A 72089-nucleotide genomic window follows, 5' to 3' on the forward strand; every position below is an offset into this window, starting at 1 on the left:
TACTGGGGTTAAAATGGTCTTTTAATTTCATGACTTAATTTTAACTTCTCATAAATTGGAAATGTTTGATCAGTAACAATCTATAACATTTGTCATCAAGTTAAATGGTTAATTTTATGTTTAATGGCTGGAGGAAACAAGCCTGCTTTGAAATAATTTACTAAATATTTTGTTCCAACCCACACTTGAGACATGGCAATTCTTTATTATGCTACAATGTTCAAGTACGTGAACAATACATGGTGTGTGCAGTTGTAAAATGCAGTGCCCTATTTCAAATTTTTTTGTTTTACATCTATTTGAGGGGGGACCCAAAACCCTGATAAGCACAGTAATCAAAAGGCATTTCACAATTTTGCATGTGGAACTAATGTCAGTGATTTTTTTATTTTTGGTACTTACAGTGGATATAAAAAGTCTACACACCCTGTTAAAATGATAGGTTTTTCTGATGTTAAAAAAACCAAGACCACGATAAATAATTTCAAAACTTTTCCCACCTTTAATGTGACCTATAACCTGTACAATTCAATTGAAAAACAAACAAATCTGTTGGGGGGACATAAAAAAAAATAAAAAATGTACAATAAGCTGGTTGCATAAGTGTGCACACCCTTAAACTAATACTTTGTTGAAGCACCTTTTGATTTAATTACAGCATTTGGTCTTTTTGGGTTCACAGCTGCCATCAATTAAAAGGACTTTGATTAACCCCAAATAAAGTTCAGACATTTACTCAGTTCCATCCTCCAGCAAAAGCCAGGGTTCATAGAGAGCTTACAAAGCGTCAGAGGGATCTCACTGTTGAAAGGTATCAGTCAGGAGAAGGGTATAAAAACATTTCCACAGCATTAGATATACCATGGAGCACAGTGAAGTCATCAAGAAGTGGAGAAAATATGGGACAACAGTGACATTACTGGGAACTGGACATCCCTCCAAAATTGATGAAAAGACAAGATGAAAACTGGTCTGTGAGGCTGCCGAGAGGCCTACAGCAACACTGAAGGAGCTGCAGGAATTTCTGGCAAGTACTACATGTGACAACAATCTCCCATATTCTCCATATGTCTGGACTATGGGGTAGGGCCGCAAGATGGAAGCCTTTTCTTACAAAGAAAAACATCCAGGCCCGGCTAAATTTTGCAAAAAAAAAAATTTCATCAACTCTCCCGGGTGGCACGGTGGTGTAGTGGTTAGCGCTGTCGCCTCACAGCAAGAAGGTCCGGGTTCGAGCCCCGTGGCCAGCGAGGGCCTTGCTGTGCACAGTTTGCGTGTTCTCCCCGTGTCCGCGTGGGATTCCTCCGGGTGCTCCGGTTTCCTCCACAGTCCAAAGACATGCAGGTTAGGTTAACTGGTGACTCTAAATTGACCATAGGTGTGAATGGCTGTCTGTGTCTATGTGTCAGTCCTGTGATGACCTGGCGACTTGTCCAGGGTGTACCCTGCCTTTCGCCCGTAGTCAGCTGGGATAGGCTCCAGCTCGCCTGCGACCCTGTAGAAGGATAAAGCGGCTAGAGATAATGAGATGAGATGAGATCAACTCTCCTAGAAGCATGTGGGAAAGTGTGCTATGGTCTGATGAAACCAAGGTTGAACTTTTTGGCCACAATTCCAAAAAGTATGTTTGGCACAAAAACAACACTGTGTATCACCAAAAGACAACCATACCCACGGTGAAGCATGGTGATGGCAGCATCGTGTTTTGGGGTTGTTTTTCTTCAGCTGGAACAGGGGCTTTAGTCAAGGTGGAGGGAATTATGAACAGTTCTAAATACCAGTCAATTTTGGCCCAAAACCTTCAGGTGTCTGCTAGAAAGCAGAAGATGAAGAGGAATTTCATCTTTCAGCACGACATTGACCCTAAGCACACATCAAAATCAACAAAAGAATGGCTTCACCAGAACAAAATTAAAGTTTTGGAATGGCCCAGCCAGAGCCCAGACCTAAATCCAATTGAAAATCTGTGGGGTGACCTGAAGAGAGTTGTGCACAAGAGATGCCCTCGCAATCTGACAGATTTGGAGCGCTTTTGCAAGGAAGAGTGAGCAAATATTGCCAAGTCTAGATGTGGCAGGCTGATAGACTCCGACCCAAAAAGACTGAATGCTGTAATTAAATCAAAAGGTGCTTCAACAAAGTATTAGTTTAAGGGTGTGCACACTTATGCAACCAGCTTATTGTACGTTTTTTTATTTATGTTTTTTCCCCCTAACAGATTTGTTTGTTTTTCAATTGAATTGTACAGGTTATAGGTCACATTAAAGGTGGGAAAAGTTTTGAAATTATTTATCGTGGTCTCATTTTTTTACATCAGAAAAAGCTATCATTTTAATGGGGTGTGTAGACTTTATATCCACTGTAGTTTAATCTTTAACCTACATTATTTGGAGCACATCAATAAAAATTTTAGGCGTTCCTAGTCTATATGGACTCCAAGCAACAAAGTAGTAAATTCCAGCGTATCTCGAAATCTACGGCCATAAACATAAGTCAAAGCTGTTAGCTTCCTGTATATCCTGCAAGGAAAATATAGCCATACTGCAGCTTTGAGGTTTTTTTTTTTCTAACAATCACATAAAAGGCAGAAAAACAATCCTCTTCAAGGACCAATCCTGTCCACTCTAGTGCTTATTATTATTTTTTTATGCCTTTGAAGCTGGGCTTAGACAGCAGGATCAAGCAGGCTATGCCGGGTTCACTCTAATCCCTGTTGAATATCTTTGTCAAGTTCTGCATTCCCTGCTGTGTCATGAGAAAAAATAGACCAGGTTTCAGTCTTCCTCTTTCTATAAGGAAGGAGAACTGAGAATGGGTGCTTTCGTGCATATGCTAAAGTGGGGAAATTATAGGGCAAAGGTTGGTGCTGAGAAAGGATTATTTGCTGATGTCCGCATGAACACTGAAATAGCCACAGCATACAGAGTCCTAATACTGTGTATTTTATATATATATATATACATATAAAAGAGATCCTGATAATTATTTTGGATCACAGCCACATTCATTAATTTTACTTGGGCAGATTGGTGGCTAAAGTGAATAGACTCATAACGCAAGACAAGAAAACATGAGAATTTTTTTTTCCAAGAAATTTCAGCAATAGGCCTACTGAGAATTTATAGCTTATGACTGTACTTTGTCTCTTCCAATTTAAGAGGACACTGGCATGCATGCACAGCTGTTTTAACAGATGTCATTATGACAAAAGTTATTCAGGGTAAACTGAATAACTTTTGAATAACTTTTTGTCGATTCCATGATTAGCTGATTTCCAGTATAGCTTTACTCAGGCTTCACTGTTGATTCATTCAAGTTCTACAACGATCCAGTTAAATGAACAACTGAACAGGGTTCATTTGTCAGGATAAATGGGAACAAATCATTCTTAATGAAGCACAGCCACTTGCAGGCATAGTAACAGTAATGCAGGGACGCTTCCTGGAGTTGTCAGTGTAGTTTGTAGTGCCACATGTATGTACAATTATTTCAATAGATATGTGCAATGTTCATTTATTAAGTAGATGTTAGGGTAATTTCATGACACAAATTCAGCCATAGGCAAAAAAAAAAAAAATCACTGGTCAAATTATCACAGTTTCTATCCAGAGAAAAAACATGGCAAATGGGGATCATGGCAAATAGAAGCCAAAAGCATGAGATGGGTCAAATAATATGACTCACTAAAAGGGCTGTAATTCCCATCACTTGTACACTAAAAAGTGGGTCAACTGTAAAAATATCATGGTTTAATTATATATGACACAGTTGAATATGTAGGATATGATGTGTAGAAAGCTGAAGGATAATTTTGGTCACTTAAAAAAATGACTTGGCTTCATGGCTGCTCTATATTTTCTAATATGCAAATGTTTTGGTTGAAATACCTACAAGATGGCAATGAGTGACATATGATTAATTAATTCTGCATGAATTGCACAGGAGAAATAAACTTCTCAGAGATGCGATCTGAAGTTAAAGTCGGGGTAGCAAGGGTTATGACAGTGGAGCAGCTGCGAAACTGTGCCACCCATGTGGCTATGACACTGGACGTTGCCAAGGGGCCATGGAAAAAGGCAGACTTATCATTTCATGACAGCACTGCCTGGTCATATCAGTGCATGTCATGATGGCAGCTTTTCAGGGGCCTTGTTCTGATGTCATTTCTATCCGGCCAATAGTAATGCAGGGGCAGAGTTTAGAGCTGGGGTTGGTGTATAGGACTATATAAGAGCTAATGCCACTGCCACAGTGTCTTCTGGTGTAAGTGGTGGGATTTGGATTTGCTGAGACCCTGTTAGAAGAGACTTATTCACCGTCTTTATCGGTAAAGTTCAAGCAATACTCTTATTTTACAGAATTTGAGTTTTGATATCTTGATATAGCTTAATTTATATTTGAATAGATATGGTAACTGTCTTTTAAATTTCAAGCTATTTATAATAATAATAATAATAATAATAAATACCTTTTAGATTTAACATTTATGTCATAGCATCTATATAAAACCATATATAAAACTGTATTGTCACGGTTACTGATATGAGCCAGAGGATCTGTTTAGTTAACAAAATTGCAGTTTAATGCCATAGTGTATGTTTTCTGTTCTTGCTAAGAATTCACTTGAGACACCATGAGTAAAGAGGCTGATATGAAAGAGGTGGAGTTGAACGAGCTGGAGCAGGAGAAGCAGTCGATGAACACAGACACGGAGAAGAATGGCTGCGTGAAAGTGAAGGTGCCGGAGGAAAAAGAAGTCAAATTCACAGGCCTGACTAAAGAAGAGCTGATGAAAGTAGCAGGCACCCCAGGGTACATGCTCTCAAACAGAGCAAGCATTTCTTATTGGGGCATAATTTCACAAACCATCAGCATTAGGACTACAATATTTGTATTGTTTTCCCTGAACAACGCACAAATTTCTACTGCTCTAAGTGACTAAACGCTTTAAACGCCATCTGTGTGTTGTGGGAGATTACTGTGGGGCTTTGTACAGCAGGTTCTCTAGCTTGGATATATACAAGATTCTTAATTAAATGCATTTGATTTGTATCTTTACATGTTTTTAATGAGATGTGAGATGTACACATTAGACAATTATTGCTGCTGTACCTACTGTAGGGTAACTACAACAGCAACAATGTCCTTATTGTCTAATGCAATGTTAATTCATCTTCATCATCATCATCATCATTAACATCGAGTTTACCTATTGGAGCTCTACACTCCTTACGTTGCTTCTGTCAGTACATTGTCCAACAGTCGTTTAAAATCTGCTTTTGACACCATTGTCCGTCTTATCTGCTGGGCGTCTGACCCCAACAGATTCTCAAATTTAGTCCATTTTGGTGATCTCGTGTTGAAAAGAAGCTGTTTCTGCAGTTCGTTATTAAGCATCCAACAAATGTGTGCCATGTATGTTAACTGCTGTTCAAAACAAAATAGCTTTATAGGTAGGGTCTCGGTTATATTGTGTAGGTCAACATTTGACATCCTGTAGCTCCAATCCATTTCCCCCTTGACAAGAGCACTTTGAAGATCATCACATTTGTACTTATCAAGGGCATTCTTGCTCTTTTAACCTCCCTTTACCATTTTAGGTAGGAAACCATGCCAAACTACTTCAATCTTGTGAATATCACTGGCAGACTGCTGCCACACCTATAAACTGTATAGTAGATGGGAACGAACACGGGCGGTAAGAAACTTCACTCGAGTTGGTAGATGGATGTGGTGGTCAGAGAGGACGTAGTTTAGCTCATTCCATTTCTGAAATGTGGACCTGATCTTCATACCAAGAAAATGAGATTCATCACCAGAGTTTTTAAATTCCACACTGTATATTGTAATAGGTCTGTAACAGGTCTGCACAGTAGCTATATGTTTGTATTTGTTTTGGAGAAAATATTGGACAACAACAACATCAGTAATCCAATAGAGCTGCCTGACTAGATTTACCAGCACAGCAACAGAACATGACAACATGACAAATAGGGGTGACAATAAAAATTTAGGTTCAGCCCATTCATGAGATAGGACAATCCCAAACTCTGGAAGAAGTATCTGTAGAATATGAGCCCAGTAAGTTAATAGACAAAGAAAAATGTTTGAGGAGATAATACTGCAATGTATGTGTTGGGATGGGACAAATAATTATTACGATGCACCCTTAATTTGAAACAAATTCTTGCTGTGTTCTCAGATGGGTGCGGACTCGCTGGGTCTTGTTGGTTCTGTTCTGGCTCGGCTGGGTTGGAATGCTGGCTGGGGCAGTGGTGATCATTGTTCAGGCTCCACGGTGTAAACCCATTCCTGAAATGCATTGGTGGAATGAGGGTCCGCTCTACCAGATATCTGATGTGAACAACTACCCTGAAGACATTAGCGGTATTGAAATAATGCTTTAACTGTTCTTTTAGGTTAAATTGACATTGTATTTCAGACTATTAGGTTTGCATTTTGCATAAATTTTTCCATCACAAAATTATAGTAGCTTTCCAGGGATAAATTAAAATGTTGTTTTTCTCTGAAGACGTTAAACTACAGTACTTCTCCAACTTTTCCTATGTTTCCCAGCAATCTTCTAGTAATCATTAAATCACTGAGGTGCTACAGAGTGTCCTTCAACCTTGATCCTGGAACAACATACACTTACGTTTACAACATAATGGAATATGATATTTTATAACTAATTCTTCTATGAGTGATAGTACGAGTTCAGTGACTCAGACTTGCAGAAAGTATGTTATTCCTATCAGTTTCAATGTAGTAACTATTCAGTTACTACATTGAAACTGATAGGAATAATATATACTTATGACAGCAAGGAATATAGCTTTATAACTTGAAGCCTGTTACTCAATAGGCTTCAAGTTGAGTAACTGAATAATAAACTGGCAGTTTAAGGTGGATAAAGTGTCGAAGTACCAGAGATCAGTTTGCTATAATACCTTACAGAAACCAAGCTTATATTTTGACTGTGGCCAAAATACCAGATCATTTCAGATGGAGCCCACTATGCAATTCATACTAACTTTATTTTTTCACAGTAGATTTGGTGGGGTGGTGTATGGACTCTATCAAAGCTATTTCAAAACTTGCCAGTGTCTTGTGACCCTCATGCTGGAGATCACATGCTGATATTGAGAAACTGTCCACAGTCTACTTCTTTCATCAAAAATTATTGCCTGCTCAGGGATTTTCATGATATTTTTATTTTTTTGCTATATCTCTGTTGGGTAATTGTAATGAAAGGCAATGGCAGTCACACCCAAGGAAAACTCAAAGACAATTAAATGCTTCTGGTGCTATATCAGTTATCAACCACAAAACAATTCTTAGTCTTTAAAATTTATGAACATTGTTGTAATAAGTGTGGTTAATTTTTGCCACAGGGCTGTGGTTTGGTATGTGGTGTACTAATTTTGTTCTTGTTCTCTTTGTCATCCCCCCCTTTTCTTTACAGGAATAGAAAACAAACTGGACAATCTGAACCAACTGAAGGTCAAAGGGTTAATCCTAGGCCCAATACACACTGTTCAGGCAGACCAGTTGAGTACACTGAATTTGGAAGTGATTGACCCTGTTCTTGGCACAGAGGAAAAACTGGAAAGCCTGATAGAAAGAGCCCGCAAGAAGGGTGAGGGTCACTAAATACTTATGACCCATCATGATATTGCTTAGAATCTCATTGCAGAGTGAAAGCATCTCCTGGGAGTGAAAACTGATAAGGTGTTACTTTAAATAGCATTGTGGTATATTTACTTGTTTCCATGTCTCTCTCAGGTATCTCTATAGTGTTGGATCTGACACCCAACTATAAGGGAAGGAATATTTGGTTCAACAATGTTCCTGCTCTTGCTGATCGACTTGGGGTAAGCATTAGTCAGAATGACAAATCTGTAGAATATATAAAAATGAGTAGGCAGCACGGTGGTGTAGTGGTTAGCGCTGTCGCCTCACAGCAAGAAGGTCCGGGTTCGAGCCCCGTGGCTGGCGAGGGCCTTTCTGTGTGGAGTTTGCATGTTCTCCCCGTGTCCGCGTGGGTTTCCTCCGGGTGCTCCGGTTTCCCCACAGTCCAAAGACATGCAGGTTAGGTTAACTGGTGACTCTAAATTGACCGTAGGTGTGAATGTGAGTGTGAATGGTTGTCTGTGTCTATGTGTCAGCCCTGTGATGACCTGGCGACTTGTCCAGGGTGTACCCCGCCTTTCGCCCGTAGTCAGCTGGGATAGGCTCCAGCTTGCCTGTGACCCTGTAGAAGTATAAAGCGGCTAGAGATAATGAGATGAGATGAGATAAAAATGAGTGAGCAAAATTTCAAATGCCATTTCTTGCACTAGAAAATATGACTATTGAATAATCTTTTTTTTGGGCGGCACGGTGGTGTAGTGGTTAGCACGGTCGCCTCACAGCAAGAAGGTTCTGGGTTCGAACCCAGCGGCTGGCGAGGGCCTTTCTGTGTAGAGTTTGCATGTTCTCCCCTGGTCTGCGTGGGTTTCCTCCGGGTGCTCCGGTCCCCCCCCAGTCCAAAGACATGCAGTTAGGTTAACGTGGGGCGGCCTTGGGCTGAGGTGCCCTTGAGCAAGGTACCTGACCCCTGACTGCTCCCTGGGCGCTCTGGTGTGGCTGCCCACTGCTCTGTGTGTGCGTGTGTTCACTGTTTCAGGTGGGTTAAATGCAGAGGATGAATTTCACTGTGCTTGAAGTGTGCATGTGACAAATAAAGGTTTCTTCTTCTCTCTCTCTCTCTCTCTACCAGAAAGCATGTACCTTCTGGCTCCAAAAAGGAGTGGATGGTTTTCTCTTTTCTGGTATAAACCAGGTTGTCGGTACTCCTACCTGGCAGTCCATCCAGGATGTTGTTCATTCCAACAACACAGAAGGGACGAAAAAAAGGTACAGTAAATGTGGCTGTAGAGACATCTTGTGGTTACACTGATGAATTTAAAAAAAAAAAAAATTAATCAGGGCTGCTAGTTCCCCCTGCTTGTATATTGGCGTTATAGCACATTCACAGTTAATCAACACTTAGTTTAGGGCTAAGGGTGTAGCACGTGTCCAGTCTCATAGGAGAAAAATATAAATTGGCTCAACAAAAGCTTTCATTTACAGAACTTCTTCAATACATCCACCATTTCCCCCTCAAAACACGAACTCCTATGAGTAGAATTATTTGGATTTGTTTTTCCTTGCTCTGGTACTAACCCCATTTCCAGAGAAGTTGGAATATTTTCCAAAATGCAATAAAAACAAAAACCTGATTTGTTAATTCATGTGAACCTTTATTTAACTGAAAAAAGTACAAAGAAAAGATTTTCAATAGTTTTACTGACCAACTTAATTGTATTTTGTAAATATAAACGAAGTTAGAATTTGATGCCTGCAACACACTCAAAAAAAAGTTGGGACAGAGGCATTATTACCATTGTGTTACATCACCTTTTCCTTTTAATAACACTTTTCAAATGTATGAGAACTGAGGATACTAATTGTTGCAGTTTTACAATAGGAATTTTTTTGTCCATTCTTGCTTGATACAAGACTTCAGCTGCTCAAAAGTCACCGTTGTCTGATTCTCCTCTTCATGATGCGCCATACATTCTCAATAGGAGACAGATCTGGACTGGCAGCAGGCCAGCCAAACACACGCACTCTGTCTACGAAGCCACACTGTTGCAGCCCATGCAGAATGAGGCCTGGCAGTGTCCTACTCCAATAAGCATGGACTTCCCAGGAATAGGCATTACCTTGATGGTAACATATGTCCCTCTAAAATCCCAATATATGCCTCAGTATCAATGGTACTCACACACATGCAACTCATCCATGCCATGGGCACTGACGCACCTCATACCATCACATATGCTGGCTTGTGCACTTTTCTCTGATAACAAACTGGATGGTCGTGTTCGCCTTTGGCACTGAGAACTCGACGTCTGGTTTTCTCAAAAACAAATTGAAATGTGACTCATCGGACCACAGCACACATTTCCACTGTCTTTCGGACCATCTGAGATGAGTTCAGGCCCAGAGAAATTGGCGGTGTTTCTGCATAGAATTGATGAACGGCTTCTTCCTTGTGTAATACAGTTTCAGGTTGCATTTCTGGATACAGCGGTGGACTCTGACAACGATTTTCAGAAGTACTCCTGAGCCCATGTGGCTATATTTGTCACATTAGCATGACGGTTTCTCAAGCAGTGCCGCCTGAGGGCTCAAAGGTCACACACATTCAGTAGTGGTTTCCGGCCTTGGCCTTTATGCACTGAGATGTCTCTAAATTCCCTGAATCTTTTCACAATATTATGTACTGTAGATTGTGAAATACCTAAATTCTCTGCAATTTTGCATTGAGTAATGTTCTTTTTGAATTGACTAACAATTATCTCATGAATTTTGGCACAAAGGGGGGCGGCACGGTGGTGTAGTGGTTAGTGCTGTCATCTCACAGCAAGAAGGTCCGGGTTTGAGCCCCGTGGCCGACGAGGGCCTTTCTGTGTGGAGTTTGCATGTTCTCCCCGTGTCCGCGTGGGTTTCCTCCGGGTGCTCCGGTTTCCCCCACAGTCCAAAGACATGCAGGTTAGGTTAACTGGTGACTCTAAATTGACCGTAGGTGTGAATGTGAGTGTGAATGGTTGTCTGTGTCTATGTGTCAGCCCTGTGATGACCTGGCGACTTGTCCAGGGTGTACCCCGCCTTTCGCCCATAGTCAGCTGGGATAGGCTCCAGCTTGCCTGCAACCCTGTAGAACAGGATAAAGCAGCTAGAGATAATGAGATGAGATGAGATGAGATGAGATGAGATGAGATGAGATGAGATGAGATTGTGGAATCTTCCAAAATGGTCTTACTTGAATATCCTATAAACTTTTCAGTCTAATTTTGCCTTTGTCCCAACTTTTTGTGTGTTGCAGGCATCAAGTTGTGATTTTGTTTTTATTTACAGAATACAGTGAAGTTGGTCAGTAAAACTATTGAAAATGTTTTCTTTGCATTTTTGTCAGTTAAATAAAAGTTCGCATCAATTAACAAATCACAGATTTTTGTTTTTATTGCATTTTGGAAAACATCCCAACTTTTCTGGAAATGAGGTTTGTACATCATGGTCTGTAAAAATATAAAAATATACATTAAATCTATGATTCTGGACTTATATTTATTTACTGGATATTATTTTACAAATGACATATTTATAATAAAACCTAAAGTTGAGTCTTATTTGAAGATATATTCTATACCTTGCTAATGCCTTTGTTCTTTCTTAGTGCTTTGATAGGTTCAGTCACCAACCAGGCTGCAGACAGTGTCACTCTGCTGCTGGAGCAGTCTGGAGTTGATCTGTTACTAACCAGCCTGTCAGTTTCTAACCTGCATGGGGTGCAGCAGGCTGAGGACTTATCCAAGCTCTCTTCCAACCACTCCAACCTTGCCTGGAGCCTTGGTAATCTCACTTCAGATTTTCCCATACGCCTCTACCATATGCTGCTCTTCACCCTGCCTGGCACCCCAGTGTTCCACAGAGGGGATGAGGTTGGACTGAAGAAGGGGGTAAGTACAGATAGGTAGATAGATATAAAAGATCTGGATTGGCTAACATCTCCAATGTAGATATGAAAAAAAAGCTACAGTGCTTTTTTGTTTGTTTGTTTGTTTGTTTGCTTTTTAATGTGAAGAACTTGCTTGAATGGGCCTTATTCTATGTAAATGTTTCTTCTTAGGAACCTGTTGATGAAATCTGGAACTTGGATGATCCAGCTAACGAGGACAATGAAACAGTAAAGGTGACTGCAAACATATTATTGCATTAGCTACTTTTGTGACTAAGATAGTTCCTTATTATACCTAACCTCAGGTTTACATTTCCTTTGCAATAATGATATCTCAGAATGCAGTATGCAAATGAGAACTCTCTAAAAAAAAAAGCAAAAAAAAAAAAAAAAAGCAGCAATGTGGTCTGTGACTAGTCTGACCAATCACAGATGCTCCAGATAAGGTTTTTGTGGGTGCCTTAATGATTTGTCACATTGTCATGATAATTCACAAAAAAGCAATATTGGTTAAATTAACGAAGGCCCATGATTAATGGATTCATCACCTTTTGTCAGAATGTAATTATATTATACATTATTAATACAATTTTTGAGAGTAAAATAAATTGATGACATCATTTAAAACGGTTTATAACAAGAATATGGGCTGCCGTTGTGTGTGTAATATATATATATATATATATATATATATATATATATATATATATACACACTGTATATATAATTGCTTACAGTAGGCTTTTAACATACTGTGACATGTTTTTATACTAAGTAGCAAGCAAGTGGTCAGTGGTCCAAAGGTATTATACTAGGTATGAAAAGGTATCAATGAATTATGAGGTTTACCAAATTATAGTGCTTGTTCTGTAGGATTAAACCATATATTTCTTCAAGCAATCCTGAGACTCTTTATAAATACAGGACCAAAAGAAGACTACAAGCCATTTAATCTGTTTGTCATTCTTTTGATCCCAATAACCTTCATTCATCTCTCTCTCTCACAGAATATAAGAGCAGAACGCAGAGCAGTGCAAAGCTTCTTTAAGGCTCTCAGTGACCTTAGAGTTAAAGAGCGAGCTCTGCTGCATGGTGAATATGAATCTCTATACAGCTCCAGCTCTTCATTTGCATTCCTCCGCCTGTGGGATCAGAGTGAACGCTTCATCACTGCCTTAAACTGGGGCAATTCCGCTGTCCGAATGACGATGACCAACAGCGATCTGCCTGCTGAGGCCCAGGTCCGTCTCAGCACAGATACAGAGAATCTAGCCGTGGACAGCATGGTGTCTTTGCAGAACCTGGAGCTCAAGGCCAAACAAGCTGTTTTATTGTCCTATCCTTATGCAGGATAGGAACATTAGCAAAAAGTAAACACAATAACACAAGGCTCCTTTTCAGAGTAGAAAGCTAACATTAAACAAGCTCTGTTTGTTCTCATTGCTATGCTCCTTTTAGTTTTGGGATATGGAAGATTGCAGTGTCTATTTTAGAAATTAGTTGCCTCTAGAAAGTTTTATTTCTGTTCTAATACTAACATATGAGTGAATTTATTACCCTGAAACAGCATTATTACAGCTGAATAGGACAGTCTAGCTTTGTGTGTGTGTATGGGCCCCCATGAAAAAATAAATGCAAAAACAAAAAATAAACATTGCATACAATACATATGGTGTCACATAACTGCTTTGTGTCTGTCTCTCTCTCTCTCACACACACACGCGCATGCAGAGTCTTCTCGAATGTATATGTAGATGTTTTTGATTTCTGTCACTGTGACTTTATATAAAGCACTGAACGCGTGTGTCTTCTGGCCATGTGCCACCTGCCGTTATTTTACAGGGCAGGAAAAGGAAGAGTATAAGTATATACAGGTGTGTCTAAGTATGTCATACACACCACTATTCTGTACTAAATAAAACTCACGTACTTCCTCTTTCCTTAAGCTCTTGATGAAAAAGCATTTTCCCCCATACAACAATCCATACTACAACATGTTGGCGGTTGCTAATTAATTGTCCTGTTTCGTTTTGTCAAACTGTTACCTCACTTGTATGATGCTTTCACTTGCATCGTGGTAACAGATTTGTATTAAGACCCTTGATGCAGAACTAAATAAGTGTAAAGCTGTTATGCCTTTTACTGCATTGCTTATCACTTTAGACAATGATCAAGATCATAGCAGCTTTTTTTTTTTTAACAGTATAGCAATGCTATAGAGCTACAGTATAACAGTGTCAGACACTCTCGAGGTGTACATATCTGCCCACTTTCTTTTTTTCCTTTCCATTTCTATTCTTTTAGAGCCCTATTTTCACAGTTTTATAAAATTGTAGTGTGTGTGTGTGTGTGTGTGTGTAGTGGCAGGTATGTAGCATTCACATTTCTTCTCACTGATAAAAGAAAAAAAAAGTCAGTGGTTTGCATTTCTCAAAAAAAAAAGTGGTGAATTATACTGCATTTATTAGGCCAGAAATCTTCTTATAAATTTCAGAATTTTAATTAAGCTTTCAAAAACAATGCAGGCAAGTATTATTGATATGGTTTATATACGCACACAAATTTAATAAGCAAAAAGGGTTTACATTTGTAAAATATTTAATAATCAATATAATCAAGGAACAAATAAACCCAATGCTCAGGATCAGCTGTGTAATAGCATGTAGTATGATAACATTCTTACTAGTTCGTATCATCATCATAGGCTGTTTCTGTTGTTTCTTAAGAAAACTGGTAAATGAGTTTAATAATGAATGCTAAAATTTCAGAATGATGTAGAAAAATAATGAAGGTAAGATCACTATAATTGGGCAAAAAACAATAAGGCTTGCCATAAAAACTTTAGTGTCTCCTAAAACACTGTCAAGCATCTTCAGTCAGGTGACTGATGGAGTTGGAATGCTGACAAAATTCCTAGTAAAATAATTCATAAATAAATAATTTAAGATTATTTTATTACTTTTTTTTGATGGAAAACAGGCAGCAAATGTATTTAAGCCATTTGGGTCCAAGTTTTTTGCATTCATCCTTTCTGACTGGTGCCAAGTCTGGTCACTAAATTGTATACAGATAAACGGTAGCTAAAATATTAAACAAACTTAAATTAATTTATGATTCTAAATAATACTAAATACTATAACAAAAAAATAGAATTACAAAAAACTCCCTATGTTTTGTCATAAACTTTTTTTTTTTTAAACTGGTGGTGAAAAAGCTTGAACACTGAAATAAATAAACTTTAAAATGTAAACTTTCATATTAAATTTGCCTCATGAGTCTTCTGAACTGAGCAAAACTGAACTCCTTTATTAGGGATAAGTAATTCTGTTTGCTGCTGTACGCATAATGTACTGCGTTCATCACGAGCATGAAGATTTATGAGAACATTCGGCATTCCTTAAAAAATAGTTTATTTAAATGATTCAGCTTTAAAAGTGATTCCCTAAGCAGATCAGATGGAACTAAGATATACGTTTACTTTTGATCTCTTTGAATGACCCTGAATTTTACATAATTAAAAAAATATATTTTTTTAAATGACTGAAATTGAAAATAATTCATTCATTTAGCCCACTGACAAATACCTAATAGTGGGACTTGAGTTCCAGACACACCTATGAGATGAGATTTTATTCCAGTTAGCTCTCTCGGAAATGGGTAAGATAATCAGCCTGCTTTGACCCAAAAAAAAATAAATCAGGAGGTTGAAAAAGATCATAACAAGAACCAGTTTTATAATGTAACTGTACAGAAGCCACAATACATTTTTTTTTTGTGTGTGTGTGTGTGTGTGTGTGTGTTCAGCTCCAGCTGTCAGTGGGACATGGTGATATTTGAAGCTATACCATAGAGTGTGACAGATTTCTGGTAAAGCACGACATTGCTGTCTTGTTATGACAATGTGTGGTCACGGAGCTGTGGGTATAACATGTTAAGGTGTATGTGTGTGTATGTGTGAGAGATTTTTTTTTTTTTTTTCAGTGGGGATGGGTGTTTCAGTTTGACTCGGGTCAGCTTTTGACGGCAGTGAATAGGGTTTTTTTTTGTGTGGGTTCGAGAAAAGGTCTTTTATACAGAGACTAATCTAACAGTCAGATCTTTTTTTTTATGACAGAAGGTTTTGCACTGCAGATGAGTTTGCAAGATGTGAAAACTACACTAAATACGCTGCAACAAAGAATCATACACACTGCTTCAATATGTAATCTAGATTTCTACAACAATTAAAAAAATATATATATTATATATAATTACTTCTGTTTAATCGCTCTGTTAGTTTTAGTTTTGGAATGAACGCGAAGCTTCGATCTCTCGTTGTCGCTCTATATTTCTGTCTGCCTATTTGTCTTTCTCTCTTTCACCAGATGCTAATGAGAGAGAGAACGCCCCCTCTTGCCCTGATGATGTGAAACTGCTCTCGGAGCGATGCACAGTCATGCCCCAACTCTCAGTTTTACTGGGTCAGCCCACTACACATTCACAACACTCCAGCTAACTCTTGCTATCTTCATCTTTAACCTTCATCATTATGACATGTATAGCATCAGTGTAAATTTTATTGCCTTATAAAAGATTCAGTTTTCCAAAGAAAAGGAAATCTTCAAACTTTGTAGCTATTGTTGTAAATAGCTGTCATCACAACCCTTCATTCTTACCATCACTTTATTAATTAATGGGGCTACATCATCACTGAGAATTTATATTAGCACATGGTTTATAGCAACTATACAAACATATCATACAGAAGAGATTATGATAACACCTTATAAACAAACAAACAAACAAACAGTCAGACTGTGACACTAGGGATGATTATATTTAACCCCAAATCACACTCACCCATGCAAAAAGGGGGAAAAAAAACCCCACTATTGTCTATAATAGCTATATTCAGTAGAACTAAACTTTGAAGTTATGATAGAAGATTAAGTGAAATAACATTGCTAAATAAATAAATCAACAAGTGAATAAATGCAAAAGACAACTGAGTGAAAAAAAGATAAGAGAAGGGAAAGGATGAGCACTTTGTCAAACTGAGAGCTGCTGATGGGTTGACTTGGCGCGTTACATGTTTTTCATTCTCTGTGATGTTTTTTTTCTTTTCGTTTCCAGGATCCCAGTGACGAAGTCTTCAAGACATCAGAAGAAGAGAGACTGCCATACCAAAGCGTAAACCATTACCGACGCCTCCATAGTCTCTTTCTCTTTTCTCATATGGGTGCATGCCCAAACACACACACACACACACATGCACACACACACACGCGCACACACACACCTCTCATCTCGTGTCCTCTGTGACAACATTTCAGCAACTTCCAGGCCTGGACTAAAACTTGAAATGTAAGTCATATCATTCTATATTTATGATTGAATATCCTGTAAAGTACACTTATGTTTGACATTCTGTATTCATACAACTTGCTGTATGCATATAAACGTAATCCAGAGATGATGAACATACCGTCGTTATTGCTCTACAAGTAAACAAGCCTTCAAGAGTTTTCAAGGGTTCTTTGGACACTTAAGTGTTGTAACCTTCCTAAAAGGGTTCTGCTTGGAGCACTTTTTGCCAGGGAAACGCTCATTTGTATACTTCTACAGTACTGTGCAAAAGTCTTGGGGACCCTATATATATATATATATTTTTTTTTCCATACAAACTTTGTTATAGATTTCTATTGTATGACTTCCGCATTATCGAGTCAGTACAAAAACATTTTAGAGTCCAAACGTTCGTTTTCCAGCACAAAATTAAACGTTACAGAAAAAAATGTGTTGTATCTGAGCAGCATAAGAGAGCACTTTTCAGATTAAAAAAGAAAACATAATGAAGGCTGCTGGGTTTTGGTGCAAAATGAAGAAGCGAGTATGACAAAGTGTCCAGAAGAACTGTGGCTGGTTCTGTAAGATGCTCAGTAAAACCTACAGCTCATTTCCTTATAAATCTGCACTCAAAGCAATTTTAAAGCAGAGAGAGTTGTCTCACACCAAATATTGACTTTGTTTCATTTATTATGGCTTACTGCTGTTTATAGTATTTTTTTTTAAATGTTGAAATGTTTAATTTCATTATTTTAAGTCGTTTTTTGGTCTACAGCATTTCTTTATATATGCCTAAGACTTTTGCACGGTACTATACATGCATACAACCTTTAAGGGTTCCCCTAGAAGGACAGCTAAAGAATCCTTACGGGTTTTAGGTTTATCCCCCCCAATTATGTTCAGTAGTACACTTTAAAACTCAGCAAGATTGCTACTGGAACCTGTAACAAGCTTTCGCATTGATATAGACTAAAGAGGCTTTGTCGTTTCTTCTATCTGAATAATGAAATACGGAAAGGCCTACTGCAAAATTGCCCTTACAACATGAAAATATGACATGCAACATTATTCATAGGCTAACAGTTTTAAATATTTATTTCTGACCATATGTTTACTGTCAGGCAAAATTTAGAGAGTCTGTAAGCGTTCTTCGGTTGTCCCTCTGGAGACCTTTAGGGTTTTGTGTAGAAGCCTATAACCAAACGTTTCCTTATCAGAAAGGGCTGCAGGTAGAACCCTTTCAGGAAGCTAAGAAACCTTAATTAACATTAAGAACCTTTTTTTTTCTTAGTATTGCAGTTCAGATCATTCTTCTGCATTTACTAATTCATTCGTGTTTGACTATTTGAATCCAAGAGCATTAGCATGCAGATTATAGAAACGACACATATTATAGATAAACAAACATGATGGCTTGTGTGTTCTGGCTAAACTTTACAAATATAGGTCAAAAGATTATTGGGCCAACACTGGTACTGCTAATCATTAACGCATGGTTATCAGGATTTTGCGGACATGGAAAGACAAAAGAGCGATTCTTTGCCAAGTCTTACATCTGTATGTATAACTTTATATTTAAAGAATCATCTCTGTCATAAATGAGTTTACATATAAATGAATCTACAGTAAGTCATGGGATGTTTTCCATCATTGGACGTTTGGATGCAATGTTGGGGAAGAATCGGGGTGGATAATGGGGTTTGTGCGTCTCTAGATGTGGTAGCGTTTAGAGGACCCAGCTTCTATAAAGTTTAGCAAATTCAACTTCTGAATTGTATATGTAAAGAAAAAAAAGAAAAAAAAAGGAATTCTGAGGCCCGATTGGTTAAAAAAAAACCTGAAAAGAAAAAGTAGGCTGCTGAGTTATTGATGTCTTCAAAGCCTGGTTTCCAAAAGTAGGCACCATAAACCAGCAGGTCTGCAAGAACCATGCCGTGTTCAAATTTATTAGTATTTTTGAAATAATATGACAGCCATGGAGCTCAATATAAATTACTAAATAAAGGTGTAGTTCTTATGGTTACAAGTCTAATTATCTGGTCACTTGAATGAATTTAACGTAAAGGTTGAGTACTGAATGCTTATGCATATATAATGACTAATCTACTGTATTTGCAAATTTTATATTAGCATACACACACACACACACACACACACGTGGTTTGGGTTGGATTACATATCGTTCAGGAATGAAAAAGCTCAACAGTCTCTAATATGCAAGTACGATTTTTTTTATTGGCCTAATATTTGAAATGGTTGGGTGATTTTCATTCAAAAAAGCAAGTATGTTTGATGATACAAGGCCCATGTTTAATCATAAGCGGTCTATGCCAAATATTTTTACATTGGAAGGTGTCCTTAGCTACAAAATGCTCTTTGCTGAGAACACCTCCAATACTGTTTGACTGGATTTGGGTGGACAATCCAATGGAAGCTTCTGAACTAATTAATTTACAAGGAGATATCATTCACTTTCTCCTTTGTTCTGCATCGTCCCACTTCCAGTTTGCACCATTGCCTCTTTCATCATCTCAATAGCAGATCAGGAAATTCTCATTGCTCAGCAAAAGCTACCAAAGATTTATTTACAGATAATAAAGATTTAAAAGGCATCTTAGCTAGAGGGCTGACACACAGTCAAACCAGAATTATTAGATATTTAGCCTAAACTGCTCATTATTCATCACCTCTATGGGAGTACTGCACATTTGCAGCTAGATGATAATCAGATAATCACCTGGCGTTCACGTTATTCTTTATTTCATAATTGTCAGGTCTTAATTTATTTTATAATAATATGTGATGCACATGTAACATGCATACCATGAAAAGTAATGTTTATAGTCTCAACCAACTCAAAAAAAAAAGCTAAAAAAGCTGTAAATTTTTTTATTGCAATTTAATGTCAAAATGTGATTGTGCAAAAACATACTATGTCAGAAAAGTTGTAACGTTTTAATGAAATATATATTATTGACATTATTTACAGTTATTCCAACAATGACATATTTAGTACAGAATAAATATTAGAGGTCATTTCATTCACGTATTGCATCAATCCATACGTGCCAGCATTTTGGTCTTCCAAGAGGTTTCAGTGCCGTAGGACAAAAGGTTGTATATTTAAGGGGGAAAGAGAACCCACAACCCACCTTTGTGGTGTCGACACGGATAATCAAACTACAGACATTTGAAAAAACAGGCGTTTGTTAATTATTTTAATTCACTCTCATTTTATCAATTAAATAAATCAAAAATTGCCAGCCGATATAAATAAAGTTGGGTATTCTGACATCTAGAAACGTGTGCTCTTACACTGACAAGTGTTTAATTGTAAGTGCGCAGACACTAAACTTGCATGGCCATTTGGGACGTAAAAATTATTATTAAGCATTTATGCATTAGTCTAATTACTTTTTTTTTTAAATCCCTGTACAATGCTACAAGATTTAATATATTTATTTAGCTTGGGACAGATTTACTGTATATTAATGCAGTAAAATTCATCGTAAATATTTATTTCTATATTTTTCAATTTGAAAGTGAGAAATTAAGGAGCGATGCATTTTTTCCCCCTGCAGGTAAAGAATGACAAATGATCTTTAACTTGTCTATGCAAAAGCCAATGAACTCTTGAATAGCCCAACTTCTCTGTTGACTTATTCTAAGACAGGAGTCCAGGGGGATTCTGAAGAAGAGAAAGAAATAATATTTAATTTGAAATTGAAATGTAACAAACGTTATGAAACCTGATGATCTGAATTGTGGTTGACACTACTTGCAGGTGAGAGATTATTTATTGCACCAGTAGGTTATCCATAATTACAAACCCATTTAAATAAAACAAAAACAAATCATTTTTTTTAAATGTTTGGATTGGTCTCATTTTACTCCCAAAAAATATATTAAAAATCCTCCTCATCATCATCCTCGCTTACATATGCCTTAAACACATCATGTAACCCACAAGACAAAACCAATAAGAGAAAAATAAGCCTTTAAACGTTAGTAAGATTATTGTGCGCAAAAAAACAGGCCACTTGGATTTCCCATCCTCTGTCTCCCTTTTTGCAGTCATATCACCTCAGAGTGCGACTAGATGTAGAGTTAGAGAGCAATGGAGACTGAGAAAAAAGTCCAAACCGCTCCGCTACTTTCCCCCTCCTCTGTTCACCCTTTCACACATCTGACAGAAAACTAGACCAAAAACCTCCACATTCTTTCCCTCTTTTACATCCTCCGTTTCCAGTCAGTTACCTGTTTGCCTCCTTTATATGCTTGTGTTTTAACAAGACGTGTGTGTGTGCGCGTTACACACCTGCACAGTTAAGCCTGAGCAAAGACTCTTCTGCAGTTGAAACGTCAGTTGGGAGTCTAAAAAACGGGTATCTACAGAAATCATCTAAAACATGCAGATGTTCAGATGATTTCTATAGATATCTATTTTTTCAGTATTTTCACAGCCTTATATGCAGAAGTGATAAAAGTACCTACATTCTTTACTAAATACTCAAGTTAATGTAGAAATGTACAAACTCCTAAATTATGAGAAGTATGAAAGCAAAAGTATGAGAAATATTAAGGGGGGGGGTCATCTGCCTCACATTGCATACAGAGTTTACTGATATTAAATTAGTGACCTTTCACCAAAGGACCAAGGAATGTGGGAAAACATTAGCTAATGCTAACACTATTCAAATAATCTATCAAAATGTTTGCTAGCATGATAATGCATCTGATGAGACAAACCAGTTAAAAGCCAGTAGCTAGCATCGCAATACAAACTGATTCAATAAATACAATGATGCCTTCTGACTTTACAAAAAATAAATGTAATGTTTGAAAATGTAGTGACTAGAAAGATTTTTCTCCAAAAGTAGAGTTCAAATCAGTATGTGGAAGAGAAAAAAACCCTCAAGTAACGTACAGGGGCCTGTTGCACCTGATCATAAGTCAGGGTGTAAAGTCGGTTCTAAACCATATGCCGAGAGATGTTAGTTTATAACCCGAGTGAGAGAATTTCGGTTGCACCAAAGATACTTAAGGTACGTCGGAACTAGTACTGTGTAATGCGATTATGGATCGTGTGCTGTATTTCACCATCACAAGCCAATCGGAAACAAGAACATAAATGATAAATAATTACATCCATGATCTGGACACAGGACAAGGCATAATGTCCATTTATTTTTTCCACCATTATATATTTACTTTGTGTTAATCATATTTCAATAGTAGATAAAATCAAAAGGATTGTGCTTTACAGTAAAGTTGTGAATCTATCCATCATCTCATTTTTGTATTTTATGCCGTTCTACTTGTGCTCTAGTGCAACAAATTAAATGACATTTCAGGAACATGCCATAGCAATGCAAAATAACTAACGCCTGTAAACTTAATCTGCACTCGAGTAAACCGACTGGCAGCATATTATTACATCAATCGTACACCTTTTAAACATTCTGTGGCATGTACTACCTTGCCAATATTTTGCACCAACCAAGGAAAGTGCTCGCTACAACTTCTGATATTAAAGTAGCTGTTTTATACAAGTCTTATAATTAATCCTTTTATATTTTCACATATAAATGGATTTGTGAACACACATCTCTGTGTCCACTTCCAGTCAGTGGACTATCTACGTAAAGATATCCAGGTCCAGATTTTATCCCCCCCCCAAAAAAAGCAGCATTTACAGGTCCAAATAATGCAGATGCATTGTTCACGTTGAACAAAATCAGAGTTATTTGCAGTGAACATTACACCTACTAGTGCTTAGTTCCAGCTTAAAACCATGTTGAAACTATATACAGTAACTTGATGCAAGTGCCACATTTTTAGTAGTTATCCATTTATATTGAAACGAGGCTATAACTTGCGCTCAGTTGGACTAACTGGCTGCAGATACTTCTATAATAGTTGTTGTACCTTGAACAAAAAAAGAAGAAGAAAAAAAAGAAAACCCAGTGCACCTTTTAGACTATATACTGTATGCACTTGGTCTTATTTTTGCAAGTCCAGATCTTCTCCGGACTTGTCCTACACCTTTGGTTTCTTGCCCACACTATGATAATGTTGAGGTTAATGGAGGCGAGTGTTTTAAATACATTCACACTGTACAGACCTCATACTGTAGCTGTCATTCACATATTGTCCACTGCATTATCGTGGTGTGGGTGAGAAACCAAAGGTTTAAGACCACATGTGGCAGTCCAGGAAATATCTGGGCCTGCAAAAGATGATCAAATAAATAGATACACTATATATTTTAAATCAACGATACATCGTCTTACACCTTTGGTTTCTTACCCACACTATGATAATGCTGAGGTTAATGGAGAGGATTGTTATAGATACATTCATACTGTACAGACCTTACACCCACGTTGTCCTTTTGAACTCATATGATGCACAGGCTAAGGAGATTTAAATTTCTCACAATGTGAGCTGATTTAACTTACCCTACTACATTAGGGTACATAATGCGTTTCCCTACCAACATCCAGGAAAGGAGAAAATGTACATCAAAAAGAGAATTGTATGACAAAGTTGCAGTGTTTTACTGCACATTTCTGCATCTTTCCAAATCCCATTTTCATATAGTTTATTTGTGGGGATTTGGGAAATTGTGTTCCTGGGTCCTAATGCACTACCATTGGATTTTAAACACATATCATCCCTATTCTTTGAGCGAGAGTTTGAAACTACTCTTTGCTGATGCTTAAAACCAGGCTCAACACTGGTTATATTCTGAAAATGTAAAATGACAACAAAATTAAAAGGCTGTAAGAGGCAGAGAGAGAGAGAGAGAGAGAGAGAGAGAGAGAGAGAGTGTTACACAGGGGAACCACTGTGTAGAGTCAGAAATATAGGCAAAGAGAGTAACTGATGCAAGTCATGTATGGAAACTATACATATGTTGCGTGTTGTGGGAATGAGAAAGATGCCTGTATAGAAGTAGACGGCGAGAGAACAAACAAGAGCGGGGGCGGGATGTACGGAGGTTTCCCTTGTCCACTTCCTGTACTGTTGTCGTTTCGTGGTCAACTTCCTGTCACATGTCTTTGAAAAACACTACAGACCTCTGACATAAACACAACTCTTCTTCTCACTCACATAAACACACAAAGTGACAGACACACAAACATGCACACGTACACACACACACTTACACTCTGACACAGACACACACACACACACTGTTGACAGGAAGCTTTGCCACTCGCATATCGTATATACACTCTCACACACGCCTACGCTCTACCTGATGAAGCCTACATGTCGACTCATACGCATTTCAGACCCAAGACGAAGTGAGTCACTCACCACATGAGATGCTCAAGATAACACATTCAACCTTGTGAACAATGGTTTTGGCAGAGGTTGTGCTTTTACCATGATCTGAGATCAGTTTTGTGGTCACTTGTAGATAATGTTAAAACTCAGGTGGCACACAAGCCAATAATTTATAAAAAAAAAACTTTTACCCTGGCCTTCAGCAACATGCTACATTTGCTTGCATTCATGTTTTTGGCAAATTCTTTCAATTCTTGACCAGGATTTCTCACAAAGGATTTCTATGTGCTTACAATTCTGCAGCTTAACCAAGGATATACCAGACATTAGGTAAAACTAGATTTTGTTGTTCTGTGTGCTGTGAGTACATGTAGTTGTTTGTTTACGAACTTGGGATATGGTAATAAATAGATCGTGTGGGAAAGAAAGAATAAGGGATGGAGCAAGACAGAGACAGAGGGAGATCCGTGACTCTTTCCTCAGGATGTGGTTTTCTTTTCGGGGTTTTAAGGGTGAGGTTCTCTCTGTGACAAATATAAGAGTTACTTTTGATCGGCAGCACCTGCTTTTGAGAGTGTGTGAGCTCACATGTGTGTTCCTGTCAGTGTAAGTGTGGGTGTGCTTCTTTAACATGTTTATATGAAATGTTTTTACATTGCAAGGTGTGTGTGTGTGGGGGGGGGGGGGGGGGGGGGGTGGCAGAGGGGCGGAGGATGATTGGGGGAGAGAAAAAAAAGTTTGCACGTGTGAAAGTCTTGTTTCATTTGTAAGCAGAGGAGCTCACACAAGACGGAATATATATGTCTGTGTATATCGCGTGCTGAAGAAAAAGGAGTACAAAAGACAGGTATGTGCAAAGTGGTACAAGAAAAAAAAAAAAATTGAAGTGCTACAAGATAGACTAGAACGATGAAGCTCAAGTCAACTGAAAAGTACCTATTTAGCAAGATGAAATGTATCTTATCTCTCTTCCTTTCTTTTTCTCCTTTATCGGGTTGACACCCAGTTTAATAACTGAAAAAGAGCAGACAGGAAAGATGTTCGAGAAAATAAACCGGGGGGGGGGGGGGGGGGGGACGATGACGACGACTCCTGAAGTAAAAGCTTCACATCTGTAATTGCGCCACCATTTCAGTTCCCAAGGTTTGATCTGGTTATCTGATTTAAAGTTTAATGTGAAATTATAACTGTGCTTCTCTCTTGTTCTTTACAGCTTAAAAAGATGCCATGACGACTGTTGTGGGACTTTAGCTTGGCAGGTAGAGAGCTTTTAAAAACGGTCTTGGACTCCTCTCTGGCACAAACACGTTTCTAAACATCATGGCTGATCACAGTTCCAGCCACCCTTCTGAGCCTCCACCCTTCCCTGCCATGTACCGCCCTCAAACGCAAGGTCAAAGATCAAACTATGGCCTTTTTCAGAACAGTTCTGTGAGCAGAATAAACCAGTATGAAGATAGCAGCCTTCTGAATGACCCTGCTGACAATTGTGAGAATGCTGGAACAAGTATGAACGGAATTGGTGAGCAGATAAATACAGCATATTGGGACATGGAGTCTCTGATCTTGTCTCAAGCTGGTGCATTCAACAGAACCAAAGCCCCCAGTGAACGATATGAGGAAGAATGGAATTCCAGTTCACAGCAGCAGGATGCAATAGAAAATTATGGTACTACAGGAGGGAATCCTCAGAAACTTGACTCTTTCTCCGAAGCGTTTTCTGGCCGAAGCATTTCTAGAATTAACAGCTGTGTTGATCAGGTTGGATACAATGTTGATCCAAACAACTCTCCCACTATTCCATCTCTTCCTTCCCTCTCTTTCCCTCTGGTTCTGAGTCCTCCTCCTACACCTCTTCCTCAACCATCTCTTTCTCCTCCTAAACGGGGTCTTTATCCCCCTGCTGCACAGTCTCTGTGCCAAACACAATCACAGTCCCCTTGCGAAGGTTCGTTGCGGTTCTTTTCATCCCTTTCTTGTACCAGTTCTATTCTTCCTGGGGTTTTCACTCCTACTCACTGGCTCCCACTTTCCACTGACACCAGTGGGAGTGGAGACATAACACAGCATCTCCCCCAAGACCCGGGCCCATCTGCAGTCTACCCAGAGGGGGTGGGGATTCATCTAAGACAGCCGAGTGCTACAGAGGGAGACACAGGTAACTGAAGTAGCTCTTTATGAAAAGAAAAAAAAAAAGCAGAGTTTATGTAAGAACTTAATTTCTGATAAATCCAGAGTCTCTCTTTTGTCAGACTGCTCTCTAGAGACTTCTCCATGTTCACCTCTGGTTCAGCATCCACCCCCACAATCTGTTCCAAACCTTGAGAGGGAGCATTGTCCTGTGACCTCTGAACAGCACATGACATGGTCCCAGGTAGATATTCTAGGTCAGCTCTCTAATAACTAACCTGCACAATTTTCATTTTTAGCACTCATCTGTAAACCTTTTCCCTCCACAGATGATGCCATTATCTCAACCTTTTTGCCCTCCAGTCAATCACTTGAACACTCAGACAGAGGGGCTGAGGGTGCAGGAGGACACGAAGCCCACTGCAGGGTTCCAGCGAACACCTTTTTTATGCTTGTCCAGCTCACAGGTATGAAGGATTCATAATAGGGAAAATACTGATCACTAGTACCAGTAGGAAAAATGAGGCTCAGTGAATGACACCAAATTATGGACTTTTGGTGTTATTAGAATAATCCCTTGGCAATCTACACTGGAGTTCCATTCCACAGCGTCCTCCAGTCAGGAGCACTGGGGGAAGATCGGCAACACATGGCTCATCACTATACTCCACTTCCCATGCTGAATCCCACTCGCAGTGGAACAGGGCTGTACTATAACCTGCTGCCTCCAATGAACCACCAGGACCAGTGGTCAGAGGAAACAGGACATCGTATTCAACAGGGGTGAGAAAGTGTTCGTACTGTCTTTTAGAATTGAGTCATTCCCAACTGGTATGTATTGTACTTTAGTACCCTGTACCCTGCTGCTGAAGAACGCATCAAATAAATTACATTTAAAAATAATTGAAAATGAACAACACTATAGTTTTAAGCAAATGACTCATACTCTGCTTTCCTTCATACACAAAAAAGGCAAGTGAATATAGGGCCAGAGTTTCAGGCTGAGATACCTGATCTGCTTGAGCAGGAGGAGATAGAGTTGTCATCTGAGGAACCACTTTGGGAGGAATTACTTTGGAAACCATGGGCGGAATTGGACAGGAATGATGACCTACTAGAGCAGGGTAAGTACCCAAGTAAATGTTAACCTTACACTATATTGAAAGTACTTTTACACTTTTAAATCAGACCTGCACTACATAAAAAGTAGCCTAAGGCTTTTTCTTAACCGGTTGAAGTCTAATGTCTGCCAGTAGGCCAGATTTTGAGATTTCTTTTAGGTCTTGTTAGATTTGCTCTATTCTTGGTGCCATCCATGTGTATACCCAATCTACTATAGAGAATAAGGAGCACACATGGGACCAGCATGTACTACCATGTGTTCTTCCCATTAATATAAAAGTATTTTTTGTTGTGGATTTCCCTGCATGTTCAGTTTAACTATTTAATTTACAAATCATGCAAAGGTTAATATTTCTTTACTTTCACCTTAAATTCCATGATCTATAGCTTATACATTTCCCTGACACACTTTGAAATACTCTGCATCACTTTTTCTATATTCATTTCTTCTGCGGGACTTCACTTCCCTTTTGGGTAAATTAACATGCTTTATCGTATTTAAATTGGGGAATACTTGATAGACTTATCAGGTCTAGAAGGTTTAATTTGGTCTTTGTTCAACTCCTTAGTTAGTTCAGCAATGCATTTTAAAAGTTTCTTTACGTGCTATTATATTACCACCGTATTTAAACAAACAACTAAAAGCACAAAGTTCTGATGTTAATCACATTACAAAAGATAATGAGGCATGCTTTCAATTACATTACATCCTTTATCGGTCCATAAAACTTGGCAATGTGCTACACTTTCTACACTTAATTATGGCTTTGAATTTTGTCGTCATGCCTTTACATGTTCAGCCGTCAAAGGTTTTCACAATTAGACAAAAGTGATGTATGAAAAGGATATGATTACTATACAGGTGCATCTAAAAAAATTTGAATATTGTGAAAAAAAATTCAATATTTTCCATCAGTTATTTAAAAGGTTCTGACTGCAAAGTTGGAATTCTGGGCAGAAATGTTCCATTTATATTGCTGTTGGAGTTTTGAGAGGTTTCATGTTGAAGTTGATCTGAGTTAAAATTGAGGAGTTGCACTGCTGCACACCCACCTACGTGTAAATGTTTTGGAGAGATAAAATATGTCCCGCATTTTATGATTCAGAAGATTGCCCAAACATGACCAACGTGGGTCGTGTTTGACCTACTTTTAACCAAAACAAGTTGGCATGGGCAAACATGGCAGACTCTGCTCTCCTACCAGCTACAGTGGTGCTTGAAAGTTTGTGAACCCTTTAGAATTTTCTATATTTCTGCATAAATATGACCTAAAACATCATCAGATTTTCACACAAAAGTCCTAGAAGTAGATAAAGAGAACCCAGTTAAACAAATGAGACAAAATTATTATACTTGGTCATTTATTTATTGAGGAAAATTATCCAATATTACATATCTGTGAATGGCAAAATTATGTGAACCTCTAGGATTAGCAATTAATTTGAAGGTGAAATTAGAGTCAGGTGTTTTCAATCAATGGGATGACAATCAGGTGTGAGTGGGCACCCTGTTTTATTTAAAGAACAGGGATCTATCAAAGTCTGATCTTCACAACACATGTTTGTGGAAGTGTATCATTGCACGAACAAAGGGGATTTCTGAGGACCTCAGAAAAAGCGTTGTTGATGTTCATCAAGTTGGAAAAGGTTACAAAACCATCTCTAAAGAGTTTGGACTCCACCAATCCACAGTCAGACAGATTGTGTACAAGTGGAGGAAATTCAAAACTATTGTTACCCTCCCCAGGAGTGGTCGACCAACAAAGATCACTCCAAGAGCAAGGTGTGTAATAGTCAGCGAGGTCACAAAGGACCCCAGGGTAACTTCTAAGCAACTGAAGGCCTCTCTCACATTGGCTAATGTTAATGTTCATGAGTCCACCATCAGAACACTACTGAACAACAAATGGTGTGCATGGCAGGGTTGCAAGGAGAAAGCCACTGCTCTCCAAAAAGAACATTGCTGCTCGTATGCAGTTTGCTAAAGATCACATAGACAACCCAGAAGGCTATTGGAAAATGTTTTGTGGGTGGATGAGACCAAAATAGAACTTTTTGGTTTAAATGAGAAGTGTTATGTTTGGAGAAAGGAAAACACTGCATTCCAGCATAAGAACCTTATCCCATCTGTGAAACATGGTAGTGGTACTATCATGGTTTGGGCCTGTTTTGCTGCATCTGGGCCAGGACGGCTTGCCATCATTGATGGAACAATGAATTCTGAATTATACCAGCAAATTCTAAAGGAAAATGTCAGGACATCTGTCCATGAACTGAATCTCAAGAGAAGGTGGGTCATGCAGCAAGACAATGACCCTAAGCACACAAGTCGTTCTACCAAAGAATGGTTAAAGAAGAATAAAGTTAATGTTTTGGAATGACCAAGTCAAAGTCCTCACCTTAATCCAAACGAAATGTTGTGGAAGGACCTGAAGCGAGCAGTTCATGTGAGGAAACCCACCAACATCCCAAAGTTGAAGCTGTTCTGTACGGAGGAATGGGCTAAAATTCCTCCAAGCCGGTGTGCAGGACTGATCAACAGTTACTGGAAATGTTTAGTTGCAGTTATCTGGTGGGGTCACACCAGATACTGAAAGCAAAAGGTTTACATACTTTTACCACTCACAGATATGTAATATTGGATTGTTTTCCTCAATAAATAAATGACCAAGTATAATATTTTTGTCTCCTTTGTTTAACTGGGTTCTCTTTATCTACTTTCAGGACTTGTGTGAAAATCTGATGTTTTAGGTCATATTTATGCAGAAAAATAGAAAATTCTAAAGGGTTCACAAACTTTCAAGCACCACTGTAAAAAGAAAAGAAGGAAAATATGAAAGTGAATAAGCCAGAAAGCACACTAAAAAAAAGCAATCGAACCAAAAGCTTGTCTGCAAGAATTTTCATGAAGGGGCAGACGGCCCACTGGAATCAAGGATGAAACAGGTGCAAAATCTGATGAATTTGCAGCATTTGTCTTCGATTGGTGAATCTGAGTACGGAGTTATACACCTAAAGTTTTGAACTTACAGAGAGGGGGAAAAAAACGATAACACAAAAGCAGTAACAGAGAAAAGATGCCTTTTTCTTTTGTTTCACAGATCTATTCACAAAAGATCAACCACAAATTACATGCCTGTGACTCAAAACTCTCCAAGGTTGATGCAGAGTCACGATGTTTTCCGCGCATCACCATCTTGGTGTGACATAGTTCTGCAATTATGCTAAATCATTAAAAAGCTTATTCGGCTATTTCCGTGGGGCCATACTTTTTTACCTTGAGGTAGGATATTTGGTCCCAAAATGGAGAAAAGTGACCCTCAGCATATCAAAATGACCCCATTTCATCTGCAGGATATTGTTCTTGCAAGACATAGGAAAATGACATGCACGATAAAGTAAAAAAAAAAAAAAAAATTCAGATGACTTTTCAGTCAGAACCTTTCAGAAAGTGAAAACTTAATATATTCAAAGGCTTATTATACATAAACTAAAATGTTTCTCGCATTTTTCTATTTTAAATTTTTATAATTGTGCCCTACAGCACAAAAAAACCCTCAAAATATTAGAATATTTAATTTCGAGTTTGAGTAAATTATTCTTCAAACAGTATAAATACTGTGTATTGCTTGGTCTAGTTCAGTACACACAACCATAATAATGGGGCAGACTGCTGACTTGACAGTTGTCCAGAGGATGGGGAAAGCTTGGCAAAGTTTCACAAGGAGTGGACTGAGGCTGGTGTCAGTGCATCAAGAGCCACCACACACCGACATCTTCAGGAAAGGGGCTACAACTGTCACATTCCTAATATCAAGCCACTCCTAAACAGGAGACAACGTCAGAAACATCTTACTTGGGCTAAGGAGAGGAAGAACTGGACTGTTTCTCAGTGGTCCAAATTCCTCTTTTCAGATGAAAGTAAATTTTGCATTTCATTTGGAAACCAATGTCCTAGAGTCTGGAGGAAGAGTGGAAAGGCACAGAATCCAAGGTGTTTGAAGTCCAGTGTGAAGGTTCCACAGTCTGTGATGATTTGGGGCATCATGGCATCTGCTGGTGTTGGTCCACTGTGTTTCATCAAGTCTAAAGTCAACACCAGGAGATTTTAGAGCACTTCATGCTTCCATCTACTGACAAGCTTTATAGAAATGCGGATTTCATTTTCCAGCAGGACTTCACACCTGCCCACAGTGCCAAAACTACTACCAAATGGTTTGCTGTCCATGATATTACTGTGCTTGATTGGCCAGTACAACTCACCTGACCTGAACCCCATAGAGAATCTATTGGGTATGGTCAAGAAGATGAGAAACACTCGACCCAAAAATACAGGCGATCTGAAGGCAAAAAGCAACTGGGCTTCAATAACACCTCAGCAGTGCCACAGGCTAATCGCCTTCATGCCACACCACACTGATGCAGTAATTCGAGCCCCAAGCAAGTACTGAGTGTAGAAATGAACATACTTTTCAGAAGTTGGACATTTCTGTATTACAAATCCTTTTTTTAATTGATAATAGGAAATACTCTAATAATTTGAGAAACTGGATTTCAGAATTTCATGAGCTATAAGCTATAAATCAAAACAAACAAAAAGGCTTGAAAATTTTCACTTTATTTGTAATGAATACACAATATATGAAAGTTTACCTTTTTGAATTAAGTTACGAAAAAAAGAACTTTCACGATAATCTAATTTTTTGAGAGGCACCTGTATATATTCAGCAACTTTGGTATTACATCACAAGTTGATAACCGGAGCATCCGTCTACAGATGACAATGTACAAGGTATACAGTTTTATATAAAGCTGCTTATTAGGCTAAAGCAATTTCAGCTGCACTGCCCCAACACCTCTGGAGTACACTGCATGTTCTTGACTTGTTCATAAATAGATAGATAACCATGTGGAATTTTTTCTCAGTGGAGAATCTCCTAGATCTCAGTACTTCTACTGCTTTACCTGGAGGTGTTGCTAATCTGGAACTTGCCCTTCATAGCCTGTTCTTATGCCAAGGAAATGTATTGGTGAGGAAACAGAAATAAAATAAAATCCTTAGTCATACATTTGAGATTTGCTCTTGACATTTGTTTTTCTCCACACTGTCTTTCTATTACAGGCTGCTTTGGAGAGGATGTTTTTCTCAAATTCAAAACCCTTTAGAGACTACCATTATTCTGGTACAACTCTACATCATTTTTGTCACAGAAAATGCCGACCAAAAGAGATAGTATATTTAAAGTTAGAAAGCAGCGGACCTGTATGTGATCATACAAATTAATTAGATTGACATAGATATCCAAATTATGATTACCTCCAAGTTACATAGAGGAGACTAGGCTTTAGATCATTTGCAGTTTCTTTAACAATACAGTACATTGTATTATTTGCCATTAAGTTTCATATGTCATCTTTACTATCATTTTGAGTGGCTAAAGAAAAATCAAGGATGCTTTGTTCGTTTGTCTTTTAAAGCTAAAGAATGAAATCCCTCCACCTGTGGTCCCTCTCTTACAGGCAGTGACGTCTGGCGGTTGAGTGAGCAAAAGTTGTTTCATAAGGCTTTTGCCATGTATGGAAAAGACTTCTCATTCATTCACAAAATGGTATGTAAAATCATAACATACAGTACCTTTAACATTAGTAATACTGACAGCCCAACTCAAACATGACAATTCACCACAGGTACAAACAAAGGGGGTGTCACAGTGTGTGGAATTCTACTATCACTCCAAACGGCTCAGAGAGAAACAGAGGAAGCTAAAGGAGAAGGAAGCGCAGCAACATCAAATTGCTGCAGAACCACTTACTTCAAATAACCAGGTAAAATTAGATTTCATTTCTTTAAAAATGTTGATAGATTATGCCTCTGAGTCATCAAACAGTAATAAAAGCATTTAAATAATAATAAGTAAGCAAGCTTGACTGAAAGTGTCCTTTTTTGACAGGTCATGGTGATGAACCCCATTAATGTAGACAGGCTAATTCATACACCTGCACTGGCTCCAAGCTTTCCCTGCAAACAATGCGGAAAGTAAGTGTATTCCTGACTTCATATACAGTGCCTTGAAAAAGTATTCATACCCCTTGAACTTTTTCACATTTTTCCACCTTACAACCACGAACTTAAAAAGTTTTTTATTGAGATTTTATGTGATAGACCAACACAGAGTAGCACATAATTGTGAAGTGAAACGAAAATGATAAATGGTCTTCAAAATTTTAAACAAATAAAAATCTGAAAAATGTGGTGTGCATTAGTATTCAGCCCCCTGTACTCTGATGCCTCTAAATACAATCCAGTGCAATCAATTGCCTTCAGAAGTCATCTAATTAGTTAATAGAGTCCTACTGTGTGTAATTTACTCTCAGCATAAATACACTTGTTCTGTGAAGGCCTCAGTGGTTTGTTAGAGAACACTGAACAACAAACAGCATCATGAAGACCAAAGAACTCACCAGACAGGTCAGGGATAAAGTTCTGGAGAAGTTTAAAGCAGGGTTAGGTTATAAAAAAAAAATATCCCAAGCAGCACTGTTCAATCCATCATTCAAAAATGGAAAAAGTATGGCACAACTGCAAACCTACCAAGACATGGCCGTCCACCTAAACTGACAGAGCGAGCAAGGAGAGCACTGGTCAGAGAAGCAGCCAAGAGGCCCATGATCACTCTGGAGGAGCTGCAGAAATCCACAGCTCAGGTGGGAGAATCTGTGCACAGGACAACTATAAGTCGTACACTCCACAAATCTGGCCTTTTTGGAAGAGTGGCAAGAAGAAAGCCATTGTTGAAAGACAGGCATAAGAAGTCCCGTTTGCAGTTTGCCAGAAGCCATGTAGGGGACACAGCAAACATGTGGAAGAAGGTGCTTTGGTCAGATGAGACCAAAGTTGAACTTTTTGGCCTAAATGCAAAGCGCTATGTGTGGCGGAAAACTAACACTGCTCATCACCCTGCACACACCATCCCCACTGTGAAACATGGTGGTGGCAGCATCATGCTATGGGGATGTTTTTCAGCAGGGACAGGGAAGCTGGTCAGAGTTGATGGGAAGATGGATGGAGCTAAATACAAAGCAATCCTGGAAGAAAACCTGTTGGAGGCTACAAAAGACTTGAGACTGGGAAGGAGATTCACCTTCCAGCAAGACAATGACCCTAAACATACAGCCAGAGCTACAATGGAATGGTTTAGATCAAAGAATATTCATGTGTTAGAATGGCCCAGTCAAAGTCCAGACCTAAATCCCATTGAGCATCTGTGGCAAGACTTGAAAATTGCTGTTCACAGATGCTCTCCATCCAATCTGGCTGAGCTTGAGCTATTTTGCAAAGAAGAATGGGCAAAAAATTTCAGTGTCTAGATGTGCAAAGCTGGTAGAGACATACCACAAAAGACTTGCAGCTGTAATTACAGCAAAAGGTGGCTCTACAAAGTATTGACGGGGGTGGGGGGTGTCCTAATGCTGAATACTAATGCACACCACATTTTTCAGATTTTTATTTGTTTAAAATTTTGAAGACCATTTATCATTTTCATTTCACTTCACAATTATGTGCTACTCTGTGTTGGTCTATCACATAAAATCTCAATAAAAAACTTTTAAGTTTGTGGTTGTAAGGTGGAAAAATGTGAAAAAGTTCAAGGGGTATGAATACTTTTTCAAGGCACTGTATGGCAAAGGTTCTCAACATTAGTCTTTGTTGCCCACAGTCCTACACTGTTCCCTGCTCTTAATCCTCCAAACCCTCAAAACTTTTATGCGCAGGATCAGGCAAATATTTATTGTAAATATATCAAATACCTATTATTATATCCACATTCACACACACTGATTGGCTACTCTACTACTAGGCCATCAGCTCATATACCATGAGTAAAGAAAAACAAAATGGCAGAGCGTGTTGCTGAACCAACCAAGGACGAAATAAAAACTCTACTTGAAAACAAAACCCCCAAAATCATCAGGTATTAAAAAAACAAAACAAAACAGCTAAAATATATCTCTCTCACACACCCCTCCTGTTTCACAATCCAGCCCAGCTGGTGGCAGTAATGCACCTTTAAAGTTGGTTTGCCAATTGCCAAAAAATCCTGAAAAAGAAGCCAACACCACACACACACCCATAAATAAATAAATGTAAGCAACAAAATATGGAATAAAAATATTTGATGGTAAGAACACATCCTTCTTATTTTTCAAGAATCATCATTACATTTTTCACAAATTGCTACTGTCATTTTGCCAGTTTGTTTACATTCTAAGTAGAAATGATTTTGTCGGACGTTTTGTATAAAAAAGTTTTTATTTATCGAATTTGCAAAAAACAAAAATGCTCCGTTTTTCAAAATCCAGTGAATGTGGATAGAATAAAACAGTTATTCCACTCAATCTCATCATATATGGCTTATAGCCAGCTCAGTTCTACACACCTCGTCGGCCATCAGCTCACATACAACTCAATTTTGTGGAATAACTTAAATATATTATACAGGTATCAAGACAATTATGAGATCTTCAGTTAAGGGAATGTTTTTACTAATTTATCATGCAGACACTTAATTGTAGGATAAAATATCCTAGCACACAGGCACTGATTCCTTGACAAAAATGTAGAAATATGATTAAATCCTTCTTAAAATACAGAAATCATAAACTCACATTGTCAATTTCCTGTTTGTTTCTCTCATTCTGCATAAATCATTCTCAGGATGTTCTACAAGATCAAAAGCAGAAATGCTCACATGAAGATCCATCGTCAGCAGCAGGAGGACTGGAGGGAGAGAATCCATCCAAACAATCATCTTAACCTGACCCAGGTCCTGCAGAACCAAAACCGAACCCTGACCAATCCAAACCAGCTGGTTACACAGGGTCATGCAAACCAGTTATTAACCCAAAGCCTGATCCAGAACCTGGTGCAGTCTCAGGCTCAGCTTGCTTTTATCCAGAGCAACAAGACTCAAAGTACTTGTTTCACTACTGCCATCAGCAGTACAAATTCCACACAAAGCCCGCAGATGGCTCCCAAAACCCCAGCTCTACCACTTTACAGGGGTCCCCAACAGACATGGGGTGCGATTCATGGTAGCTTAGACTCTGGTCTGTATTATGACTAACAGAAGAGCACAAGTGGGGATTCAGGTTTAACGTCTTGGCTACAATTCAATGATGATTCTCCTTGTCCATTTCAGGAACAGTAAAACTGACATGTAGCTTAAGTTTGTACATAATGAATTTAAAACTATGTTAATTAAATGTCTACTGACTTAACATGCAGCCTTCAAATCTTTCCAACAATGATCCTGATTTAATACAATTTTTGAATAGTTGGTCTCCTACTGAACAGAAGTGCCTAATTTGTCATATCAGTTTTTTTTATTCACTCTTATTTAAGGCAAATCAAGCCTAACTTGTACATTTTATCCTGATAACTAGCTTGACACCAGAGAAATATAGCACCATCAGGATCTCATTTTCATAAAACACCAAGTTATCATCAGTCTGCAAAGCAAAAGCTACGGCTCAAGAAGGTTTGTTGCAAAGAAACTTATTTTCAGTATGAAACATCCTAGAGTCCATGAGGTAGATTTATGACACAAACCATTTATGACCCTGTTTACACATATATTGAGTCTAAAGGAGAAGAGTATTCTACTCTAATCAGTCTCCCTTGGTTTGGCTGTGGTCCAGAAGGATGGTCCTGGCAGAGTCTGCTTTTTGGGAAAACCTTTGTGAATATCAAATACAACACCAATACATTAGCATTGGGATTATTACACCAAACTACTGTGGAATTATTAAAAAGCACAGAACATTTACATTCAGTTCAGAAGAACCACCCTATGGTCTTGGGTATTGTCTACCAACTCTAGCTTGACTAAGCTTCTTGAAACTTCTAAAGGGGTAATTCTACCCTCTACATCCTACACAACTCAAGACAAGTTAAGAATTTTCTCTTTGGCAGCCGTCGGACAAAGTCCATGACAAGCGCATGAGTCACAACCGTTCAAGTACTTTTTGCACATTTCCTACGATGGCTTACTAGCCCGATCCTAGAGAGATAGACATGATGGCATGTAGGGCAGACGTGGGCTGTTGTTGATTGAGCTCTTTCGGTGGCCTTTCTCCTGGTTCTTTTTGCGTCTGCATGATCATTGAGCTTTCTTTCCCCTGCTACGAGTGCCTCTCTGCAAGCTGTCTTCCAAATGCTACGTTCTGCTGAAAGACGTTGCCAGTTATCCACTGAGAGACCAACTGCAAGCATGTCTCTCTTGCAGACATCTTGGAAACGTAGTTTTGGTCTACTGACAGGTCTTAAACCAGATGCCAGCTCTCCATACAGGAGGTCCTTGGGGATGCGACCATCCTCCATTCGCTGTACATGGCCCAGCCATTTCATCCTATGTTGTCTAAGGAGGGTGTACATTGAGGGGATGCCCGCTCTTTCAAGTACTTCGCTGTTGGTGAACTTGTCTGTCCATGAGATAGATAGGATGCGATATAGACACCTCATGTGGAAGGAGCGCAAGCATTTCTCCTGACTAGCACTAGTGGCCCAGGACTCGCTGCCGTATAACAGGGGACTCACGATGCAAGCGTGATAAATCGCGGCTTTGGTGGTAGTGGTGAGCTTCTTGTTCTCTCACACACGAGGGGCAAGTTTGGCCATACTGATTGTAGCCTATCTGGTTCTTTTATCAAGCTCAGCATCAAGAGAGGCGTTAAGAATTTAACAACCTCAAACATACAGTGGTGCTTGAAAGTTTGTGAACCCTTTAGAATTTTCTATATTTCTGCATAAATATGATCTAAAACATCATCAGATTTTCACACAAGTCCTAAAAGTAGATAAAGAGAACCCAGTTAAACAAATGAGACAAAAATATTATACTTGGTCATTTATTTATTGAAGAAAATGATCCAATATTACATATATGTGAGTGGCAAAAGTATGTGAACCTTTGTTTTCAGTATCTGGTGTGACCCCCTTGTGCAGCAATAACTGCAACTAAACGTTTCCAGTAACTGCTGATCAGTCCTGCACACCAGCTTGGAGGAATTTTAGCCCATTCCTCCATACAGAACAGCTTCAACTCTGGGATGTTGGTGGATTTCCTCACATGAACTGCTCACTTCAGGTCCTTCCACAACATTTCCATTGGATTAAGGTCAGGATATTGACTTGGCCATTCCAGAACATTAATTTTATTCTTCTTTAACCATTCTTTGGTAGAACGACTTGTGTGCTTAGGGTCGTCTTGCTGCATGACCCACCTTCTCTTGAGATTCAGTTCATGGATGGATGGCCTGACATTTTCCTTTAGAATTCGCTGGTATAATTCAGAATTCATCATTCCATCAATGATGGCAAGCTGTCCTGGCCCAGATGCAGCAAAACAGGCCCAAACCATGATACTACCACCACCATGTTTCACAGATGGGATAAGTTCTTATGCTGGAATGCAGTGTTTTCCTTTCTCCAAAAACATAACGCTTCTCATTTAAACCAAAAAAGTTCTATCTTGGTCTCATCAGTCCACAAAACATTTTTCCTATAGCCTTCTGGCTTGTCCACGTGATTTTTAGCAAACTGCATACGAGCAGCAATGTTCTTTTTGGAGAGCAGTGGCTTTCTCCTTGCAACCCTGCCATGCACACCATTGTTGTTCAGTGTTCTCCTGATGGTGGACTCATGAACATTAACATGAGCCAATGTGAGAGAGGCCTTCAGTTGCTTAGAAGTTACCCTGGGATCCTTTGTGACCTCGCCAACTATTACACGCCTTGCTCTTGGAGTGATCTTTGTTGGTCAACCACGCCTGGGGAGGGTAACAATGGTCTTGAATTTCCTCCATTTGTACACAATCTGTCTGACTGTAGATTGGTGGAGTCCAAACTTTTTAGAAATGGTTTTGTAACCTTTTCCAGCCTGATGAGCATCAACAATGCTTTTTCTGAGGTCCTCAGAAATCTCCTTTGTTCATGCCACGATACACTTCCACAAACATGTGTTGTGAAGATCAGACTTTGATAGATCCCTGTTCTTTAAATAAAACAGGGTGCCCACTCACACCTGATTGTCATCCCATTGATTGAAAACACCTGACTCTAATTTCACCTTCAAATTAACTGCTAATCCTAGAGGTTCACATACTTTTGCCACTTACAGATATGTAATATTGGATCATTTTCCTCAATAAATAAATGACCAAGTATAATATTTTTGTCTCATTTGTTTAACCGGATTCTCTTTATCTACTTTTAGGACTTGTGTGAAAATCTGATGTTTTAGGTCATATTTATGCAGAAATACAGAAAATTCTAAAGGGTTCACAAACTTTCAAGCACCACTGTATACAGACACAATCAGGCTATCAGGGAAGGCGTTTTACATTGGCGATGCTGGATGTGTGCTATATACCGTGTGCTATACATATGCACACATAGCCAGGTCCATAAGTATTTGGATAGTGACCCAATTTTCATAATTTGCCTCTGTACACCACTGCAATGGACAATTGACTGATAAGCAGTTTCATGGCCAAGTGTAGCCATTTTCCTCATTATTTCATGACAGATTAAGGAGATAAAAGGTCTGGTGTTGATTCCAAATGTTGCATTTGCATTTGGCAGCTATTCATGGGAACTCTTAATATGCAGTCCGAAAAGGTGTTAATTCTGTAGTTTTGTATGAATGATCTAAACAGCAGATGGGGAGCAAAGTGAAAAGTGTGTCAAGTTAAGTGAGCTACTGGATGGATCTCATTTACAGAAACAATTCTGACCTAAAAGAACAAAGTATGCTGAAATTCCACATTACTACAAGCTCAGCAAATACACTGCTATTCAAAACTCACGCTTGATCATGAACCTGATTTGTGAAGTATAAAGCAATAGCACCTTCTAAAAGGCAATACCGTTTCAAATTTTGGAAAAAAAAATCTGACAATTTGTCTGGACATCTGGTACCGGCCAAAAGGAGTGCGGAAGACAATCATAGTACCCAACAGAAAGTAAGCTAGTGCTTCCCCCCCCTTCAGACCAGACTTTTCTCTTCCATTACATTCTACTGAGATCACCCTAAACTTTACAAAAAAAGCCCTCATCATTTTGCAACAAAGAGGGTAAAACCACTTATAGTCGAGAAATTATTTTCAGCCCATGACACAAATCCAAGTGTTAATCTGCATATTAATTTTATTCATCTTTTTCTTTGTATACACACTTGCTGGAAGAATGCATTTGTTTTCTACTCCTTGCTGCATGACCCTGGACACTGAACTGCATGTCCTCCTACCATATGAAGCAGCTAGAGGATTCACAGGCATCTGGTATTTCATGAGCCTACATGTAAACACAATGAAAAATACATATGCAATATTTTTTTATTTTAATGAATTTTAAACTTAAGAAATAAAAGTTAATTCTTAAATTTAAAAGGTGGACTACTTTATGGAAGCAATTTTGCCATCATATCCATAAGAGCTTTGAGTGCGCCTACCTTTCAAGCCTTTTGGTATTCTTAGACCTGTAAAAATATTAATATGGTAACTCTAATTCTTGACCATACACATCCAGAGTTCTGCAAGTATGCTCTCAAAAATACTAATTGTATAGTAGATCAGTTGTGAAGTATTGATACCTCTGATTAGAGGCTTTGTCCAGTTGAATCCTTGTCTCCGTTTTCGTGGTAATGAAGGATGTTTGATGATTGTGCTAGCAGTGGGATAATGTGCGAGTGAACTGGTACCATTAAGTGGGTATCGACATTGCAGTGTCAGCCTTTTGCAGAGTTGCATTTGTGATCCAAAAAAATAAAATTGGGGAATATTAAAATCAGTAAATTTCAGAAGGAATTGACAGTATAAATTCTCTGTACATGGAGTAAACCTGCCTTATTGGTAGTGAGAGAAATAGCTGCCTGTACTAACTTACCTGAATGGTGAGTCAATACGGATGAGAGGGTCTTCTTTAGGAAGAAGTTTCTCGTTGTATCTTATCTCATTCTCATAGAGCAGATAGTTGCCTTCCACCTGGTTCATATTTATTAAATCTAATTTATGTCTTCTAACACATTTCCTATGTAAAAACCTGTATGTTAAACTAAGGTTAAAGGCATAGTTTGGCCAAAAAATGATACGTTATCTTTTGGATGTGCCCAATTTCCCAGTGTAAACTCTGTTGAGTTCACTTACAGTCATGGTGGTGCCACAGGAGTCCAAGCTGAAGTTGAACAGAGCTCTGGAGCTGTCTGTGGCAGTGGGTTTGCAGGATGGGTCCAGGAGACTGGTGCTATTAGGCTTGGTGGGAGGGATGGAGCGAGTTGTGTCTATAACCACTACCATCCTTCCTTCTGGCAGGCAAACTGAATTTGGGTAAATAAATGGTAAACATGTATCATAGGACAACTTGTAACCGATACATACAGACATGCACAGTATTAGTGAAGAAACAAAAATTATGCATGATAGAAAGGAAACGAGTTTTCTGACCAACAGTCACTAATGGTTAGCGAATATAGTGCATATTATGCGTTCTCATGTGTGCACTTTACCAAGAAAATCTCGAATAGGAAATGTGCAGCGCTGGACAAGAGAGTGCTCCATCTTCATTGTCACCATGTTAACAGCACGGACCTCCACCTTAACAACCATGCTCTTCAAATTCAAGTCCTACACATACCAACAGTATCAGTCATTCAACATAATACAAAACAGTGCAAAATACCTTATTCCTGAATAAGAAAGGAACTAAGAAGAAGAGCAACAGACCACAAGATGGGAGCACAGACAAAAGAAGAATATTTATTTTCCAAAAGCCTGGTCTGAGGAAACTATTTTTGCTGAGGCACACAGATGGTAGAGTCAGAATCAGGCACTGACAGCATGAATCCATATAGACAGTCCATGCTGGTGGTGGTGGTGTAATGGCGTGGAGAATATTTTCATGGCACACTTTGAGCCTGTTAATATCAATCAAGCATCATTTGAATGCCACAGGCTATTTAGGTCTTGTTGACCACGTGTATCCATCCCTTCATGGCCACAGTTTGCCCATTTTCTCATGGCTATTTCCAGCATGATAATGCACCATATCACAAAGCAAAAGTCATCTCAAACTGGTTTCATGAACATTAAAAACAGTGAGTGTATAAACACACACACACACACACACACACAAGCTTCAACAGCTGCCTGTTAACACTATATAAAGGCCTGCGTCATGCCAGCTGTTGTTCACCTAAAGGAGTCCGAGTTTAATAAATGAATGAACGAACATCACAATATCGCAGATTCACTAAAATACTGAATTCCACCAAGATGGATGAATATAGACACTTTGGTAAACCATGACCCCCTCTTCACACCTCATAAACTATTCCGGGGCTGTTGAGAGGTATCTCTATGCTGAAATGGTCATCTCCACCATCCAGCCTGTAGCGTCCCAGCTGCACAAGCGTCCCATCCAGCCTATGGTCCCCCACATACAGCTCCCACTGCACATCCCCTGAGCCGTAGTGCACAATCACCATAACTCCTCTCTCTGTACAACCACCCCACAGCACAGCCGGAAGAGCTGGAAATGACATGGAGCAAAAATAAATCAATCACGGTACAAAGCTAATGGATATACATAGTGTGCTAGGCACTACTAAAGTGGGTAATATTGTTTGTGAGAAATACAGAGACAAGTAAGCAGTAGTATGCCGTTAGAATTATAGTGAATACAGGACATAATGTGTAGCAGATGGACCAAAAAAAAAAACCCGCAAAAACACAGAAGCTCACCTGGTTCTTTCTGATCAAACATTACATTAGTTCTATAGCTGAAGTACTCTTCTTCAGGGGAGATGACAAGGTCAAAGGTCAGGGTCAAGCTGTGCCTCTTGTAATGTCCACTGATTACCTGAGCAAGCATAAACTGGCATCAACAGGTCAATCTAGAAAATTAACCGCCGCCTGAAAAATTTCTTAAAAACTGTAACTGTGTGAAACAGTAGTATCCCACCCTTTGGGTAACCATGGGGTGCGAGGAGGGGACCTGAAGTTCATAGGCATGGCTGCCATTGCTGAATAGTATCTGTTTCAAATGAATAGTGTGTTGTGCCTCTTTCCATGACATAGTTTCACTCCCAAGTGTAATATTCTGAAGTGACACATCAGCAGGAAATACACCCAGGGTGACAAAGAACACTCCTGTGGAGGGATCGGTGTCTTTAGAGAGCAAAGAAACACAAATCAGGGCTGTTAGAGTGAGAGAATCATATTAAAATAATTAAAAATACAGTACTATGTCTGCACATGTTCATTCTTCCAAAATGGCTAATGCTGAATGACTACATCTTTTCCCTTATGACTCATATGTGAGTGGATACTTACTGTTGAGAATTATTAGTGTTCGAGGCACATGTGGTGTGCGCAGGAGTAAAAAGCTGCGGTGTTGCGTATGAGGCCAAATCGCGTCATCCCAGTCATACATATAAAAGAACTCCACAGACAGAGACTGAGCATACTGGCCCTGAAGGACATGACTCTGCAGATAAGAATGAGACGTCAGCACTACTGCATGCACATACCGTAATTCCTGTGAGAAATTTCTTTGCAGTCTGAGATAAAGTGCAGTTTTCCAGAAAGAATACAGAACCTCATTGCATTATACAGTAGCAAAGGTTACATTAGGACCATCAAAAATGTGAAACTGGAGTGATTTCGCCATCTGTATTTGTTTACCTTTATTTTTACTCCCTCTTTGTCCAATGGAATCCTAATATTTACTGTCTGGTCTTTCTGGGAGACATCATAACCCCTGTCGCGCATCTCACAGTTACTCAGCACTCTACCGTCTACTCCCAGTCTCATCTCACTATTTCTGAACCAACCTTGTACCAGAGGAGAAAGGGCCAGAGGGAATGACCAGAGAATGTACAAGCCATCAACTACAGCCTCAGCTAAGAAGCAGGAGAGAACACAGGGGAGTAAACAGAACAAAATAGAATAAAATGGAATACAATACAACTTGGTCAAATAAGTATGAAAACAACAGCTAAACTCTTTGCGCAGGCCACTGAAATCTCGAGAGGGATGGAGGATTTCCCATCAAGCTGTAAAAGTATGGTGGCACTAACCGCCTCCACTTCAATGTTCTTTTCCTAATGGACAGAAAATTATAAGTTAATTGTGGGTGTCGTCTAGCGACATTAAGTCAACACTTCAAAACAGTACATTACATAACACTGGTGACAAGTTAAAGGAAAAACTGAGTGTGTCTGAGAGAGGTGTTGGACCACTAGCACCGCTTCAGCACACTATGGCCTAAACTCTACACATCTGTGGAACTGAACTAGAGGGATGAACACCATTCTTCTAAAAAGCTATTCCCTCACTTGTTTTATCATTGTTGTCATCATGTATTTATTATTATTATTATTATTATTAGTAGTAGTAGTAGTAGTAGTAGTACAGACCACTGTCAAACAAGTCAGTCCAAAATCTCCCATAGGTATTCAGCTACAGTGGTGCTTGAAAGTTTGTGAATCCTTCAGAATTTTCCATATTTCTGCATAAATATGACCTAAAACATCATCAGATTTTCACACAAATCCTAAAAGTAGATAAAGAGAACCCAGTTAAACAAATGAGACAAAAATATTATACTTGGTCATTTATTTATTGAGGAAAATGATCCAATATTACATATCTGTGAGGAGCAAAAGTATGTGAACCTCTAGGGTTAGCAGTTAATTTGAAGGTGAAATTAGAGTCAGGTGTTTTCAATCAATGAGATGACAATCAGGTGTGAGTGGGCACCCTGTTTTATTTAAAGAACAGGGATCTATCAAAGTCTGATCTTCACAACACATGCTTGTGGAAGTGTATCATGGCACGAACAAAGGAGATTTCTGAGGACCTCAGAAAAAGCGTTGTTGATGCTCATCAGGCTGGAAAAGGTTACAAACCCATCTCTAAAGAGTTTGGACTCCACCAATCCACAGTCAGACAGACTGTGTACAAATGGAGGAAATTCAAGACCATTGTTATCCTCCCCAGGAGTGGTCGACCAACAAAGATCACCCCAAGAGCAAGGCTCGTCATAGTCAGTGAGGCCACAAAAGACCCCAGGGTATCTTCTAAGCAACTGAAGGCCTCCCTCACGTTGGCTCATGTTAATGTTCATGAGTCCACCATCAGGAAAACACTGAACAACAAATGGTGTGCATGGCAGGGTTGCAAGGAGAAAGCCACTGCTCTCCAAAAAGAACATTGCTGCTCGTATGCAGTTTGCTAAAGATCACATTGACAACCCAGAAGGCTATTGGAAAAATGTTTTGTGGATGGATGAGACCAAAATAGAACTTTTTGGTTTAAATGAGAAGCATTATGTTTGGAGAAAGGAAAACACTGCATTCCAGCATAAGAACCTTATCCCATCTGTGAAACATGGTGGTGGTAGTATCATGGTTTGGGACCGTTTTGTTGCATCTGGACCAGGACAGCTTGCCATCATTGATGGAACAATGAATTCTGAATTATACCAGCAAATTCTAAAGGAAAATGCCAGGATATCTGTCCATGAACTAAATCTCAAGAGAAGGCGGGTCATGCAGCAAGACAACGACCCTAAGTACACAAGTCATTTTGCCAAAGAATGGTTAAAGAAGAATAAAGTTAATGTTTTGGAATGGCCAAGTCAAAGTCCTGACCTTAATCCAATCGAAATGTTGTGGAAGGACCTGAAGCGAGCAGTTCATGTGAGGAAACCCACCAACATCCCAGAGTTGAAGCTGTTCTGTACGGAGGAATGGGCTAAAATTCCTCCAAGCCGGTGTGCAGGACTGATCAACAGTTACTGGAAACGTTTAGTTGCAGTTATTGCTGCACAAGGGGGTCACACCAGATTCTGAAAGCAAAGGTTCACATACTTTTGCCACTCACCGATATGTAATATTGGATCATTTTCCTCAACAAATAAATGACCAAGTATAATTTTTGTCTCATTTGTTTAACTGGGTTCTCTTTATCTACTTGTGTGAAAATCTGATGATGTTTTAGGTCATATTTATGCAGAAATATAGAAAATTCTAAAGGGTTCACAAACTTTCAAGCACCACTGTAGATGTAGATCTGGTGACTATGAAGCATATAGCATATGATTTACATGATTTTCATGCTCACTGAACAACTCCGTTATCCTTCATGCCCTGTGGATGGGGGTGGGGTCATTCTGGAAAAGACTACACCAATCAAGATTGAAATGTTTCATCAGAGGATAAAGGTGATCAATCTGCAATGATAAGTGGAAAGACACCAGCAAAATGCCTCACACAGAGCTACCAGTTTTTCCTTTAATTTGTCACCAGTCTATATTTGTACCCTTACAAAAGATGTGGAGGTCTGTTAAGGACATGCCATTAAAGGCTATTTTATTACTCATAATAATGAAGAAACATCTGTGGAACCTACGTAATTCTCCCAGTGCACGTCTTGTTAGTTAAAATAAATTTCGAAGGATATTCATAAAGATATTACAATAAATGCACAAATGACTGGACAGCTCGTTGATTCTAACCTTAATGGTATAGGACAGAAGTGAAGAGTAGGCACTGCGTAGAAGAAGCCGAGTATCAGTGGCAACGATGTGGTACCCTATAGCTTTGACATCCTCAATCAGTCGGGGTGTCTTGTCAAAGTCATCTGGCCTGTAGAAGATCACTTGCCCTGTCCTAAGCTGCTTAGCTCTCTCTTCCAATGTCTAAATTATATTAATCACACAGGCGATAAGTGGTATAGAACAGAAAGTCAAAAACTGTCTTTAAAAATATGTGCACTGTATAAATCCCCACTAAGAGTTGTTCTTTCAGGTGTGTGTACAAGAATCAAAGTAGCAGTTAGGGTCTTATCTGCATATACCGGAGACTGGAGATAAAACCAATTCTGTCCTTCATGGGAAACAACCGGGATCGGCCATTTAACCGACACCTTAAAAGAGAACATTAATTTCAGATTCTGTCTTAGTCTCAAATCTAGTTTAAGGAAACTCCCTGAAGTCTCACCTCCATGTAATTCTCCTCACAGACAATCTCTCTCAGGCTCCAGGATCCCACCAGAGAGCAGTGAAGTATGAATGGGTAATCATTAATGCTGCCATCAGGCTGCATGTTGACAAACCATATGCTGACCCTAAACTCAGTATCTCCCTGCAGTCACACAACATGGGTAGAGGAGAAGAACAGGGAGGGGGAAAAAAGGAGACATACTGTTGCCAAGTTATGCCAGAACTCAGGTGCACAAAAGTAGCATGCATTGAGACAAATGGTGCCCTACGTTCATGTGCATGATTTGCGTTGAGTCAGTGAACACTGCACATGCTCAGAATCAAATCTAAGCCAGTATTTCTACTCAGACACCAATAATCAATGTACACCCCTACAGTTAAGTACAACCCCAAATCAGAGGTTGAAATTAAAACTGTATACAATGATTTGGAAATAATATTTGACCACTTGGGGCGGCACGGTGGTGTAGTGGTTAGCACTGTTGCCTCACAGCAAGAAGGTCCGGGTTCGAGCCCCGTGGCCGGCAAGGGCCTTTCTGTGCGGAGTTTGCATGTTCTCCCCGTGTCCGTGTGGGTTTCCTCCAGGTGCTCCGGTTTCCCCCACAGTCCAAAGACATGCAGGTTAGGTTAACTGGTGACTCTAAATTGACCATAGGTGTGAATGTGAGTGTGAATGGTTGTCTGTGTCTGTGTCAGCCCTGTGATGACCTGGCGACTTGTCCAGGGTGCACCCCGCCTTTCGCCCGTAGTCAGCTGGGATAGGCTCCAGCTTGCCTGCGACCCTGTAGAAGGATAAAGCGGCTAGAGATAATGAGATGAGACAATGATTTGGAAATAATATTTGACCACCTGGGGCGGCACGGCGGTGTAGTGGTTAGCACTGTCGCCTCACAGCAAGAAGGTCCGGGTTCGAGCCCCGTGGCTGGCAAGGGCCTTTCTGTGCGGAGTTTGCATGTTCTCCCCGTGTCCGCGTGGGTTTCCTCCAGGTGCTCCGGTTTCCCCCACAGTCCAAAGACATGCAGGTTAGGTTAACTGGTGGCTCTAAATTGACCGTAGGTGTGAATGTGAGTGTGAATGGTTGTCTGTGTCTATGTGTCAGCCCTGTGATGACCTGGCGACTTGTCCAGGGTGCACCCCGCCTTTCGCCCGTAGTCAGCTGGGATAGGCTCCAGCTTGCCTGCGACCCTGTAGAAGGATAAAGCGGCTAGAGATAATGAGATGAGACAATGATTTGGAAATAATATTTGACCACTTGGGGCGGCACGGCGGTGTAGTGGTTAGCACTGTCGCCTCACAGCAAGAAGGTCCTGGGTTCGAGCCCCATGGCCGGCAAGGGCCTTTCTGTGCGGAGTTTGCATGTTCTCCCCGTGTCCGTGTGGGTTTCCTCTGGGTGCTCCGGTTTCCCCCACAGTCCAAAGACATGCAGGTTAGGTTAACTGGTGACTCTAAATTGACCGTAGGTGTGAATGTGAGTGTGAATGGTTGTCTGTGTCTGTGTCAGCCCTGTGATGACCTGGCGACTTGTCCAGGGTGTACCCCGCCTTTCGCCCGTAGTCAGCTGGGATAGGCTCCAGCTTGCCTGCGACCCTGTAGAAGGATAAAGCGGCTACAGATAATGAGATGAGATTTGACCACCTGTATTGCACTCAAAATAATACAACAGCACATTATTTTATGTTTTCCCTCATGAATTTTGTTTCCCCCCCAAAAAAAAACCAAACAAACACACATTTCAATTTTGATTCTTGCAACACATTTCCCAAAATAAACAAATAAGTTGAGACAGTAAAACGTTTACCACTTTATAACGTTGCCATTCCTTCTCACAGCACTTAAAAGCTGTTTAGGGACTGAAGACACCAAGCGATGAAGCGTTTCAGGTGTTATTTTGTGCCATTCTTCCTGCAAACAGGTCTTAAGGTGTGCAACAGTACGGAGTCGTCGTTGTCATATTTTTCTCAAAATTCACCACATATTCTATATTGGGGACAGAAGGGACAGGTACCCTCTTCTTCCACAGCCATGCCTTTGTAATGTGTGTAGAATGTGGTTTTGTACTGTCTTGTTGAAATATCCCTGGAAAAGATGTCGTCTTGAAGGCAGCATATGTTGTGCTAAAACCTCAATGTACTTTTCTGCATTAATGCTAACATCACAGAAATGTAAGTTACCTTTGCCAAGGGCACTGACACAACCCCATACCATGACAGACCCTGACTTTTGGACTTGTTGCTGATAATAGTCTGGGTGGTCCTTTTTGTCTTTAGTCTGGAGCACACAGCGTCCATTTCTTCAAAAAAAAAAAAGATCTGGAATACTGATTCATCCGAGCACGATACGTTTCCACTGTGTGATGGTCCATTCCAGATACCTTCGAGCCCAGAGAAATCAACAGTGCTTCTGGACAACGTTAACATAAGGCTTCCTTTTCGCACAACAATGTTTTAACTGGAGCCCTGTGATGACCTGGCGATTTGTCCAGGGTGTACCCCGCCTTTCGCCCGTAGTCAGCTGGGATAGGCTCCAGCTTGCCTGCGACCCTGTAGAAGGATAAAGCGGCTAGAGATAATGAGATGAGATGTTTTAACTGGTATTTGTGGGTGTAATTCCGTATTGTACACTGCAAAAAATTGAAAACTGAATTTGAGGAGAAAATTACTTAATACAAGTGAAATTATCTTGCTGCATGGCCAGCTATTTTTACTTGATAAGACATCTTAGAATAAGTTGGTTGCAATCTTAAACTAGGTTTAATAATCTCAGATTGGTGTCTTGTATTCTTCTAATAGGAAAAGCTAGATCATTTCAACTATTTTCAAGATATTTTCACTTACCAAGATATCAATTTTTTGCAGTGTAGTGCTTCACAAAGGTTTGCCAAATTAATCCCGAGCCCATGAGGTTATATCACCTACAGATGAATGATGGTTGTTGATGCAGTGCCATCTGAGGGCTCGGAGACCACGGGTGTTTAGCTTAGGCTTGTGCCCTTGCCCTTTATACACCAAAATTCCTCCACATTCTTTGAATCGTTTAATAATAATAATAATAATAATAATAATATTATGCACCGCAGAGGGTCAAATATTCAAATCCCTTCAGATCTTTCTTTCCACCTGTCTTTGTCTTGTCATTTGTTTTATTTACTGTACTTATATAGCTATAAGTTTAGATAGCTAGGTGTTTAGACAGCCATATATACAATGTATACATGTTATTTACCAGCTTAAGGTTGGTCCGTATCGTGAAATACCGTGACGAGGTCTTGAAAGTATTGACCGAGGCCCTCTGGGCCGAGGTCAGTATTCAAGGCCGAGATCATGGTATTTCACCATATGGATCGACCTTAAGCTGGTAGATAATTTTTTTTCCTTTACCAAATTCTAATAGAAAACGAGAGCGCCTGAAAGGGAAAACCGAGCCGAGCCGCCATTTTGAATTCTCATTCACGGCTGTAATGCAAATGGCTTCCTCCTCGGTATACAAGTGCACTTCCATGGCAGGAAAAAAAAATACATTTTGCCACCTATGTAGTCCCCTATTTATACAAAATTGAGTCATTCAGGATTCAGCCATGTTTTTGCTCAACGTTAGCAACAGTTAGAGGTTTTTAGCTTTCTCCTGAAATGTTTTCTTTTATTTCTTCTTCCTCAGGGTAGTAAAACTCGCTTTCACTGTGAAGAATGTCATTATCACTATCCATGCTGAGAAATGCTGGCAAAAATTTATAAGATTTTTGATAATCTTATAAATAAATCTTACAAAAAAAAAGATAAATGTTGACCAAAAGTTCTACTATGTTGTTGTTGTTGTGAACGAGCGAGTCGCCAGAGGTCCGTATCGTAGGATACAGACCCACTCGCCAGCCAATCAGAGCGCAGGATTTGATGGAAACCGGACCGCGAAAAAAAAAAAGCTATTTATACATCTTGCTTTGGAATCTTTCTATTCCTCTATAAATTCCCCATGGGGAGCCTGAGGGAAATGGTATTTCAAATGTACTGTATACCTTTATATGGACGTACTATATAGTGCTCTTGAATCGTGGATCTTTGAGGAACACTGTTTTTACTCATTTCAATAATTTTCTCACGCATTTGTTGACAAACTGGAGATCTTCAGCCCATCTTTGTTCCTCAAAGGCTAGGCCTTTCCTGAATACTGATTTTGTCCCAAAGCATGATTACAATCACCTGATGACATCACCCATTTCAAATCACATCATGTAATTGTTTTACCTCATTACTAGCCCTAAATTTTCCCGGCCCAGCTTTTTTGGAATGTGTTACAGGCCTGAAATGCAGGAATGGATGTATATTAACAAATGAGACGAAGTTGACCAAACAAAACATGAAATATCTTGGAGTTCATACTGTCTGGAATGAAATACAAGTCAAAATAAATTTAGAAATCTACTGCTTTCTTTTTTTGATTTGCATTTTCCATACTGTCCTAAACTTTTCCTAGTTTGCGGTTGTATACATCAAGAAAAGTTGGATGTATTACGTACCTTATTCTCTACATAGCAGGCAAGGTAAGAGGCACGGAATACAATATCTCCATGGAGATTCAAGACCACAGAGTAGCCACATTCTGCAGCCCTCTGACTAGAGAGGAAGTGGACACCAGTGTTGTCTATGAAACAGGAAATTAGGTAATTTTATATTGCTGTCCAGACAATACAAATACAATTACTGAATAAGACTGACTATTAATGCTTATAAAACAGATAACCTTCAATGTAAAACTGCACCATGCTCCCCAGGAAACTGCCCTTGACAGACAACCAGAAGTGGCGTTCATGACAATTAGTTGTGAAGGTCCCTTTAAAGATGACATCATTAGACATCAAAAAGGAGTCATTCAATAGCTTTCTCCTATTCATACTGGCAGGCAGATTAAGATATAGGTTCATATTTTATTGAAAATTATTTGTAGGTAGTGATTCTTCAGCTGTGGCATTCTGAGACAAACATGCAAGTAACCTAAATCAGAGTTCTTATGTAGAAATGGTTCTGTGTAGGCTCACTTCCTGCTGTGGTGACTAAGGAAATGAAATGACATCACCTTCTAAAACCTTAGGCTTAAGTCATGTGGGGATGACCTACCACTCAATGCTATGTCTACTAGTCAATTAGTTCTCTTGACTAATTGACGTCTGGTAGTTAATGGATTATTTTCTCTGCCTTACATCAGACATATGACCCATTCTAATTCATTAGAAAGATGATTAGGATACTGTAACTATATTCCTATAGTTCTATCTATGTGTATTGTTTTAGATACATCTATACATGTCTATATTATTGTCTAATATGTCTATACATGGGTGGCACGGTGGTGTAGTGGTTAGCACTGTCGCCTCACAGCAAGAAGGTCCGGGTTCGAGCCCCGTGGCCGGCGAGGGCCTTTCTGTGCGGAGTTTGCATGTTCTCCCCGTGTCCGCATGGGTTTCCTCCGGGTGCTCCGGTTTCCCCCACAGTCCAAAGACATGCAGGTTAGGTTAACTGGTGACTCTAAATTGACCGTAGGTGTGAATGTGAGTGTGAATGGTTGTCTGTGTTTATGTGTCAGCCCTGTGATGACCTGACGACTTGTCCAGGGTGTACCCCGCCTTTCGCCTGTAGTCAGCTGGGATAGGCTCCAGCTTGCCTGTGACCCTGTAGAACAGGATAAAGCGGCTAGAGATAATGAGATGAGATGTCTATACAGGTCTCTCAGAAAGAAAAAAAAGACTAAACTCTACTTTTCCAGTCACTGGGTGGCACACTCAAGGATACAACTTTTTTTTACTTTTATACATTCATTCAACCATTTTCAGTAATTACTTCACCTTGATCAGGACCATAGTGGATCTGGAGCCTATCAAGGCATGACGCCAGAATTCACTCTGGATGGGATGCCATTGCGTTGCCGGACACACACACTTAAATTCACACCAAGGGGCAATTAGAGTAACCAGTCCAGTGACTGGCTTGTTTGGGGTGGTGGGCGGAAACTGGAGAACCCAGAAGAAACCCACAGGAACAGGGAATGAACATGCAAAACTTCATACAGACAGTAACAGAGATGGTGACGAGTCTGCATACAGACGGGAGGTTGAACAGCTGGTCTGTTGGTGCGGTCAGAACAATCTGGAGCTGAATACGCTCAAAACCGTGGAGAAGACAGTGGACTTTAGGAGGAGCCCCCCCCCCCCCCCTGCCGCCCATCACCATCACCAACAACATTGTGACTGCTGTTGAAACCTTCAGGTTTCTGGGTTCCACAATCTCCTGGGACCTGAAGTGGGAGACCAACATAGTCACCATAATCAAAAAGGCCCAGCAGAGGTTGTACTTTCTGCGCCAGCTCAGGAAGCTCAACCTGTCTAAGGAGCTGCTGACACAATTCTACTCTGACATCATTCAGTCTGTTCTCTGCTCTTCCATCACTGTTTGGTTTGGATTGGTCACCAAACAGGACAAGAACAGACTGCAACGGACAATAAGGTCTGCAGAGAAAATTATTGGTGTCAGCCTGCCCTCCATCCAAGACCTGTACCTGCCCAGAGTCAGGAAACGGGCAGGTAACATCGCTGGAGACCCATCACACCCTGGTCACAAACTGTTTAAACTTCTCCCCTCTGAGAGATGCTACAGAACACTGTACGCAAAAACAACCAGACACAAGAACATTTTTTCCCCCTCAGGCTGTCTCTGTGATGAACGGTTAAACCCAGACTCAAATATCAGTAACATCAACTGTGAAATATCTGCACACTCATACCGTCATTCTGTGCACACTGTATGCTTATATTTATATTTACTAATTCATCCTTGCACTATGCTGTCTCATCTCATCATCTCTAGCCACTTTATCCTGTTCTACAGGGTCACAGGCAAGCTGGAGCCTATCCCAGCTGACTACAGGCGAAAGGTGGGGTACACCCTGGACAAGTCGCCAGGTCATCACAGGGCTGACACATAGACACAGACAACCATTCACACCTACGGTCAATTTAGAGTCACCAGTTAACCTAACCTGCATGTCTTTGGACTGTGGGGGAAGCCGGAGCACCCGGAGGAAACCCACGCGGACACGGGGAGAACATGCAAACTCCGCACAGAACGGCCCTCACCGGCCACGGGGCTTGAACCCGGACCTTCTGGCTGTGAGGCGACAGTGCTAACCACTACACCACCGTGCTGCCCATAAAGATGATGATTATTATTATTATTATTATTATCCCAAGATCAGGATTGAACCAGGGGGCCTCGAATTATATAGTACCCATTAAAATTGATTTAAAGGTTCATAATTGGTCCTTAAGGTCCTTTCTTATACTTTCAATTAGATTTAAGAGTAATAGGCTCTTTCAATGCACCTTCCCAAGTTAAAAGATACAGAGAAAAGATGTACTCTTAAGGGTTCTATCCCAGGGACAAGGAAAAGTTCCATTCAGTACCATTTTTTTCAGAGTGTACACTTTCAGTATGTGATTATAGATACTGCCAGAGAAACATATCGTTCATAAGGCCTGTAAAATCAATGTTTAGTATAATAAACAGTTTAATATTTTGACCCCATGATTTATCCTACCTGCAGGTACTACAGGGATGGAGCAGCTGGTAAGAGGTAGGACTGTGAGCACTAGTCTATAAAATATAACAGTGTTAGTATTCAGTATCCAGTAGGACATTTAAAACCACATTCTGAAGACAAATTTTCCAGTATGGGTAGAGTATTAGTGCCTCAAAATCCGCTTACCTTACAAATATATAAAGGGGTGTTAATGAACACATGCTGTTTATCTCAGGTATTATTCTTAACGCTCGGGCAATTTGTCAAACTTGCAAATTGTCATTTGGGTCTGTGCCAACGCCATTTTGAAGCCTGAAAGGATGCGTTGTAGTAACGCAGAGCAGTGAGCCCAAGAGAGCTGCGCACACGTTGGCACATTTGATTTACTCAAATATACCCAAAACATTAAAGTGGCACCAGTCTCTAAAGGTCACCTAATGAATCAAACAAGTCATCAGACATGATTATTAGACATTATTAGATCATCAAATCCATCCAAAGTGCGGTTTATTGGCAGATCATCTCCCTCTTTATAAGTTATTGTTCAATTTCCTGAATAATATGCCAGTGCGCTGTTTTTTGCGCTTTTCTAGAAGAAGTAAACATTCAGATGATCCCTTAACCACACTGGCGCAAATACATTCAATATAGGGAATATGCATGAAAAACACTCATGCAGATAAACATGTGAATTATAATCATCAAATCCATCTAAAGTGCTGTTTATTGGCAGATCATCACCCTCTTTATAAGTTATTGTTCAATTTTCCAAGTGCCAGTGCTCTGTGTTTTGCGCTTTTCTGGAAGAAGTAAACATTCAGATGATCCCTTAACCACACTGGTGCAAAGAGAGAGTCAGTGGAGATACATGAAAAACACTCATGCAGATAAACATGTGAATTATAATTTAGAATGTTAACGGACAGGTATGTTGCTGCATGCAAATAAAATTGCCCCTTTAGATTAAACCAGGTTTGTGGGATGCTCTGAAATAGCTGCACTGCTGGGATGTTTTGAACATGGATGTAGCTGCAACTGTAAGTGAGCAACATAAACAAGCCTGTCCAAGTGTATTCAATTCTACTTGAGTCTTTTTAGTGTGTTTATACCGTGCAGGAGAGGAACATCGCCGATTTAAAAATAAGCCATAATGACAGTTAAATTGAAGAGCTGGTGAAACATTATTAACACTTTATTTCCATCAGTTCTCACTTGAAAGACGTTGCTAGGAGACAGGAGACAGTTTTGTTGACGTCACTATTTAGGCCCATACATGTCTTTATTTCTCTCAGTATTTAACCTTTTTTAATGGCCTTCTGCTGAGAAGCTGCAGTCAAGAATAAATGTTTTTAAAGAATCTCGTGTTAAATGTCCTTACTGTTGCTTTGTCAGAGACAGGAGAGGGAGAGATATCACAAGACAAGATTACAGCATTTTCTATCAGCCCTGGCAATATTAGGATCCTTACAGATTGGAGAGCAAAGCTGTTATACAGTACATTAATTTCAATAGTGGTGTGTCATTGGACTAAAATAATCAGATATGCTTTAAATGTGCTTCCCTTCTTAAGGGCAGCACGGTGGTGTAAGTGGTTAGCATGGTTGCCTCACAGCAAGAAGGTTCTGGGTTCAAACCCAGTGGCCGGCAAGGGCCTTTCTGTGTGGGGTTTGCATGTTCTCCCTGTGTCTGCGTGGGTCCCCCCTGGGTGCTCTGGTTTCCCCCACAGTTCAAAGGTTAATATGGGACGGCCTTGGCTGAGGTGCCCTTGAGTGAGGCACCTAACTCCCAACTGCTTCCTGGGTGCTGTTAGCATGGCTGCCCACTGCTCTGGGTATGTATGTATGTATGTATGTGTGTGTGTGTTCACTGCTTCAGATGGGTTAAATGCAGAGAGGAAATTTCACAAGTGTGTGATGAATAAAGTTTCTTTCTTTTCATTATTTTAAGCCCTGGCTGAGTTGCTTAATGTTGTCGATGAAGATCTGGTGCGTTTCCATCATCCTCCACTTTTGCTGATATAAAACATTAATAATGAACTCGAATTCTGGACTAATGATGGTAATAAATATAACATACTTTGAATGGGAACAGATATACAGTATAGAGCTTTGATCTGTGCTGAGCTCCCAAAATTGAATATGTATATTTAGGCGTGGACTTTTCCTGGTTTTCCTGCCTCAGGTGCATCATCCTGCACCAGTCCTACTAGGAGTAGCACTTACAGTCTGGACAGCAACGATGCCGGCTCCCTGTTACCAAACGAAGGTCCACAATCACACCCCAGACCTCACTCTCCACGGGCCTCTCAACAGCAGCCTAACAGGTACAGGAAAATCAATCACTCACTCAGTGCATCTAGAAATATGAGTAACACATTTGCACAACTCTGTTATAGGAGTAATGATGTGCATGTTCTCCCAGCTTCACCCAGTGAGAGGCGTCTCACTGATGTGCCAATGAGTGACCCTTGAAATGATATTATCTTACTGCGTTAACAGCGAGATTTTATTATACTGATGACAAAAAAGTGCCTAAATACAGGAAATTAATCACAGCCTTTTCCTGTTGGCTGGCTATGCTAAATATGGATGGCCATACATGTGGATACGATCCAATCGTGAACATTTGATGAGTGTCGAAGGTTCTCATTCGCTGGCCAAAGATACAGCAGTGAAACTCAAATCCATCACAGACTGGGTTTGAACTTCTCAAGGTTGTCAGACTTTTATTTTCATTATAAATCAGTATTAAATAGGAAACTAATGTGAATGAGTCACTTCTTTGGAATGACACCAAAAATATTTATGTTCTATTGTGTCTTTCCCTTACAGGAACACGGGTGTGGGATGTGGTAAATGAGTCGGTGAGTCTGTGCACCATGCTCCCTCCAGGCAATCCTTTCTCTCTCGATATGCGCTACCTCCAAACCCTTCCCCTCCCGGAGCGCTTCCTTGCCACTGGTACCCTTCTTAACTTTTTGGAAATGATTGTAGTTCAGGGACATCGCAAGAAACCATTCTACGATCTGGGTGGGTGCCATGCTGTAAATTCTGAGTCTACCTGAATGTTTTACTGTAACTAGAATAGGAGCAGTGGACTTGTATTTTTGGAGACAAGCTAAATCGGACAATTAAAATTCAATCGAAATTCTGTATTAACAATCTTTATTTAATAGACACTTTAAAGATCTAGGATGTTCCATCAATGACAGGCTACTGCATCACAAAATACTTGACCTTTTTTATTCTCTCATCTCATCTTAGTTGTGGAGGAGATCAAGTCCTTAAGGCAACTCCATTTTCAGAGTCTCACTGAACTTCTAAGACACCATTATGTCCAGAGGAGGAGTCTCACAAAACTGGACTCTGCAGAGAAACAGCAGTCTTCCTCAAACGGCCATGGCTCTGGAAATGACCACACCCACTTTGAACACAAAGTAACAGGAGCAAGTTCTCAGAAACGAGAAGATATTCAGGTGTATAGAAACCAGAAGGTTCTGTTATTTTATGAACTACAGCTACGACTTTTGAGAAGGTCCACTAAAATCTCCTCAACATGCAAGAAGTACTCTTTATCTCACTGTAGATGTAGAAACTTTTAGTCACATAGGTATTGCAGTCATTCTAATGTATTTTATACACACTACTCTGGACCTCTACTTGAGAAATTAGAATACATTTTTATGTCCAATTATTTCTGCTTGGTTTAATTATATGCTTAATTCATCCGAGGATGTAGCCATGAATAAATTATACACTGAAGATGATGCAGCCTGTGTGGGATTTTACGATGGCGTTATGAGAATATAAGCCTTTCATTGTATATGAAAACTAGCTTGGCAATAGGTGAACATAATTTCCTAGGACACTGCACAGAAATTCAACTCAGTCCCAATTTTATAAGTAGTATTTAATTTTTTTCTGGGATTCCAGTAAAAATCTATCACTGACGACAAAGTTCCCTTGTAGTTTTTCAGCAATAACACTGGGGTTTTTATCCTGCTACTACAGACAGAGATGAGGCAACAGAACATTACTGTATAAAAGTTTAATTTCTGAAAATACATATTTATATATGTATACAACAAATGTAAAACAAAAACATGCACATTCATTAGACATTTAAAAATCCCTTGAGCAGACATGTATGGTGTACTTGTACGGTGGGTTACATTTCAATACAAATTAGATTAAAACCAATGAGGATAAAATATCCAAAACATAATTGAGCCAAATGCCTGATGTTATGATACCAAAGCTCTGAAGGTCAACATTAAACATGCAGATACTTCCAATTAAAATATGCGTTAACAACACTGGCTGTAAAATAGCAGCTAATGGACTAACAAGGTCATGAATAGCAGTAAAAACTGTAGCATGTAATCCTGTTTAAGATGCTAGGCTTTTGCTACTAAGCCATACAGACACAGGACTATTGCTTGTAATGCTAAAATGCACATGCAAATTAGCATAACTAGCTTAACATGAAAATCCCCCCCCCCAAAAAAAAAGGGGGGGGGGATATTTGATGTTCAAATCCTGCAGTCCTGAAGGCAGAAACTAGACTGAAGGTAAGAAGGAACATAAAGGAGTTCAGAATGGCCCCATTAGAATGCAGGTGCACGGCCTGAATCCGACACCGACTGCTCATGGCACGTTGCATTCTCTCACTCAGTGCACACACAAACAAACTGTGCCTCTTATTTTCTCTTGGGGATTTTCTCCAAGGACTTGACTTCTTACCCCACTTTATAGTTAGAAGTAAATGTAATGACGAGGGGAAAAAAACTCAAAAGATCAACTCTAATCTCAGTGTAGATATTCTAAACATACTTCATTCAATCCAATCCTTTTAAAACACAGCAAAAGCTATCTGCACATGTTAAAAGAATACAGGTTTAAAAGTGTAACTTTCTTCCTCTGGTTAGAAATTGCACTAAAAAAAAAAGTATACGTGAAATTATGCATAACTTGTAATTGTGGTGGTTTGCAATTGCAGTTTTTGGGTGGTAATAGGGATCCATTGCAAAATCGCAGTTCCTGCATCCTCCCAGTTATTACACAAATCCCTGATGCAACATGCCTAATGCAAATGCTCATATCCTGGTTTTGCCATTTCTTCCCACCATCCAAACATTGTATTCAGAGAGGGAAAATGATAAATAATCCTAATCAACTTTCTTACTTTCAGCCACTGGTTAGGTCAGTTTTACTTAACTTTGGTTATCTGCATGTACTTGCATACAAGTCCTTAAAGGCCTTATGTCTTGAGATGAAAATACAAACAATACTGCACTCAATTAGTCAAGCAATAAATGAAATAAAAATGACCAGCATATAATCTATGAACTATCTGGCTCACCCCACCTTGTCAGTCATTAGTGTCTCTACCCTAAAAGAGCAAGAACAGCAACTTTGGCAACAGTCCAAACTCTAACACAAGTCTGTAAAAGCTATACTTTCATTGCCTGAAGGCTTTGTTGCTATGACAGGTCCAGCCATTGTCATCTGTCACTCTGTTGGGATGGTGGGAATGGAGAGAAAGTGCCTTCTTGTTGGTAGGATCCCATAGGGGTCAAGAGATCCAGTAACAGGGAATCTCATTGGAAGTTTTCACTGGCTGAGCCACGCCTGGTGATGGCTCTCAGAGGGCTGCGGGAAATTGAACCCTTCTTCTTCCAACGGACTGCATACACAGAAGGCAGATGCACGCCGTTACATTCAAGCACAAAATATAACATGCTTACAAAATGTAGAATACAATATTCCCCATTCAGTCATTCATAAACGGTTCGTTTTTATTATCGTAAGCAGTAGATAAGTTTCCCTCTGTCCTGCTTACCTTTCCCCAAACTGGCTGGCAGCGTCAATCCTTTGGCAGCAGCAGGGGTGATGTCAGTCTCATCCTCCTTAGCGATGCCCTCTGCCTTTGGTAGTGTAGCACAGCCATCTTGCCAGTCATTTAGTGCCCTCTGAAATGAGTCCGCCAGGCAGGCAGTCATATCCTTTGCCCTTTCCACACGACTACACCAGAACACCCTACACTGCAGCTGCTGACCAGGTTGCCTGCAGATATAGAGGAACACATTGGGATGGGCTGTGTGTGATGCGCAGCAGGCAATGTCGTGCAGGTAGGTCTTGGTGAGCTGCCTCCCTGTGCTTAACTCTTTCACTTCCACATATCGTGGCCGCACCACCAGTGCATGGTCTTTGGATAACTTTCCAGGAGCACCGTCTAGGAGCCGGCTGATGGCTTCCTCAGCCTGCTTCAGGTCTAGGGAGAAGATCTTCTTGGTGCCTAGATAATGCACTTTGAATATAGGGTCCCCATGGGAAAGACTCTCTGTACGGTCCCGTTTAAAGTGCCTGCGCAGGGCTGCAGGAGAGTTCTTCAGGGCCTGCATCAAATGGAATGAGGCCAGAGACATGTTGGGAGAGGCCTGAATGTGACAGATGCTTTTAGGAGAAGAGGGGTCCTTCTTCTCTTTACTCAGTAATTGTCACAACAGAGTGTTAGGATTTACCTCCAGGATCTGAGAGAGAAAGAATGGAAATGCATCAAATGGCCATCAAAAGGGGATACATCACTGCTAAATCATTACTGTATACTATGTTACATGACAGGATTTTCTGGGAAGGACAAAAATGAAAGCATGGCAATGTGTAATAACTACCCTTCTTGTGAGACAGTGAAATTGAATTTCATATCACTCAAAAATCACACACTAATAATGAACGAAGGAAACTACCCAAGTTAGCAAGAAGTAATTTTTTAGCATGTCAAACTAAAAGTGACATGGTTAATTTGCTATATGTAGCTAAAAGCTCTACTCTGCATTTTATCATTTCAGTACACTTATGACATTATCAGTTGTTTTTTTTTGGGGGGGGGGGGCATCAGAAGTCTACAGCTGCAAGGTTAACTACCTAGGTTTTGTATAAAATGTAAAAATTAAGAAACCTATTTTAAACATACATTTTCAACCCTTAGCCTTATTTGATGTGATTGTTCCCTCTGCCATTCCTGGATTTGAACCTTAACCGCTGAGCAGTTATCACCTCATTAACTAAAATAAGCAAAGTACAAAAAAAAATAATCTGCTGTTACCTTCGAAGACGGGCTTTGCTAAAGTAGCTAGACTTCTTTACCTGGTCAAACAAACAGACCTGGTATTTGAAACATGCACTTGAAACAACAATATTAACTAACCCTGGAGTCATGCGACAGCTACCCCTTTTGTCTTCAGTTACTGAAAACATTTCACCCTTTTTTCCCAGCATACCGCATTTCCACTGCAGTTCAAACCATTGTTTGGTGTTTTTCCGCTTTCTCCTTTCTGACCCATTATTTCACTATCCCTGACTGCTTCTGATGTTGAGCAGGAACAGAACCACCAACTGTTAAGGCTGTGATGGCCATTGTTGAGCCAGTCACAGACAGGATACAGCTTTAGTACACATCCCGACCAGCCCCACAAATATTTCTAGTCCAAAGAACAATGACATGCCTGGTTGTATAGATCACATGTAAGAAAACACAAACAGGAGATAACTTAACGGTGATACAAATTCCAGGTAACACTGTTGGATCCATGAGCATCCCCAAAGAGGAGACCGTTTCAGTGACTTGCTGAAAAAGTGTCAACTATGATCATGAGGAGAAATGGGTGTACTTCAGGGAATGGGAAAGTGTGTTGGGTTGAAACCTTACTAGGCAATACATTTACTATGACCTGACAATCATGGAAGAAAACAGAAACCCCAGGAGATTAAACTTTCATGTGCTATTGCTCTGATGTTTATCACCTCAGTCAGTTATCCTTACTGCCCTGTCAGGGATATTAGATGGGGCTACTACCAGGCTTAGTTTAAAAGTAAAAAGGTTTACATATACAGTATGTGTGTATGCATACATTTTATATATATCATACCTATATGTGATTGCATTTTACAGTATATATGTGTAAAATTCGTGAAAAGCAATACTGAATGAGTACTGTTGCTTTTAAAAGCTAAAATATCACCACATTCATTATACAATAATGGTTGAAATAGAATTAAGCTAAAATAAACACAGGTCAGTATTTCTAAGGTGGTTAATTCATGACACAACGCTGCATTAGATGAATTAATGCTCTTCAAGTTCATTTCTGCACTCCCCCCAACAAAACATGCTTTACAAAATACAATGAAAAATAAAATAATAGAATAAGAAAGAAAACAATTTACCTCTCATCCGCTCTTTCTACGTTTCCGTACGAAGTAGAAAAGGGAAAAGTTTTTCCTCCCAGTACCGCCAAGTTGGTTTCTCACATTTACAAATCAGTCACTGGTTTAAGTTTATTGTTGTTATTATTATTTATTATTATTATTATTGACCAAAATGCTGGTGTTTCCAAAAGTGCCTTGAAGTAGTATTTTTGTTATAATCAAGGACGAATAACTTCATGGATTTTTTTTTTTTTTGTCTCAGCGCTGTGAAGTATTGAAGCACACACAGAAACGTGCTCCCTCTCCTTTCCCTTCCGATTTAACCTCAGTATATTGGACTAAACGCGCGTCCACGATGCTGAATTTGAGAAGCGCGGGTACGCGCACCACCTTCCCTCCTGCGTCACCACAACGCGAGAGCGTGCGAGGGGCGGGGCCACATTCAAAAATCGCCTACTAAATAGCTTGTGTCAAAACAGTACGTCACACCATTATATCTATAGTGGTTTTTTTTTTTTTTTTTGCTTTTGTTGCGTTTATGAGTCAGACTGAAAGAGCTTTTAGCATAAATATAACATAAAAATGCCATTTTATGATATATTTATGCTAAAAGCTCCTTCACAGACTGACAAAGCAACATACTACCATACTAAATATATAGAAAAACGCCATTTAATGTGTTGTGAGAGGTGGGTCAAGACTAAAATGCACCAGCTCTCTTAAAAAAAAAAAAAAAACGTTGGTTGTTATAGTTTTTATTTCCTTATACCAAAGTGAAAGGCAAACTGTCACCCAGCTGAAATGTAAATACACAGAGATAGGAAAATCTTATGACATCTATAACAGGCTTGGCTGTGGGGACTGACCAGAGAACACAACACCTTTTTGTTTTCAGTCTAAACACTGTCACGTACTGCTGGATGCACAAGGATGTCTGTCTGGATTGACTGGACACACACACACACACCTGTGCAAAAATCTGTCTAAGATCCTATTTGTTTTACTTCCCTCTGTCCTGCTGACTGAACACTGACAAACTGGAGTACACATGAAAGCAGAATGTTTAATCGTTCACTAGATTATCCAATATTTCTGATCCACTAAGTATATTGGTTAACGTTTCTCTCTGGGCTTTCTGAGAAACCAGTGAAGTGAAACAGGCTAAACAGGACCATGTGTTGTGGACCTAGAAGAGAACACAGAGCTTCTGTGTAATCAAGGCATGGGTCTGTGTGGCACACCCACCTCCCTACTTTTAGCAGCACAGCAGTGCCATTATTGAGGTACAAAATGACGCCAATTATACCCCCTACTCCCACTAACACACAAACGCACACACCACACCACATGGTGTGGTGTGTGCGTGGTTTTCCTGGCGCATGGTTTTCCTGGCACTTGCCTTCTATACTAAGTATGAGAATGACTGACTTCTTGTTCGAGGTACAGCGCTTGACAGAACGTAACAAGAAAAAGTCCTGCTCTTGGTGAGGGTGGGTCTGGAAAGAGAATTTTCTGTCTGTTGCTTCTTTCTTTGATTGTATTTCAGGTACCTCACCTTTGATAGCTTTGCTTGATGGGAAGGCATACAGGTGTACGAGTCAAAGGTTCTGAAGGGGTTTGATTGTTTACTATTTTCTACATGTAAAATTTTAGGGACATTTAGTATCAGCTATGAAATAAAATAAAATAAAATAATAATATACAATGACCAAATAGTGTTCAACAAATCAGAACTATTTCAACTTGGCAGATTAACCTTACAAGTGTTTTGCACACTTTTACTGTTCTCACAATTATGGAATGATTTTCCAACAGTCTGCTGTTACTCTTCCTAAGTTGTAAATGAAAACAATTGAAAATTCATATGGTCCAATGGGGCGACATGGTGGTGTAGTGGTTAGCGCTGTCGCCTCACAGCAAGAAGGTCCAGGTTTGAGCCCCGTGGCCGGCAAGGGCCTTTCTGTACGGAGTTTGCATGTTGTCCGCGTGGGTTTCCTCCGGGTGCTCCGGTTTCCCCCACAGTCCAAAGACATGCAGGTTAGGTTAACTGGTGACTCTAAATTGACTGTAGGTGTGAATGGTTGTCTGTGTCTATGTGTCGGCCCTGTGATGACCTGGCAACTTGTCCAGGGTGTACCCTGCCTTTCGCCCGTAGTCAGCTGGGATAGGCTCCAGCTTGCCTGCGACCCTGTAGAACAGGATAAAGCGGCTAGAGATAATGACCCCAGCTGACGACGGGCAAGAGGCAGAGTACACCCTGGACAAGTCGCCAGATCATCGCAGGGCTAACACATAGAGACAAACAACCATTCAGAGAAATTGAGAAGGTGTAGGGAAGGTGTCCTATAGGATCACTCTTCCAGACAGAACACTCTAAGCTTCTTTATATTCTTAGGCCAGCACATGGACTGTCTTCAGACCACTGATCTAAATCTGAAGATTGAGCTGGCCATAGGCAAACACTGATTTTCCCTTGATCATTTTGTGTTGATTTGGATGTATATTTGTGGTCATTCTCTTGCTGAATGATGCATCCATGGAGAAACCTTAACCTCCTGGCAGAGGTAACCATGTTTTGGGCTGAAATATCCTGGTTATGGTGCCATCACAAAAGCCACCATATTTTATATTAGATTCATATATTTTCATGATACGCAGCCCCCTTTTTCACCATACATGTCAATTATGTGCAAAATGATCCATTTTCTGTCTTATCTGACCACAACACACAATGCTAATTGTAGTTCCAATTATGCTTAGTGATGTTCAAGCACTACATTTTTAGGTAACTTTCAGGAAGGGTGATTTCAAAACATGATGACCACAAGAATCAACTAAACTGGGCAATTCTAAAACTGTTATCTTTGGGATCTTTGCCTGCTTTACAATTCTCCTCATTATGTGAAAGGTCAAAATATCCACGCATTCTCTTCCTATAAAGCTATTAGCTAAACGTAGTATGATATCTGTCTAATTGTCAATATAACCCTGAGTGTTATTGTATAATTTTCCTACAACTTTAAACAAAGGGGAAAAACATCCATCCATTATCTGTAACCGCTTATCCTGTACAGGGTCATAGGCAAACTGGAGCCTATCCCAGCTGACGATGGGTGAGAGGCCAGGTACGCCCTGGACAAGTCGCCAAGCTGACACATATACCCTGTCCACACTAGGGATTTTGTACCGATACGAAACTACTTTCGTACCGCAACACCTGTCCACACTAGCAACTATACCGGTACTGTAGCAGTATAACTGTATCGGTACGAAACCCACAAATGTATGGGTTTCGTACCGGTACAGTATTGGTACTGTAGCGCTTCGCTGTAGTGTGGACAGATGAAGCGGTTCTGTATCGATACAAATATAATGCGCAAGCGCAATGAACCATTCCTACTTCTTCCGGCAATATGCATGTGCTTTCCAGCTGTAAATAAAACGTCAAAATGGCTCAAAACGACCGTGGAGCTGCATGGAGCAAAGAAAGGGGGGAAAAAGGAGGGAGGAAGAAAGGAGGAAGAGGGGAAAAGGGAGAGAAAGGCAGGGGAAGAGAAGGGAAGAGGGAGAAAGTGAGGGGGGAGAAAGGGAGATTCGTTTTCTTTGTTTCTTTCTCAACTGCCTCACGCGTTTTATATGATTCGACTGAATAAATGACCACCAGAAATACAGACTGTATATTGACAACAAAAAGCACACACACGTTGTTTCATCCACCATAAGGAAGTTACTCGGTAACCACGGAAACATTTCGCGCACGCGCATTTCAACTACCGTGAAAGAAAACCGCAAACATTTCTCGCTAGTGTGGACAGATGCACTAAACTGTACCGGTATACTTTGTATCGATACAGTTATACCACTTTCGTACCGGTATAAGTGTGAACACAGCAATAGAGACAAACAACCATTCACACCTATGGTCAGTTTAGAGCCACCAATTAGCATGTCTGCAGAGGAAACTGGAGCAAACTCACGCAGACACAGGGAGAACATGTAAACTCCACACAGAAAGGCCCTTGTCAGCCACTGGGCTTGAACCCAGGACCTTCTTACTGTGAGGCAACAGTGCTAACCACTACACCACTGTGCCGCCCAGGGTGAAACATTGACATGAAAAAAGTAAAAATTACACATAAATACACTTAGTAACGTATTTACCACCAGTCCCATATGGCACTGCTCCCCAACTAATTACTTGTTTCCCTTCCGTCATTTCCTCCTTTCACAGTGAGAGAACATGGCACTAGTAGCTTGATAAAGTGCAGTATAGTGTACAGTATTTCAGTACTCAGAATACATTTGTGTACAATATATTTGTTATAAAGAATTTCTGACCATTGAAAACAACTATTAATCTTCCCAGGATCTGTGCAAAGACATGAATGATTATCTTGAGCAGCTGTATGGGTTCTTTGTACCACGCTTATGATTATAATGTGTTCTGCTATGATTACTAAGAGACAAGGCAAATTTAAATGTACCATGTACTATAACAAGTCATGCATGTATTCTTTTTCCTGAATCAGTAGGATGATATAATCAAGATAACCACCCACTGTTTCTGCATAGGCCACCTATCCAACTTGGGACAAAAGTAATTAAGCATAGAAGAACTTTTTAACAAAATTGGGAAAATCTAAAAGATAAACAGAGAACATCAGTTCACAAACTACTCGTCAGTTAAAGATAGTATTTTGACAACATGCCATGACCTTGTAGAAATAGTGTAGTGAAAATTTCATTATACTTAGATTATATTGTGAGAGAACATTTTGACAACTTTTAATTTACTATATTCGTCTTCTTTCTATTTTCTGTTCAGATTTTGCAATCATGAAGGTTTAATGCAGTTTGTGTGAACAGGGCTGATGCCAATTTAATTATTATGTTCAAGCTGCATCAGTAATGTCCCTAAGACAGAGTGTGTATCTAATTTAAATACAATTCATCATGTGCTGTGAGTCATCACTTTACACACTATGTGGGTAATTTCAACGATTGCATAATATATCCTCTTTTTACACTTACATTCTGATTGTGTGTTCCCATACATATACAGTGTGTTCCCATACACACAGGCTTCCAGTTGAACAGTTATGGACATGCACACACAAACACACAACTTATTTTTGGCAATGGTGCCATGTGAATCAGAGTAAACATATGAATATGCACTTTGTATGGAGCCAAATTAGTCAGATGTGTTCCAGGCAAACGTGGCATTTAACATATTTCAGTTTAGCTTAATTGATGGTGTGTGTAATAATTAGCTTTTAGAATTTAGTGCTCCTTGATACATTAAAGAATTAAACAATATTGTATGAGCAAAAGTATGAATATCCCTGAATATCCCTGTGGGCTTGTGCCTGCGGTCGAATCACAGTCATGCAGACATCATCAAAGCTGAGTTCCCTCCTTTGAGATGCTTTGCCGGACCTGTACTGCAGCTGCCTTCAGTTGCTGCTTGTTTGTGGATCTTTCTAACTTCAGTTTTGTCTTCATTAAGTGAAAAACATGCTCCATTGGGTTACTGATTCAGCCATTTAAAGGACATGGGACATGGATTTTTTTCTGGGTATAATTATGTATAAAGGACATAAGAAATGCCATCTAAATCACTGCAGGGCGTCAAAAATGTGAAAATCATCACATTATTCAACTTTTTTATACATCAGCGTAAAACAATGATTCGTTAATTAGCTAAGCGGTCACGTGACCCGTGACGTCACAAAAACTTTCCAAGGAGCCAGCGCTTGGGTATCTAATGTAAACAGGTTACCGTAATGGACACCATCGATAGTGATATTCCCGATGTTTCACAGAGATGTGAAGTTAGACCCGATCAATTCGAACCGATAGCTGGAAATTCACATGAACATAGATCTTGTCTTTACTCTGATGGGTCAGATGATTCTGAGAGTGAGAGTTCATTCAATCCCCATGAAACTGAAAGCGGTCGGCTCGATAACACATCCTGGTAAGTTAAAAACAATTCTGCTCAAAGGCTAATGATCTGTTGAAAGAAGTATTATTTTTGTATCATACATTGAAAGTCCATCATAGATCTAGCTAAAATCCGTTGCAAGCTAGTTTTTTTTTTGCTGATATTTTTCAAGATTGATTGAGATACAATGCTTCCAGAGTCCGAGATGAAAACATTCAAAATGGCGAAACGAGTCAGAATTATGATAATCAATAATTCTCATTCTCATTATCTCTAGCCGCTTTATCCTTCTACAGGGTCGCAGGCAAGCTGGAGCCTATCCCAGCTGACTACGGGTGAAAGGCGGGGTACACCCTGGACAAGTCGCCAGGTCATCACAGGGCTGACACATAGACACAGACAACCATTCACACTCACATTCACACCTACGGTCAATTTAGAGTCACCAGTTAACCTAACCTGCATGTCTTTGGACTGTGGGGGAAACCGGAGCACCCGGAGGAAACCCACGCGGACACGGGGAGAACATGCAAACTCCACACAGAAAGGCCCTCGCCGGCCCCGGGGCTCGAACCCAGGACCTTCTTGCTGTGAGGCGACAGCGCTAACCACTACATCACCGTGCCACCTAATCAATAATTGATACACCCAAAATTATAATACTAATCCTTACCTCGGCTTTCAGTCGCTTAGCGAATGCACCTCGGCATTTTTCCGCATGAGGCCCATGGTAAAACCACACTTCCAGGAGGGGCTGCCGTCTGCCTCCCAAGCCAGCCGAGAGCGCTCCTCGTCAGGCATGGCCAGGCGGGCGAATGCCCTGGTCTGTCCGCCCTGTCTAAAAAATAATGGTACAACTCCGAGTGAAGGTATCAATGCGCTGTCGAAGCGCGCAGAAGGTGTTAGTACGCCTGTCATTATAGTGCGGACTTTCCATAGCATAGAAAATCGCTATGTTTCAATTTGTGTAACTGAACTTTGTTTCATGTCACTGGTCATATAAACCTATGTAAACAGGAATAACGTGGAAGAGTTTGGTCGTATCTAACTACAGCCCCAAAAAATACCATTGGCCATGCTGAGCCTAGCTACATTGCTAACAGGAGTAACAGCGCGTCTGACTGACTGGGAGGTCGCAATACACCATGATGTTCAATGTACGTTAAACACTCTAAAAACGAAACAATTTTCTTGTCATTCAAGACACAAAAACTATTTTGTCGCATTCGTCATCATCACGATTCACACTTCTCCATATTCATCTACCCGCTTGTGCTGTACCCGAAAGTTTTTGTGACGTATGATCATGTGACAGCGGCTCTTCCGGTTGTAAAATATGCATATCGGAGCTCGAGCAGAAATGCCATATAATCATCACGAATATAACGATTTTGCTGAATTTAATAGATAATTTTGTATTTGTTGATGCAATTATTTCATATTTTTAATGGAAAGAAACTGATATAGCGTGCATTTATGTTTCATGTCCCATGTCCTTTAAGAACGTTCCAGTTCTTTGTCTTTCTTGAGGGTGCTCCGGTTTTCCCCCGCAGTTCAAAGACATGCATTGCCATGATTAGTATTACTAAAGGAAATTACTGTAATGTAATTAAAGATAAAGATAACAAAGCTCTTGGGTTGCTCTTGCAGTATGTTTTGGGTGATTATTCATCTGGACTGTGAAGCACCAGCCTATCAGTTTTGCAACATTTGACTAATTCTGAGCAGAAAGTGTAGCTTTATACACTTCAGAATTCATCCCTACTGCTATCAGCAGTCACATCATAAATAAACATAACACTGCCTCTACCATGTTTGACAGATCATGTGGTATGCTTTGGACCATGAGCCTTTCCTTTCCTTCCCTATTCTCTTATCTTCCCATCATTCTGGTACAAGTTAACCTTGGTTTCATCTGTCCAGAGAAGCTTGTTCCACTACTGGGCAGACCATTTTTGTTTTGTTTTTAGATGTTTTCTAGTCTAATCTGGCCTTTCGGTTCTTGAGAGTTATCAGCTGTTTGCATCTTGAAGTAAACCCTTTGTATTTATATTCATGAAGGTGTGTCTTGTTTGTAGACTTTGACAATGATACACCTTCCTCCTTGAGAGTGCTCTTGTCTAGATGTTCTGAAGGGATTTTTATTCACCAAGGAAAGAATTCTGCGATCATCCACTTTTGTTGTCTTCCATCTTCTAGGCCTTTGGATATTGCTGAGCTCACCAGTCTATTCCTTCTTTTTAAGAATGTACCAAATTGTTGATTTGGTCACTCAAAGTTTCACCTCCTTCACTTGAATCATCATCTCTTTGGACCACATATTGAAAGTTCCCATGAACAGCTACTGAATACAAACTCAACATTTGGACTCAGCCCAAGACCTTTTATCTCCTTAATCTGTCATGAAATAACAAGACACAGGTTACACCTGGTCATGAAACTGCTTTTCAGTCACTTGACTACCCTTATCAAAAATAAGTATACTCCAAGTTCATTTTATGAAGTATACTTAAGAAAAATTAAAGTATATTTCCTTAAGTATACTTTTGTGCACCAAGTATACTGATATCAATGTACTTACAGTATACTGGTAAGTAAACTAATCTAATACTTCTTGGGACTAAATTGGCCCACTTTTAGTTTATAAAAACTATACTTTAAGTCTAAGAAAAGTAAACTTTGAGTATACAACTAGTATTTTTTATTTTGTACAGCAAGTATACCACAAGTAAACTTATATACTAATAGTTTACTAGTTCTATACTTGTAGTCCACGCTTTAGTTTACAAAAACATACTTCATAGTATATTGGAAATATACTATGAGTTTACTTGTTTTATAATTCTAGTCCACTTTTTAGTTTATAAAAGTATACTTTATAGCATAC

At 39.8% G+C, this 72089-nt stretch overlaps 4 protein-coding genes across 5 annotated transcripts; 2 read left to right on the plus strand and 2 right to left on the minus strand.

Moving 5' to 3' along the window:
• Window positions 1–4238: 4238 nt before the first annotated feature.
• LOC132898055 (amino acid transporter heavy chain SLC3A2-like) lies at window positions 4239–13214 on the plus strand. Its single transcript, XM_060939815.1, has 9 exons — window positions 4239–4327; window positions 4617–4812; window positions 6203–6387; window positions 7466–7639; window positions 7786–7874; window positions 8762–8898; window positions 11267–11549; window positions 11720–11782; window positions 12556–13214. The coding sequence occupies exons 2-9, from the start codon at window positions 4634–4636 to the stop codon at window positions 12901–12903; spliced, it is 1458 nt and encodes a 485-aa protein (XP_060795798.1). The 5' UTR covers window positions 4239–4327; window positions 4617–4633; the 3' UTR covers window positions 12904–13214.
• A 3446-nt stretch (window positions 13215–16660) lies between these two features.
• Window positions 16661–36700, plus strand: si:dkey-19b23.10 (transcriptional-regulating factor 1). Of its 2 annotated transcripts, none has more exons than XM_060924330.1 (12): window positions 16661–16891; window positions 25383–26327; window positions 26422–26543; window positions 26629–26766; window positions 26868–27082; window positions 27272–27423; window positions 32348–32451; window positions 32544–32604; window positions 32942–33030; window positions 33110–33247; window positions 33373–33458; window positions 36138–36700. In XM_060924330.1, exons 2-12 carry the CDS (start codon window positions 25490–25492, stop codon window positions 36544–36546), a joined length of 2352 nt encoding a protein of 783 aa, XP_060780313.1. In that variant the 5' UTR covers window positions 16661–16891; window positions 25383–25489; the 3' UTR covers window positions 36547–36700. The 2 variants fall into 2 exon arrangements, with proteins under 2 accessions (XP_060780313.1, XP_060780319.1); XM_060924336.1 differs by lacking the exon at window positions 16661–16891 and adding an exon at window positions 24939–25016.
• A 4066-nt stretch (window positions 36701–40766) lies between these two features.
• On the minus strand, window positions 40767–47585 carry zpax4 (zona pellucida protein AX 4). The gene is made up of 12 exons (XM_060919445.1): window positions 47481–47585; window positions 46997–47179; window positions 43810–43963; window positions 43439–43644; window positions 43219–43336; window positions 42798–43006; window positions 41985–42102; window positions 41626–41795; window positions 41366–41463; window positions 41073–41212; window positions 40932–40958; window positions 40767–40774 (listed from the first exon to the last, which is right to left on the minus strand). The coding sequence occupies exons 1-12, from the start codon at window positions 47583–47585 to the stop codon at window positions 40767–40769; spliced, it is 1536 nt and encodes a 511-aa protein (XP_060775428.1).
• An 11492-nt stretch (window positions 47586–59077) lies between these two features.
• On the minus strand, window positions 59078–63569 carry si:dkey-19b23.8 (uncharacterized). The gene is made up of 3 exons (XM_060924345.1): window positions 63274–63569; window positions 60887–61577; window positions 59078–60730 (listed from the first exon to the last, which is right to left on the minus strand). The coding sequence occupies exons 2-3, from the start codon at window positions 61470–61472 to the stop codon at window positions 60645–60647; spliced, it is 672 nt and encodes a 223-aa protein (XP_060780328.1). The 5' UTR covers window positions 61473–61577; window positions 63274–63569; the 3' UTR covers window positions 59078–60644.
• Window positions 63570–72089: the final 8520 nt, after the last annotated feature.

Source organism: Neoarius graeffei, chromosome 1 (assembly GCF_027579695.1).
Source record: "Neoarius graeffei isolate fNeoGra1 chromosome 1, fNeoGra1.pri, whole genome shotgun sequence".
NCBI lineage: Eukaryota > Metazoa > Chordata > Actinopteri > Siluriformes > Ariidae > Neoarius > Neoarius graeffei.

Excerpts from the sequence above, each read along its gene's own strand:
- si:dkey-19b23.10 (XM_060924330.1), top strand. The coding sequence starts at position 25,490 with ATGGCTGATCACAGTTCCAGCCACCCTTCTGAGCCTCCACCCTTCCCT. Across the intron at positions 26,767-26,867 it reads TATGCTTGTCCAGCTCACAG|AATAATCCCTTGGCAATCTA; the intron begins GTATGAAGGATT and ends TGGTGTTATTAG. Across the intron at positions 32,605-32,941 it reads TAGAGACTACCATTATTCTG|GCAGTGACGTCTGGCGGTTG; the intron begins GTACAACTCTAC and ends CCTCTCTTACAG.
- LOC132898055 (XM_060939815.1), top strand. The coding sequence starts at position 4,634 with ATGAGTAAAGAGGCTGATATGAAAGAGGTGGAGTTGAACGAGCTGGAG. Across the intron at positions 8,899-11,266 it reads ACAGAAGGGACGAAAAAAAG|TGCTTTGATAGGTTCAGTCA; the intron begins GTACAGTAAATG and ends GTTCTTTCTTAG. Across the intron at positions 11,550-11,719 it reads AGGTTGGACTGAAGAAGGGG|GAACCTGTTGATGAAATCTG; the intron begins GTAAGTACAGAT and ends GTTTCTTCTTAG.
- si:dkey-19b23.8 (XM_060924345.1), bottom strand. The coding sequence starts at position 61,472 with ATGTCTCTGGCCTCATTCCATTTGATGCAGGCCCTGAAGAACTCTCCT. Across the intron at positions 60,731-60,886 it reads GCCAGCCAGTTTGGGGAAAG|TCCGTTGGAAGAAGAAGGGT; the intron begins GTAAGCAGGACA and ends CTGTGTATGCAG.
- zpax4 (XM_060919445.1), bottom strand. The coding sequence starts at position 47,585 with ATGCAGCCTGATGGCAGCATTAATGATTACCCATTCATACTTCACTGC. Across the intron at positions 42,103-42,797 it reads GCCCCGGAATAGTTTATGAG|GACTTGAATTTGAAGAGCAT; the intron begins GTGTGAAGAGGG and ends TGGTATGTGTAG. Across the intron at positions 41,796-41,984 it reads TCCTATTCGAGATTTTCTTG|TTTGCCTGCCAGAAGGAAGG; the intron begins GTAAAGTGCACA and ends ACCCAAATTCAG.